The 72,089-nt window shown below is 39.3% G+C and overlaps 2 pseudogenes; both read left to right on the forward strand.

Moving 5' to 3' along the window:
* Positions 1–200: 200 nt before the first annotated feature.
* On the forward strand, positions 201–25,023 carry LOC149256730 (calcium-transporting ATPase, endoplasmic reticulum-type pseudogene; annotated as a pseudogene).
* A 6,742-nt stretch (positions 25,024–31,765) lies between these two features.
* Positions 31,766–32,535, forward strand: LOC149256731 (calcium-transporting ATPase, endoplasmic reticulum-type pseudogene; annotated as a pseudogene).
* Positions 32,536–72,089: the final 39,554 nt, after the last annotated feature.

Raw genomic sequence — 72,089 nt, forward strand, 5'->3', positions numbered from 1 at the left:
TGGATTATTCTGTGGTCTGTTTGAATTTCCTCTCCTCGACCCCTCTAAGGATGGTGAGACCTCGACAACGTCTGCTTAGCCATCGAGGCACTTCCAGAGGAGGAACCTCTCGCAGTCACGATGCAGATAATTCGGTCCACTGCTGTCATTGCCATAACATACGCTCCATTGGAGCTAATCCCCTTCATTCAAGTCAATTCATGGATGCTGGTGCATCGAGCTCGGCTTCCTTGCCTGCCTTCGGCTCTGCTATTTTCAACTTTAGCAATTCCATGAACAACCCCCAGATTAGTGCACACGTTTCGGTCCTGTTCATTGAAAATTCCCAGGAAGACAATGAATCCCTGGATGAACATGGGCAGGGGAACGCTGACAGCAAGGTGCAAGAAGCAAAGGATCCTAAAATTGGCCCGGAGAAAGAAGTAAAGGACCCTGCCTCAGACCTGGATAATGTCTCAAAAAACAGGCTGGATCAGAGGGTGAGGACCAGTGAAGCAGAAGACACTGCCCCCACTGCTGCTAAAAGGGAGGCTTACGGTTGGTGCCGGGTAGAGAGGAGGTGCAAATGGACGAATAGCGATGCCCGAGCTCAAGGTTCACATGGCTCTTCTGTCTGGTCTTCTGGTCTCTAATGCTGTCTGTATTAGCTTAGTTTTGGCATCAGTGCTTTGTGTTTGTGTCCTAGAAACTTCGTTAATCGGCTGGTTAATGTTAGTCTCCCCTGCGTGGGATAATTCGGATTTATGGTCGGCGCCCCTGCGTGGGCTAGCTATTTTGGATGGTTTAGATTCTCTGTTTGGCACCCCTGCGTGGGCTAGCTTTTTGATTGGCCTCAGCTGCTCCTAGATGATACTCCCAGAGCCTGGTTATCTCTGTTTTGTCATGATGTAATTTTTGTCTTCTGTACATAATATATTAGCATAGTTTTACCGAGAAAAAAAAAGTTATAAAGATTTAACTATGTTTATGAGATTTCCTCAAATTTAACTATCCAATGCATAAAAAACCAAAATACAAATTTATATATATAATTATTTAATATTAATAAAAAATTAAACTATTTATAAATAAAAAATTAAATTATATATATATTTTTATTTATTTAAAAAAAATGTATATATTTTAATTTGTATATTTATCTCATTTTCATAGTAATGAAAGTATTTATGCTAATATTTTTTTAGATTTTAACTCACTCATAAATTTACACTCTCTTTTGAATAAGTAAGTTGAAACCAATAAATTTTATATTAGATATAAGAGATTGTTTATATATTCAAAATCTCACATCATATATATTACATAACAACATAAGTAAGCTGAAACCAACAAATTTAATATTAAATATCACATAACAATATAAGTAAACGAAAACCAACAAATTTAATATTAAATATGAGAGATTGTTTATATATTCAAAAATGTCACATCATATATATCACATACCAACCTAAGTAAGCTGAAACTAACAAATTTTATATTAAATAAAAAAGATTGTTCACTTATCCAAAAATGTCATATCATATATATCACATACCGACATCATAGGTATCATATATGATGCAGGAGCATCAAGGTTCCAAATTTTGTACATTTAGTAGAATCTCCTCGATCTTGTGTTTTCAAGGGAGTTGGTTCTCTAAGTATCTAATTAATGTAATTTTCAATTTTTTGAGTGATTTAAAATAGGATTTAATTAAATATTGTGACGAATATTTGTAAATGTTCTCGAATGTAGGAGGACATGAGAGATTTAGGCTAGTTGAAATATCCTCAGATCTTAGAAGAATGGTCTTCTCGTTCACAACATCCTGTGTCATCAACTTCTCAAGATCATGCTGGTGACACACCATCAACTAGTGGTAGTAAAGTTCATGGAAAGAAGGGCAGAGTTAAGTTTCCTTGTAGGTTATGTGAAGGGAATCAGCCCATTCACCTTTGTCCCTATCTAGACGAAGCCAAAAAAGAATTGGATAATTGTTGTGCTTCACCGCAGCGACTTCCATCTAGTTATAGGAAACTCTCCCTAAATCCTTCACTAGTTGATGAATTGACTGACCAAAATCAACCATCATTCAAACTCACTCTCTCTAAAAGTGAATCCTATGAGTATATACTCGACTCAAATCAACAAGTTGACGTAAAAGTTGACCCGATTTCACCTTCAGTTAATCGTACCGTTTTCGTAGAGAGTGAGTATGATACCACTCAGGTTCTTTTTGTTTCTTCAGATTCTAATGAGCTTGGGAGAAATCCTCCCATTCCATCAAGACAGGAGGAAAATCCTCATGTTCTCGTAACTCAAGGGGTTAATTCTCCCATTTCTACGATACCCCCTCCAAGTAGTCTAGTCACTTCCTTTGACTGGAATTGACAGGCAGGATTTTGTCTTCCTTCTTATGTGCCTTTCCACATCATAGTACAAGTTTGTAATATGATTGTATCTCACACTATTATAGATGAAGGTGCATCTATGAGTATCCTTTCCTTAATTGCTTGGCAAGCGCTCAGTTCACCATCACTTGTGCCTGTTACCTAGAATCTGTTGGCTTTTAACAAAGGAACCACTCAACCATTAGGGATCCTCCCTCAGTTTACTATTACTTTGGGAAGAAAAATCATTTATCTGAGTGTGATGGTATTCTCAGCCCCTTTAGATTACAATTCACTTCTTGGGCGCGACTATTTTTATGATATGGGAGCTAATGTTTCAACACTCTTTCGAGTGATTTGTTTTTGGCATGAAGGCAGAATTGTCACCATTGACCAGCTTTCATTTCCCAGTCCAAATATGGCTTCCAGTCAACCATCTTCCCTAAATGGTCCTTTTGTACCAATGGTATCATCCCCGCCACAGGTTAATTATGTGGCAACTCGTTCCATACCTACATCAATTGACGATCAATTCAGTGATGTTGTACATCATGTATTGGGGGAATTGGAACCATATCTCTCCTTCATGACCACTTATGAGTTGTGATCGAAGGAATATGAGGATAGTTGTTGTTAGCTGTGCTACAACTTCAGTGTTTAAAGGTTAAAATCGGGTTGGAGAATGCTAGTTTTGGTTGCTAAGGAGCTCGAGGCAGTCCATTTTACCCTTACCCTTTTCATTTGCCTCATTCCCTTATAACTCCCTCTTCCTGCATTTCCTCCTTCTCCATCGTTATCCTTACCCTCCTTTAACCCTATTATTATCATTTTTCTCTATAATCTTTTAAAGCCCGCCTAAACCCTTTTTCGGGCTCCTGGGCTTCTTTTGGTTTAAAACCTATAAACCCCGATAACCCTTTAAAAACCCGCATTAACCTGTTTTTATCTTAACCCTGGCTATAAAGTCTTAATCATATAACCCGCCGAGACTGTTACCTGTCACATCAACCCCGGAGCGCAAGTTTATTAACTTGACCGTCTGATCGGGCCCGCCTCATCATCCAACGGTGTTCGCTAGTCTTTTCCCTGCAAGCTGCGCATGTGATAACTCGCAGGGAAGGCGGTTTCCCGCCGGACCCTACAGCCATGTGTCGTTGTTTGATTGCATCGCTCCACCTTGTAAGTAAACCACCGCCGCCCGATAAGCAGTGCGGGGAAACCGCCCGCCCGCTATACTGCTGTTCCCCGGTCGTTATCATCCGTGCAACTTTCGCATGCGATGACCGTCAGATCTGCCCAATGGTGATCCAACGTCCCTTGTTAACCCTGATAATCCATCTCCCGATACCCATCGTCAAGCAATCTCTGTCGTTGATTTTTGTAATCCGACGGCTGAGATTCGTCCCTCCGCTCAGTCTACCTCCGCCATTTTGTTTACGCCTGTGGCCTATTTTGTGCTCCCGAAGGAGAAATGAAGCCATGATCTAGTACTCTGTGCATTAAATCCTGAGCTACCATATCCAAAGAACAACACGGAAAAGGACAAATAGGATGACCTCGAGTAGTGAAAAGCATTTATCAGGCATGGAATTTCATCCATAATTTACTTCAGCTGCCTGAGAAGGACTTCAGAATATTAGAAAATGCTGATTTGTTCATTAAAACCAACAGATTTCAGCAGAGCCCCATATCTAAAAAATTAATATGGCTGTTGGCTCATTATGATCCTTCCTTGTATAGCGTAGCAGAGCAATTTTGTAACAGACCTCTATATAAACCCAAAAAGAAGATCTGTTGAGGTTGATGAGTGTGATTTTTCTGTAAGGTTCAACTTCTGGAGATTGTAACTACTGTGATACCTGCAGCTTCTGGTCTTCATTTTCAGCTAATGCAAGCTTCTTTTCGCTGTTAATTGCTCACTGTCCACTTCTTCTTCTTGTTCTAGGCTGTGCCTGTTTTGCATTTATTCATGTGCTATTAATGTTTAGCATTAGAGGGGTTGTCATCCCACCTCTGTGTTAGGATTTAGCATGTATCATTGAATTTGTTTGCAGGCTTATGTTATTTTAATGCTAGAGAGCTGTCATCCTGTCTATGTATTAGAATGTTTATAGACCTTTTAACTGGTTGCAACTGGCCATCACAGGGTCCTGTGCATCTGCTGGTGTGATCAATATTCTCCATCATCACATTATTTTTAAAACTGTGAGTAATTGGTGGTTAAAGGCCTTGTAGTCTGGGGGTGTTCACCCATGTCCGGGGTCAAGCATAGTAGAAGTGGTTATTTGGCTGGAATATGCAGCATTTCTTTCATTCATCCACCATTTATCCAACATTTTGTTGAGTTTGTAACGTTCCCGAGCATCTCTGATATACAACCTAGGAGAGTTTCTTGGGGTGATAACATTAATTGGCACCGTTTTCGGGGAGAGGAGAATTGAAGCTCAGCTTCCCTGGGAGAACGACACAGTTCCAAGCTTTGATGATAGACAAGGTTTGGACACATATTTGGTTGTAATCATCTATCTGGTGACTCCATTGGAGGAAGACCGTGTTTTGGCGACTCCACATTAAAGTTCTGGTGCAGTTGGTGAGGCATGCTCAGAGATATCTTTAGAAATCAACAGCTGAGCTAATGCCTGATCCTGAGAAGATCGTTCAACAGAAGAAAGTATCGCAGTACGGAGCACTAGGATCAGGTAAGCTTTAGAATTTTTATGTATCTTTGCCAGTGTAGAAATACCTTCAGAGATTCATACAACTCGTTGTTATTCATTTCCCTTTCGGACCTCAGTTGAAAGAAGCATCCATGCTATCCATCATATTCCTCTATCCCTGTCATTCTTTTCATTGATTCATATCACTCAGTCTACCAGTATCCTTCCATTTACCTCAGCCATGGTAGGCCAGCAAGCTCTCACAAAGATAGAAAGAATAATTGCTGCTAGGTATGGACCCTTAGTCTTGCTTACCCCTTTGAATGCCATGCCTGTAGGAGATTATCAAGAATTTATGCCTAAGTTTACTGGTGCAGAATGAGTAACAACTGAAGAGCATGTAGAGTCCTTTTACAGATCTGCTCTTTTTTCATGATGAAGTTGGGAACTTGCAGAGAGAAGATGGTGAGCTGCTGTCTGATTTTAACATCAAATTCAATCTTATGTACAGCAGAATGCTAGTTGAAGTAAGACCCACCCCTTCTTCTACCATGATCACTTATGCCAATGCCTTTGATTCTCAATTCTGCCTGCTGTTAATGGAAAGAAGATGTGATTCTTTGGTTGAGATGCAAACTGCAGCCTTTGAAGTAGAAGCAATATTTTTACTGCAGCAAGACTCGAAGGTGATGAAAGGAGAAGACAGGGAGGTGAATCCTCATCATCCTCAGAGCCTAAGATCAATGAATTAGCTAGGATGATTGAGTTTTTGGCCTCTGAAGTTTCCAAGCTAAAAGCTGAGCAATATTCTCAGGAAGCAGGAGCTCCTTGTTCCTTTACTCTTTCAAAGCTATATCCACATAGAAGAGCACAGGAGCAATTGCATATTTTGCAGAGAAACAAAGATGTAAATGAATATCAAAGGGCGAAGACCCTTTGTCAGAATATAGTCATGGAAGAAGAGCATCCTGACGAAGAGGAGGAGGTCCATGGTTTGGAAGGTGCTCCTTTCCTAACCAGAGCTTTCTATGAAGAAGCAATATCCAAAGGCACTGCTCGTGAGCTTGTTGTAGCTATATAGCAACAAGCATATCAACAGCAGCAATCAACAGAAGGCACCTTAATCCTCCAAGAATTTGTGCCTGAAGCCAGCTCATCTTTGCATGGCTATGCAAATCTGTAAATTAGCCAACCTGCTATCATCCCCAGTCCAGTGATAAAGAAGGGAGAGGAAAGCTCCCCATCATATTTTGTCCCTCTGTCTGCTCAAGTAAAATTCCCTCACAGTTGCCCCTTGAACACTGAGGCAGGAAATAGCTCAATTCTCAAGGCTGAAACAGATCATCTCAATCTTGATAGTCTAAAACCTGCTCAGATGGCCTCCACACAGTTTGAAAGGGCAGCTTATCAGATGACAGAGGAAGAGGATGTGCAGTCTTGGAATTCCTCCTTAGATCAGGATTGTTCAGACAAAGATTCGAGAGCAGATAATGTATTTGTGTCCTCCACACATGAACACATTGGTACATCATTCATATTTATTGTGCAGGCCATAGAAGATAAAAATAGGTACACAGCAGCTATGATTATTCAACAGGTGTACAAAGGCCCCTGTAAAGAACATCCAAGGAGGAAAATACACAGAAGGGAGATGAAGGTTGATCCATTTCTACCTATTAAGCTCAAATGCCCTAAACTCTTTGAGGTAGAGGATCAAATAAATCCTGTCTTGCTGATCTATGATGAACTGGACGACAGGAAACAATTTTGGTGGCCCAGAAAATGGGCAGTTTTTGAAGTTTTAAGTTTTCCAGCCTTAATGTTATAATTGTGTTCTTTTAGCATAGACTTGGTTTGACTCCATGCCCAATGGATACTAGGAAAATGTTTTAAGCTGGTTTTGTGCGAAGGCATTGGTCTGCAGGTTCTTGAGACCTCACAAGGAGGATCTACACCACAAAAGGAGCCAGTGTTAGCTCTGCTACAACTTCAGTGTTTAAAGGTTAAAATCAAGTTGGACACTGCTGGTTTTGGTTGCTAAGGAGCTCGTGGCAGTCCATTTTACCCTTACCCTTTTCATTTGCCTCATTCCCTTATAACTCCCGCTTCCTGCATTTCCTCCTTCTCCATATTTCTCCTCACCCTCCTTTAACCCTACTATTATCATTTTTCTCTATAATCTTTCAAAGCCCGCCTAAACCCTTTTTCGGGCTCTTGGGCTTCTTTTGGTTTAAAACCTATAAACCCCGATAACCATTTAAAACCCTGCATTAACCTATTTTTATCTTAACCCTGGCTATAAAGTCTTAATCATATAAGCCGCCGAGACCGTTACCTGTCAGATCAACCCCGAAGCGAAAGTTTATTACCTTGACCGTCTGATCGTGCTCGTCTCATCATCCAACGGTGTTCGCTAGTATTTTTCTTGCAAGCTGCGCACATGATAGCTTGTGGGGGAGGAGGTTTCCCGCTGGACCCTATGGCCATGTGTCGTTGTTTGATTGCGTCGCTCCGCCCTATACGTAAACCACCGCCACCCGATAAGCGGTGCGGGGAAACGGCTCGCCCACTATACTGCTGTTCCCCAGCCATTATCATCCATGCAACTTTCGCGTGCGATGACTGTCAGATTTGCCCAACGATGATCCAACGACCCTCATTAACCTCGATCGTCCATCTCCCGATACCCATTGTCAAGCGATCTTCGTCATTGATTTTTGTGATCCGACGACTGAGATTCGTCCCTCCGCTCAGTCTACCTCTGTCATTTTGTTTACGCCTGCGGCCTGTTTTGTGCTCCTGAAGGAGAAATGAAGCCATGATCCAGTACTCTCTGCATTAAATCCTGAGCTACCATATCCAAACAACAACACAGTAAAGGACAAAAAGGATGACCTCGAGTAGTGAAAATCATTTATCAGGCATGGAATTTCATCCAAAATTTACTCCAGCTACCCAAGAAGGACTTCAGAATATCAGAAAAGGCCAATTTGTTCATTAAAACCAGCAGATTTCAGCAGAGCCCCATATCTAAAAAATTAATATGGTTGTTGGCTCATTATGATCCTTCCTTGTATAGCGTAGCAGAGCAATTTTGTAACAAACCTCTATATAAACCCAAAAAGAAGATCTGTTGAGGTTGATGAGTGTGATTTTACTGTAAGGTTCAACTTCTGGAGATTGTAATTGCTATGATACCTGTAGCGTTTGGTATTCATTTTCAACTAATGCAAGCTTCTTTTTGCTGTTAATTGCTCACTGTCCACTTCTTCTTCCTGTTCCAGACTGTGCCTGTTTTGCATTTATTCATGTATTGTTAATACTTATCATTAGAGGGGCTATCATCCCACCTCTGTGTTAGTATTTAGCATGTATCATTGAATTTTTTTGCAGGCTTGTTTTGGGGAAAAGTATCCGACTCGGATGACCCTATCCCTACTCTAAGGGTGACAGTCCTTAGCAACAACTGAAAGTAAAGCTTTAATGTTTTCCTTTATGAAAGTACAGAGAGAAGGAAGAAAAGATTAACCAACCGGTGTCTTTCGCTTTTGTCGATCCTTATCCTCTCTCTTTGTCTCTTGTTCCCAGCTCCTTGCTCTCTTTGCCGATCCAGCTACACACAGATCCTGCACAACAGAGAGAAGAAAACTACAAGATACATGTACTCATAACTGATGCATGGATTAGAGTGAATCAAATATACAAGTAAATACAATACATCAATGCAATACAAGTATATAGGAGAACATTCAAAGCTTTATTGATAAAAGTAACAGGGTTCTGAGAAGGTTACAACCATCAATGGCTCCAATCCAGCAGCACCTCCCCAGCAGCAAGAAATCTCCTCTTCACCTCTATAAAAGCAATCACCCAATAGCTCTGACTGTAAACCAACAGCACTTCCTTGCTTTGCACAAAATTCCAGCCCCCCTAGACCTCATAGAAGAGCTCTATATATAGGAGAGAAGAAGAGAGGATGAGTCAGCTTGAGGCTAGCATAGAGCTCACTAGTGTCCTCTCCCTCTTCAGTTAATCTTCAGTTCTTGAGTCCACTTGGAGATCCTTGCTTACACATGGTGATCAAGTACCTCTTACTCATCACAGGGCGAATCTCATGAACCAAGTGTCAGTTTGGAAGCTTCCTGGGCAGTTGACACCTTGCAGAATGACTGTGCCACTTGGCCAATCTCGCCCAGCGCAGGTAGCCTTCATTAAATTTGACTTCCAGCGCAGGTACAAGGAGGGACAGTTGCATTCCAGCGCAGAAGCTCAGTGGAGCAGCTGACATGATCCAAAATAAGCCTGTTTTGAAGTGTTTTCAGGTGGAGAACTGTTTGGAAGTGCTGTTGTTTGATGACCTTGTTCTTTTAGGGGTAAGAACAACATGTTTAGGGACTGAGGATCCCTGTGATTATTGACATTTCATGCTCCATGATGCGAGGCACAAAAATGTCTATAACAAGGCTTCTGTTATTTTAATGCCAGAAAGCTGTCATCCTATCTGTGTATTAGAAAATAGGTTTACAAACCGTTTAACTAGTTGCAACTAGCCATCACAGGGTCCTGTGCATCTGCTGGTGTGATTAGCGTTCTCCATCATCACATTGTTTTCTAAACTGTGAGTAATTGGTGGTTAAAATCCTTGTAGTCTGGGGGTGTTCACCCATGTCTGGGGTCAAGCACAGTAGAAGTGGTTATCTGGCTTGAATATGCAACATTTATTTCATTCATCCACCATTTATCCAACATTTTGTTGAGTTTGTAATGTTCTCGAGCATCTTTGATATAAAACCTATGAGAGTTTCTTGGGGTGATAACAGTTCCTTGTCTTGTGTCAATCTCATTAAAAAATGAAACAAGGAATATGAGGATAGTTCTTTTACTGTGTCAACCTCATTAAAAAATGAAACAGGTCTACGAGGAGAGTTCCTTGTCTTGTGTCAACCTCATTAAAAAAATGAAACAAAGGGAATGAGGATAGTTCCTGGTCTTGTGTCAACCTCATTAAAAAATGAAACCAGGGATACGAGGATAGTTCCTTCTCTTGTGTCAACCTAGTTAAAAAATGAAACCAAGGATATGAGCATAGTTCCTTGTCTTGTATCAAGCTTGTTAAAAAATGAAACAAGGAATATGAGAAGAATTCCTTGTATCCAGCTCATTAAAAAATAAAACAAGGTCCCTTGGAGCAAAGTTCCAAGTCGAGTCCTTGATTAGATCTCGTAAAATCCCAGTCAAGTCTTTCACTTGATCTCGTAAAAAAACCTTCATTCCATTCACCTAATAGCCATGAGCAATCTCCTTAGGTGAATGTAATGAAGCTTTGGGGGCATGCACCTAGAGGTAAAGTTAAGTTTCCATGTAGGTTATGTGAAGGGAATCACCCCATTCACCTTTGTCCCTATCTGGATGAAGCCAAAAAGGTGTTGGATAACCATCCTGCTTCACTGCGGTGACTTCCATCTGGTTACAGGAGACTCTCCCTTTCATCATGCTAGGGGCATGTAAACCAATCTCAAGCATAGTTCTTTGTTTCAAGCTTGTGTAAAAATGAAACTAAATTTAAGCATAGCTTTTTGTCCTACCTCACCACAACGACTTCCATCTGGTTACAGGAGACTCTCCCTTTCATCATGCTAGGGGCATGTAACCCAATCTCAAGCATAGTTCTTCATTTCAAGCTTGTGTAAAAATGAAACTGCATTTAAGCATAGTTTTTTGTTTCAAGCTTGTGTAAAAATGAAAATGAATCCAAGCATAGTTTTTCGTTTCAAGCCTGTGTAAACATGAAACTGAACCCAAGCATAGTTCCCTATGGTTCAAGCTTGTCTAAAACTGAACCCATTTCCACTTTTAACCCTCATGATTGCCATTCTATCAGGCTCTTTAGTCAGATGAGCCTTGGTTGTTTTCATCCTATCGCCACCATCCCTTTGGCCGTTCATATGCTTTCACTTGGTTGTTTTACCCTTTTTTAGGAACAGTTGCAATGAGTGATCTTATTAGCTAGCCTCTTCACATAAATCAACATGTTTTGGAGAAGTTCCCACAGCACTGAAACCAGTTGCTATGCTAGACACCACTTGTTCCTCAAAGCAGAGTCCTCTTTAAGCTCTTTTTAGACTCTCTAAACATGAAAATATTTTCGAGTGCTTGTCCTTTCCAGCTCGTTAACGAATTGGAAACGATATCTCTCTTGTATTATTTTACGCTTTTTCAGACTTGAGAGATTAATTTACGAAAAATAACTTGTGGATTTTCTTTTTGTCACCTTTCAAACTCTCTAAACATGAAAAGAACCGAGTTATATTTTTCGTTAAACTCGTTAAAAATAAAATAGCGATAAACTTGTCCATCTAGACAAGACTGAGTTTCACCTTCGTTAGACTCATTAAAACATCAAATAGCGATGGATTCGCCTGAAGGGTGAAATTGTACGACAAGAATATGTTATCCTCCTCAAGCTTGATAAAAATAAAGAAGTACTGGTCAACAATGACTGGGGAAAATGGGAAAAAGGGGAAACCACTTTATGGTAGCAAGTTGCTCTTGAACATGACACTTTCACTTCATCTCCGTGACTATTTGGGTTGGGTTATCCGCTTGATGGTTATCATACCTATGGTCTATCACACCATCCATCACTTTTGGTTTTGGGTCAATGCTGCCAATTCATTCAGACTATGTGGGTTGGGTTATCTGCTTGATCGTTATCATACCTATGGTCTATCACACCATCCATTACTTTGGTTTTCGGTCAATGCTACCAATTCATTTAGTGTCACTGATATGTTCAATAGAATTCATCCTTTACAATACCATAAACCTTCATTTTCACGACTGCCATTCCTGAACCTTGTGTCATCATTCAAATTCCATCTCTAAAATCACTACACTCGTTTCGTGTTATTGATGTGGGATACATCAAGGCCTCATGCAACGAGTTGCTTCTTGTCGACATCAGCACATTATCCAAGAAGTTGACTTAGAAACACCCATTTAGTACCTTGAAGCTTGCATGCATCAACGACATGTTTCTCGCTTCCAGTGATAGGCATACATCGATGGCCTTCGACCGAAAGACTTTGTATGGTGTTTGACATCAAATCATCTATTCACACCATGCAGAATGTACTACAGTACCTTGAGGATTATTATCATTATCGGCGATTTCTCTCACATCTCTTAATAGCTTACATCATTTGCTAGTAATCAGATGGTGTCTTCCCATGTTCAACTTCAGATCACATATTCACATGGTTAGACTCATACTTGAGCGAACGGTTGAACAAGATTGAAGACCCCATATCTAGTTTCATCCATCCAAGCTCCAATTTTAGGATTACTAAATCATATGTACAAGGGCTTTACATTGATGGTCATTCCGATCATGGGTCTATATCTGTAGAATATTGTTTATGTACATGATTAAATTTTATAAGCTGAGCATGGGTATGCCTTCCCTCAGCAATTCATGTAAAATCAAATATCATGATATATGTATTATAATTGATGCAAGTCACCTTCCACTTTGATACCTCCTCATCACATCATAAAGCATTTCATTTGACATTGGCATTTTTCTGATTTCATGCTTTAGGAGGCAGTTGTTACAGATCCATTTGGGCACATCAAATCCCAACATTGATATCAATGTTTTAGGGCTCATCAAATCTCAACATTGATATCAATGTTTTAGGGCTCATCAAACCCTAATTTCAGTTGCTTCATGCCCAAAACAAGTCATCCCTTTGAATGCCTCCTTCCTATACAGTTTCATGACTTGAAGAAATCCAGAAATAGCCTCTAAAGGGACCAACGTAGGTAAGCCCTTATGAAGGTGCACTATAGAGCAGTTAATTCTACTGCCAAGGTGCTCTGTAGAGCACTTAGGCTTCCTTTCACCTGCACTGGGAAAGAATGAGTGAAATTCACATAGGGTTTGGGGAATATTCTTATCTTTTGGAGTCATCTAGAATTTTCCCTCACTTATCAACTCCTATGAGCTCGAAAATGGATGAGGAATGACTTAAGGTGCATCCTATCCTCTCATCCCTTCCTCCATGGAACTAATTCTAAGTACAGAAGGCCATTCAATGCCACCATTTATGACAACCTCCTTCATATTCCTATAAATTGACCACTCATCTAAGTGATTAGGGGTTGGACTATGTTGAATTGTAAGGAGATAATGCTCCTATGAGATTTGGCTTTGAAGCATTGTGAAGCTACAAGTTTGTCATGCTTTTGATGTGATTTGGATGGGATCCAAGCTGGAGGAATGGCTTTGAATCAAACACCAGTGGTTGTAATTCCTTCTTCTATCTAACAAAGTGTTTGAACCTTTTTCCCATATGTTTGTATTGTTTTATAATGCTTATGTTTGTCAATTGTATCTGATTCCTTTCACTTATATTCAATAGATCGTATTCTTTGATCGGTTTTTGTCTTCTATTGTGTTTACAGGGTACCTCTCAAGCAGATTAAGTATGGGAAGGAGCGACGGAATTGATATAAGCGAGACGAGAGGAAAGCAGAACTATAGGTAGGCCTTCTATCTTCTCATCTTATCTATTGCTTATAGGAAAAGTCTAAAATGCTTTAAATGGTTGTTCTAGATACAACTACTTATCTAGGGAATTAGTATTTATTCGTAGATACTAAATTCTCCAAAACATTATTGCAACCGCTATCTAATAGCCGCACATTATTATAAAGTTCATGCATGATATGGCAAGCTAGGAACATTGATTTAGTACTCTTTGTAGTGACATTAGTTCTCCGGTTTCCTTGATCAGCTATCCTAGATCCGAATTTAAATAGGAATGCAAAAAATTAAAGATATAACCATAAATACAAAGATGTAGTAGAAATGAGACTTCATTTCATTAATATCAAATATTGAAATATGCTTACAAATAGAATGGAAATAAGACTACCTCAGACGATTGTAGCTTATCTCTAAGAAGAGATGTGGCGATTACATGCCTTTGAACTACGTTACAATGAGGCTTGGAGGCCTATTTATTATTGAGAAACAATGGAAAACCCTAAACATCCAAAAACCTAACCCTAGGAGATAAAGCGCCAAAAGTATAGGCCCCGTTTATGTAAATTGGTACATCAACTTCACGGGGTCGTAACTTTGGCATACAATCTCCGTTTTTTGTGCACAATACCTCGTTAGAAATATCTATCCAAGGAATACAACTTTCAATCGACCAACACTTGTCAATTGTACTTGTTGGCCCTGATTTTCCCTAAAAACATCGTTTAGGGCCTCAAAATGCCTCTGGAAGTTCATGACCCGAAAAAATGCCAAAAATAGTAGATTGTGCTACAATTAAGGAAACTGAAAATTTGAAAGAGACAGTGGTGGGGTACCAGTGTAATAGGTGGGTGGCCAACAACATCCACCTGGATCAATCCTCTTCCTACAATCATTGGCATAGTGACCAAATTTATTATAGTAATAACATCTCACCTTTTATTTGTCAACTCTTTGATTATTGTTGAAGCTTTTGTTGTTGCTTCCACATTCACGTTCATGCTCTTCTCAACCATCTCTCTAACCACCATGTCTCCAGCCATGTCCTATGCCTCTCAGTCTACTTCTACCTCGACCTCTGTCTCTTGAAATAGAAACCTTACTTATGAAAGTGGTTTCTAAAGTGGAATCCTTATGTCTATCTATCCTTGGCTCATGTGGTAGAAGTGATCCCATCATCTCATCACTTGTCAATGATTTCAAACCCTTAGATTCTTCTATGGTTTCTACCACAACATCAAATTTGGTAGACAAAGATCCGAGGACCTTCTCAACCACCACTTGATCCTTAATTTCCTCGCCATAAATTTTTAACTGATTTACGATAGTCATGACTCAATTCATGAAAGAATCGATGTTCTCTATCTCCTTCATCTGCGCGTTTTCAAAATCTCTCCTAGTATTCTGCAACTTAACAATATTGACTTTGGTCATACCTTTATAGCTTGTCGCTAAGGTCTCCCATGCTTCCTTTCTTGAATACATGATCATAATTTTATGGAACACTTCTCGGTTCACTCCTTGTTGGATAAGCTACAATGCTTGTGCATTATTCCTTTTGTCTTTCTTCCATAACTCCCTCTTTGCATTAGTGAGAGCTTGTTCTTCTACTTCATATTTAACTTCTAAAAACCGAAACTAGACATAATCCCAAACATCATGAGCCTGCAACATGGTCACCATATTAGTTACCCACACATCATAATCCTTCCTTGGAGAATGGAACTAGAAATTTGAGAAAACCATCTTTCTTCAAAAAATTCCCTTATAAAACTCTAAATTTACTAGAGAAATTTATAAGCCCTTTTCAATAAATTCCTCTTAAAAATCCTTTAATATACCTTTTTAAGAAACCTTTTAAATAAAGACTATATTAAAATCTTTTCCAATACTTTAGTTTTGAAAAAACAACTTTATAACTCTTTTTAATAAGCCCGAGTATTTGTTTTTTATAAAAAAACTAAAAAAAAAAAAACACTTTTACAAACTTGAGCGACCTATGTGACATGCATGAACACCTTTAATGTTTGAACTTTTTAATGTCACCACACATATTTTGGGATCCCATTGGTTTTATATCTTAAAAGGAGATCCTAGCGGAAATATTTAATCGTAAATTTGTTAAACAAGATTCAAAATTGGACCTTTACAACCCTTAATCTCGAAGGAATATTAGTTCTCATTACGACAGTCTTACAAGCCATTCTTGTATATCAGATTGTGGGTATGCTTCTTCCAAAAACTATTGCAACTAAACTCTGATATTTATGGCCTGATGCTTTATGGTAAGGAGCCAAAAAGGCTAGGCGATGGTCATGACATCGCTAGGAGAAGCTTATTTTAACCAAACATTCAGGTGACCTAAGTTTACAAGATCCTGAAATTCAAATCATGAATACTACTTTTGGCGCAAGGAGGGGACCAAATTTTGATATAAATTTTGTTAAGGAAATATGTCACGTTACATACATAGTAAGATATGCTTCATTATGATAAAAAATATTCCAGGTTCCAACTTATGGGTTTGGGCGAACATCAATGGGATATTGATACAAAATAATGTGTTATGGGATATTAAGTCAAGAGAGCTGGCATATTTTTGGGATGAAGCATGGAAACAAATGCCAAGGTTGAAGGATGATCCTACTCTTAGACAAATGAAAATGCTCCTGAAGCATATGGGTTTTACAAAAGGAATAGAGTATTGGCAAGGAGATGGGGATAGTAATCTTGGAGATCTTGGAAACAAAAGAAAGCTTCGGCCAAATTTCTAAAGAGTCTCCCTTGGGAAATATTGCATAATGATTTGTCACAAAGGATGATCAGATCCTAAGATGATTCTAAAATATTGAGATGGGGAACTCTTTCTATAGGCTCCTTCATAGTTAAAGAGGCCTACTTGATTTTTGTGGTGCGTAACAAATTGGACAAGGTGTCGTTGTGGATGTCTATATAGATTGATGTAGGTTGGCCAAAAAAATATATCTTCTTATGGTTAATTGCATAGAACCATCTTTTGGCATGAGAAAGGATTGATAAGAAGGTCATGGAAGGGCCTTCAATTTGTTATCTATGTGGTAAATAAGAGGAATCATTTAATCATTTATTTATTTCATGCATTTATGCAATAAAAGTCTAGAAACTCCTTCCTATAATTTTTATCAACTTCTAGGAACCTACTGAGATCACTCAGGAAACAATGATTCAAAGGTTCATAAGTCGTTTCAAGAATCCAATTATTAAGAGAGATAGGAACTTTACATTGGGATTTATCTTGTGGAATCCATGGAAGGAGTGTAATCATTGAATCATCAGGGATAAGAATAGAAATCCAATAAAGATTGGATCAAATCTTCTCAAACATTTGAGAAAACCTCTTGATCATACCTTGGACATCAAAAGATCTAGAGTTTGAAGTCATGGAGGTTCCTATGCTTCGAAATCTAAGCCTACATAAAATAATGGTTATTAGAAAACCTACAAGGATCCTGAATAAACAAGCTATTGATATATCAAGTCATAGGTTTCCTCCTATGCATTTTATTTAATTAAACTTTGATGTGGATTCTGAAGGAAATCCAAGTATTGCAGGGTTTGGAGGCATTTTCTAGCATGATAAACTAAATCTCTTGAGAATCTATGCTAAGTATTGTGGGGTGGACAATAACAATTATTCTGAGTTCATGGCTCTTGAAACAAAACTTCAAATTTCTCTCAGAGAAGGATACAAGTTATTACAGATCATAGGAGATTCCTTAATGGTGGTTAATTTTGTACAAATAATTATCAATGGACATATAATTTATAAAGTTGTGATAGATGTCGACCAAAAGGAATCGCATCAAATATTTCTTATCTCTTGAGAGGTTATGATTACATACTAAATGGGACGGGAATGGAGTTGTGGACCAAAAACATGGGTCGTTCTTGTCCAAATACTCATATTGATCTACCTTGGCCTCTACAGGATAGAATGGAAGTTACAAAAAGATTAAATGTATTATTTGCAAAATATTATGGACATCGTAATGTGGATACATCTATATAGAGTTTATAATTGCTTATTAAGTCTCCCAATATGTTTCAAATTTTTTTATGGTTCAAGTATTTCTAGGTTAACAAATTCATGGTGGATATTGGAAACAGGAATGACGAGCTTCCTAGATACATGCATGGCATGTGATGATTGGGATTTTCTTTGTCCGTATATTAAGTTGCAATGGGGGATTAATACTCTCATGGGTTTCATGGAACTTCAAAAAAATTAGCTAGATTTTCCAGCTATCCCTCTCTTCATGCAAGGTGGCATAATAAATAGTAATGAGGGTCAAACAACCCAATTATGGTCTTGTCATTTTAAATGTGGAAAGATTGATGTTTTCAGTATCCACAAACAATATTTTTTATGTGCACTCTAGCTTATTGTAGCAATGGATAAGTTTGTGGGAGCTTTCAGAGGTTAGGTTATGGAATACAGGAGTAGACCTCGTGAGACATGCATTAACGGTGAGAGGGATTATAAGAGGTGATGAGCCCCAAAAATGGACAAATATTTGGGCTCATTCAACCTCCTAATTTGGCTTAGTCCACCATTCTCATTTGTTTATTGCATGTTTTTGATTATTTTTATGTTAATAGAGTGAATTTGGATAGTCATTATGCCAACAAGTCTAATGGGTGCTTTGTGTAGCCTTTTTGGTCAACTTGGAGACAAAATTGAAGGTCTTAATGAGCACTTGGCAGCCAAATTCGTGGGAGAACAAGCTAGAGGATTTGTAGGAAGGTGTCCCCCTCATTTATGGGCCCTTACCTCGAATTCTCCACCATCAGCTCGGAGTTCAAGGGCCACCGAATCAATCAGCTCAAGGGCAGCCAAGCAAGTCAAGTTGGACTGCTGTTAACTATAAGTCTTGGGCAGCCAAGTCCCTAAATTTTAGGAGGACTGTTGGGTCCTCAAATTGTATAAATAAGAAGGCTTAGGGCCTCATTTTGGTTAGCTAGTTGGTAGTCAATTTGTTAGCTAGTGGTTAGTAACTTTTGTAGCTAGTTAGTCATTTTGTTTTAGCCATTAGTTAGCTAGTTTGTAGTTCAATTTTTATGCAATAGATTAGCTTTGCTTTCAGCTCATTCTCAAGCTCTCCTTGTGGACAGTTTTGATGTAACTCTTCATTCTTGATTAATAAAGATGAATCCAGCTTTGCACCAGCTCTAAATCTCTCTCGTGGGAGGCTGTAGCTCTTGGGGTTGGGCCCATCTCAAGCGCTCAGTACCTCCCTTGTTTATCTTTATGTGTTTGTTGCGTTCTTAAATTGAAATCTGCTCTTTAGATTTAATTCGTGCTTTGTTACTTAGGTTTCTTTTGATGGTTCAAGTAGCTTTTCATGTTTATCATAGATTGGTAGGAGTTTGTTATGCATTTAGATCTTTTGGCATGTTCTTGCTCACGTGATGTATATGGTTCTCTTTCCAAACAAAGCTGTTGTTTATTCATTTCATTGACAGTTGGATTGAGTTAGCTAGGACTTGGTTTGTTTGCAAGAATTCATTGATTCGTTTGAATGAGCATTGTGCAGGGCATCTCTATCACCTTCATCACCTCCTCGTTCATCTGAGCCTCGTCCAGATCAGCTCCTCCATCACCAAGTCTGTTCCCTTATCTCCCATCTGCTCTTTTGCCACGTTACCCTACCCTCTTCTTCATTGTTGTCTCAACTACCTTAAAGCCAAATCAGCCTTCCACATCATCTCACCACTCCATCCATCAGTTCCTAGGTCACTTCAAACCCCCATCCTACCTCCATAACCATCCATGCATCTTCCATCAACCATCCATCCTCAAAAATCCAATTCGTAAACATCCTGTAGAAGAATTACAGAACATCCTGTAGAAACTTCCTGTAGAAGCCCTTGCAGACTTCCTGTAGAAGTTCATGAACACGGTTGCATGTCATCCAGACTTTGTGAAACTCTCAGAAAGAATACTGGGGATCCCTTAGACCCTCTCTGTACCATCCCAACCTTTCCCAAAGCATTTCATCCCTTGATCCATCCTTGCACAGTGGAAAACTAGTTAGAAGCACATGCATGATAATTTCAACAACTTAATCAAACATACAAAAAGATGTTTTCTTCAGATAGTGATAACTTAGACACATGCATTTTACCTTCCTAGAAGTAATGGCATCTCTTTTCGTTGTTTGCATTCTTTCCTTTGCATCAGTAGGACTAGCTGGTAGAATTAGGGTTTGCTAGGGTTTGTGTTTCCTTTTGGCTTTCAGTTTCTTTTCGCAAGTAGATTAACTTCCTTTGCATTAGATTTCATCCATCAGTTAAAAAGCTTCTTCTGAGAGCATATAGAAGTTGGCTTGAGCCCTAGCGGACTTGTGCCAGCTGACCAAGTGACAGCTGCGACAAGAGCTAGTACTTGTGCATACAACACCGTCGCTTCCAAGTTTGTACGAACTACCGGGTTGATAAAATTAGAGATAGGGAGCTCCAGGAGTTGTAGCATTATTGCTACAATATTGGAGCCCACCATCTTTTTGGCGCCGTTGCCGGGGAAGCGACAGAGTATTGGTGATTGTTGCTATTCTTCTATTTTCCACTGCAATCTTCTGCTAAGTAGTTTATTTCATTTCCATTATGCAATTCCATTTATGCAAAAGTAGATTAGCATTTCCTGCTTTCATAGATTAGCATTTCAATTCCGCAATTTCATTTCTGCAAGCATAGATTAGCATTTCAATTCCGCAATTTCATTTCTGCAAGCGTAGGGTAGCATTTCAATTCCGCAAGCGTAGCCTAGCATTTCATTCTTGCAATTTGATTTGAGCAAAATAGATTAGTCCTTTCCTTCTTTCATTTCAATTCCGCATTTTCATTTTTGCAATATAGTTAGTTGCAGTTCAGTCTATTTCAGTTTTGCAAGTAGAAGTAGAAAAAAACAAAAATCAACCAAAAATATTTCATTTCATGCCTTGTAGGAGTAGAAGTAAGTTAGAAAAATGATTGCACAACACCCCCACTGCTTCACACAGCCAACGTTATCTCTTCTTCGATGGCTGTGATTAAAGAACCCCTTGGGTGGACATCAAGGCATATTTAAAGAACCTCTAGGGGAGAAGAAGAAGAAACCATTCCTCTGGAGCAAATGGCTACAAGCAGAAATGTTGGGAGGAGTCCCCTATCCAAAGATGAATTTGCAAATCAGCTGGAAGATTTCAAGAGTGATATGAGGCAGTTTCTTGCCATGCAACTGGATACCTTGCAGATACAGAAGAAGCAAGAAGAAGCCAAGAGGGCTTTGGTCATCTTTTGTCCTAGGTGCACTAGAAAGCATCCTAGGAACAAATGTCCATTGTACTCCATAGAAGTGTGTTTTGTATGTGAAGAATACCATCCTACAGATCAGTGCCCTTCCTTGCCCGGAATTAAAGCTGCATATCAGAGAGCCAAAGGAGCCACTGAATCACTCCACTATATGAACCAAAGGAGGCCACATGGACCTAGATCTTACCAGCAGGAACTACAAGGGATACCCGAGACCTATTATGACCCCTATCAAGCCACTTTCATGCCTTCTTGGGATCCCCCTGCTCATCCTCCCTGGTCTACACCTCCTCCTTGGTCATATTCTCCTTGTTCCTTCACAGATCCATATTATGCCCAACCAGTTGCTCATTCGTTTCACTCTTATGCTCAGCCACAGCCTCAGTGGAATGCACCTTATCAGGAGTGGAGGCCCCAGTACAACTCTCATCCCGCTCATCTTCCTCCACCACCTGCTCATCCACAACCATCACCTCCTCCTCCACCAAGGCAACCCCAAATGCCTACCCAACCACAATGCCATCCATCTCCATCTCAATTTCACACCTCCACTCAACTACCCGTACCATTTCCAAAACCACACAATGGAGCAGCTCAACCCCATTGCAAATCTGAGGCATAGCATATCCAAACAACTCCTCTTGAGCCCAATGATCTTCACCAAAGCTCAGGAAGAGTGTTGCAAAACAAAGATTCTATTGAAGGACCAAAGGAAAAAGAAGATTCCAAAGAGGAGATCAAAGAACCATGGGCTGCACTTGATGAAGAGAAGAGATTAGAATCAGAGATCGAGAGAGTTCCCTCATGGTTACCATCAAATCTTCCATGTATTCAAGAGAAAGATCAACAAAAAGAGGAAGATCAGAAGGTCATGATAGAAGGTGACATGAAGAATGATCCAGATCAGCAAAAGAACCAAGGATATCAAAGCTATATTGGGATATGGTTTCAGAAGGTCACTAAGTTGCAGCAGTACTTTCTTCCTCAGCTCTGTTTGATCCCTTCAACGCCAGATCATTTGGTCTCTGAGATCTGGATACTTGTCCAAGCATGCATTTCGAGCCTTCACATCGTTTTTTCTCTAATCTCGATGTGCACATGGCTCTATTGGAAGTATTCTTATACTTGAAAATGATTTTGTTTTTCAAGTAGGGTAGGGTAGAAAAAAAAGGAAAAAAGAAAAAAGAAAAAAAAGAAAAAGAAAAAAAAAATGAAAAAGAGAAAAATAAAAATCTTAGGTGAAAACCTCCTTGGAGGCGCCTTAGATTGGTTCATTGGTTGAAAACCTCCATGAGGCGGTCAATGGGTTGGAAAAAATAGAAAATAAAAATGGAATAAGATCCCTGGGTGAAAACCTTCCTTGGAGGCGCTCAGGGTAGGCAATTAGGGTGAAAACCTCCATGAGGCGCCCTAGTTGTTTTTCAAAAAAAAAAGAGAGAAAAAGAAAAATAAAAATAAAGCTAATTTCCATTGAATAATTTCATGTTGCAACAATGACATTGCAGGTCAGGAGGAGCACTCAAATCAAGGTCAAAGGAATTTTTCTTGTGCCTTCTACAGGAAGCTCTGTATTTCTACAGGAAACATCCTGTAGAACCTTTGGACGAGCCAAATCCAATTTCAAAAGTGAATCTAATGGTGGGAGTCTGTTGATTAGGCCGCACTTGTGTGTCCATCCCTTGCCTTTCTCCATCATTTTTTCCACCTCCTTGTGCTTCTCATTGTGCTTCTACAGGAACTTCCTGTAGAAATTGTGGGAAACTAGGCATGCATTTCAAAAAGGGGTTTGGCAAGCATGGTAGCTTCCTCAAAGGTTTAGAAGTCCTCATGCAGTCTTCCAACTCCTCCTCCATCATCTCTATACCTGCATCACAACCAAAATTCATTTTGTCATCCCATGCAACCAAAATGCAAAGTGCCTTGAAGCAAAAACACATAGAGCAGAATTTGTTTATGCCATAACTTGAAAACCATGCATCCATTTGACAAACCGTTTTATGGGGAATTGTACAAGGTTGATGACAACATGCCTGAGCAGTTTCATGCAATTCCGGTGCACGGTTTCCAAGAAATCAGCCTCCATCACCATCAACCATTTTTGCATTTTCTCCATATCCGGGCATCTGTTTTAAACCCTATTTCATGGGGAGATGCACATGGGTGATAGTAACCTACCCAAGCAGTTTCAGCCGATTCCGATGCACGATTTCCGAGAAATCGAGCTCTGAAATCTTCAGCCATTTTCCTTTTTTCTCGAATTCCGTGCATCCATTGATCACGATTTTGCTACGGGAGATGCATAATGATGATAGGAACATGCTCACCAAGTTTCAGATCAATCCGCTTAACCGTTTGGGAGAAATGGCGAAAACAAGTTCTGGTCCTGTGAAAATTCAATGGCAGCAGTTTGAGGGTGCAGATCTGAACGTGGAAATGAACTCTTGTTGCATGCATCTGGCCAGAGGACACCTGCACAAGGAAACCAGCCATGAATCAGCAACCAAGCCATCATGCAACCATAAAATCAAATGCATGCAACAATGACAGCCCACAACAGCTCACGACAGCCATTCAACTTCGAGGTATGTGACTGATCTCATTCTTCTATTGCATAGATTTAATTTGAAAATTGCATGAATTGATGGGATGGTGGAATTAAGCCATGAATAGAATAAGTTTAACCCGACATCCAGTCCTCTAGCATTCATGAAAAATCACGTAGCTTGCGTGGATAGCCATTCACGTGGAAGTTGAGAAACACAAGCAATGGTAGATGTGTTGAACTCCAGTGAACAGGGCATCAGTTGATTAACAAATAGAAGACATGCAGTTCATAACATCACTTCAGTTCGAAAAAGCCAGCGCGCATGTTTTTTGCCACCTCACCACAAGTCACGCAGTAATTCAAGGGACGCTCGGCTGAAACTCTCACCACTCTTTGTTCAACTGCGGTCAACTGAAGCGCATGTCCACCATCCAGATCAGTTAAACAATGGTGCTCTACCGATTTCTGCCTTTTATTCTCGAGATCTCTTCAGTTCCTTAAAAAAATTCCCGCCTGTCGCACTCTACAGGCGTTTTCTATAGGAAGTCGTCTACAGGAAAGGCAGAGAACAGCTCTGCAGAAGGGAAACCCGAGATTTTTGTCAAAATTCAAGCTTGAAATGAGAAAAGTAGTTAAAGCTCGTGTCCAAGGTTACCAGGGTTCTTGAAAGTGTTGATTTCAGAGTTTTTTAAACGCATTATAGATCTGTTAATGATGGAGCAATCTGTTTGAATTCAGAATCTGATCAAAAGAACATATCCAGCCACCCTGTGTGACTGTGAGTTGCAGTCAAAAGCATGCATGGTGTTTGTAGGAACTACAGTTACCAATGGCGGCTGCACATGCATTGTTGTGAGCACTGGCATGTTTACAGAAATAGGTAAAATTCAGGCACAAATTCAGGAAGCTTCAATGGAATGTCATGATCCCCCTTTGAAAGGAAGTTAGATGAATTTGGTGAAAGACTGACAACAGTGATTGGTGCCATTTGTATTCTTGTCTGGATCATGAACTACAAATATTTTCTTTCATGGGAAGTCATAGATGGGTGGTTAAAACAATATGTGGTTTTCCTTTGAGAAATGTATGTACTACTTTAAGATTGTTGTTGCTCTGGCAGTTGTTACTATACCAGAGGGATTGCCTGCTGTGATTACTACATGTTTGGCTCTTGGCACTTGTAAGATGGCACAAAAGAATGCTATTGTGCGTAAGTTACCGAGCGTGGAGACTATGGGTTGCACCACAATGATTGGCTCTGATAAGACAGGTACTCTTACAACCAATCAGATGTCTGTCAGTGAGTTTATAGTCATAGGGCACAGTGCTGGTTCACTTAGAGAGTTTATTGTTGAAGGAACAACATATAATCCTGAGGATGGAAAATATTGGATTGGCCTGCACATAATATGGGGGAGGATTTAGAAACTCTGGCAGAAGTTGCTGCAGTTTGCAATGATGCAGGGATATCTTGTCAAGGTCACCAGTTCCATGCTACTGGTATTCCCACTGAGGCAGCCTTGAAGGTATTGGTTGAAAAAAATGGGAGTTCCAGACCCAATGGCAGGTGATACAAGTGCCATTCTCAACAGTGGCACAGTGCAATTGGGCAATTATGATTGGTGGATACAAAGATCAAAGAGGATGGCTTTATTGGAGTTTGATTGTGATCGAAAATCCATGGGTGTTATTGTCATGGAACCAATGGGACAAAATCGTCTGCTAGTGAAAGGCGCCATGGAAAATTTGCTTGAAAGGAGTGCTTTTCAACAACTTGCAGATGGATCAGTTGTTGAATTAGATGATGCATCAAGGGAATTACTCTTGAGCAAGTTTCATCAAATGAGTTCAAAGGCTTTGTGTTGTTTGGGCATTTCTACAGGAAGTTCAGAGAAAGGGCAGCAGAAGGAGAAATTGGTCGATATTTTAGCTAAGGAGGTAGCACCTGTGTTGGCCACCCTAAGCACATCCATCTTCTCCATGAACACTCATTTTTTCAAGGTTCGGGCACAATTTAGTCATGGTTCAACCTTCTACAGGAAGCTACAGGACTTTCTACAGGAAGTTCTGTATTTTTACCAGAAACATCCTGTAGAAGCCTTTGGGCAGGCCAGAATCAAGTATGGAGAGGGATTTGAAGCTTGAAGTCTGTTGAGGAGGCATGCAACCACTCTTGTCTTCCATTCCATGGGCTCATTCAACCTCCTAATTTGGCTTAGTCCACCATTCTCATTTGTTTATTGCATGTTTTTTATTATTTTTATGTTAATAGAGTGAATTTGGTTAGTCATTATGCCAACAAGTCTAATGGGTGCTTTGTGTAGCCTTTTTGGTCAACTTGGAGACAAAATTGAAGATCTTAATGAGCACTTGGCAGCCAAATTCGTGGGAGAACAAGCTAGAGGATTTGTAGGAAGGTGTCCCCCTCATTTATGGGCCCTTACCTCGAATTCTCCACCATCAGCTCGGAGTTCAAGGGCCACCGAATCAATCAGCTCAGGGGCAGCCAAGCAAGTCAAGTTGGACTGCTGTTAACTATAAGTCTTGGGCAGCCAAGTCCCTAAATTTTAGGAGGACTGTTGGGTCCTCAAATTGTATAAATAAGAAGGCTTAGGGCCTCATTTTGGTTAGCTAGTTGGTAGTCAATTTGTTAGCTAGTGGTTAGTAATTTTTGTAGCTAGTTAGTTATTTTGTTTTAGCCATTAGTTAGCTAGTTTGTAGTTCGATTTTTATGCAATAGATTAGCTTTGCTTTCAGCTCATTCTCAAGCTCTCCTTGTGGACAGTTTTGATGTAACTCTTCATTCTTGATTAATAAAGATGAATCCAGCTTTGCACCAGCTCTAAATCTCTCTCGTGGGAGGCTGTAGCTCTTGGGGTTGGGCCCATCTCAAGCGCTCAGTACCTCCCTTGTTTATCTTTATGTGTTTGCTGCGTTCTTAAATTGAAATCTGCTCTTTAGATTTAATTCGTGCTTTGTTACTTAGGTTTCTTTTGATGGTTCAAGTAGCTTTTCATGTTTATCATAGATTGGTAGGAGTTTGTTATGCATTTAGATCTTTTGGCATGTTCTTGCTCACGTGATGCATATGGTTCTCTTTCCAAACAAGGCTGCTGTTTATTCATTTCATTGACAGTTGGATTGAGTTAGCTAGGACTTGGTTTGTTTGCAAGAATTCATTGATTTGTTTGAATGAGCATTGTGCAGGGCATCTCTATCACCTTCATCACCTCCTCGTTCATCTGAGCCTCGTCCAGATCAGCTCCTCCATCACCAAGTCTGTTCCCTTATCTCCCATCTGCTCTTTTGCCACGTTACCCTACCTTCTTCTCCATTGTTGTCTCAACTACCTTAAAGCCAAATCAGCCTTCCACATCATCTCACCACTCCATCCATCAGTTCCTAGGTCACTTCAAACCCCCATCCTACCTCCATAACCATCCATGCATCTTCCATCAACCATCCATCCTCAAAAATCCAATTCGTAAACATCCTGTAGAAGAATTACAGAACATCCTGTAGAAACTTCCTGTAGAAGCCCCTGCAGACTTCCTGTAGAAGTTCATGAACACGGTTGCATGTCATCCAGACTTTGTGAAACTCTCAAAAAGAATACTGGGGATCCCTTAGACCCTCTCTGTACCATCCCAACCTTTCCCAAAGCATTTCATCCCTTGATCCATCCTTGCACAGTGGAAAACTAGTTAGAAGCACATGCATGATAATTTCAACAACTTAATCAAAAATACAAAAAGATGTTTTCTTCAGATAGTGATAACTTAGACACATGCATTTTACCTTCCTAGAAGTAATGGCATCTCTTTTCGTTGTTTGCATTCTTTCCTTTGCATCAGTAGGACTAGCTGGTAGAATTAGGGTTTGCTAGGGTTTGTGTTTCCTTTTGGCTTTCAGTTTCTTTTCACAAGTAGATTAACTTCCTTTGCGTTAGATTTCATCCATCAGTTAAAAAGCTTCTTCTGAGAGCATATAGAAGTTGGCTTGAGTCCTAGCGGACTTGTGCCAGCTGACCAAGTGACAGCTGCGACAAGAGCTAGTACTTGTGCATACAACACCGTCGCTTCCAAGTTTGTACGAACTATCGGGTTGATAAAATTAGAGATAGGGAGCTCCAGGAGTTGTAGCATTATTGCTACAATATTGGAGCCCACCATCTTTTTGGCGCCATTTCCGGGGAAGCGACAGAGTATTGGTGATTGTTGCTATTCTTCTATTTTCCACTGCAATCTTCTGCTAAGTAGTTTATTTCATTTCCATTATGCAATTCCATTTATGCAAAAGTAGATTAGCATTTCCCGCTTTCATAGATTAGCATTTCAATTCCGCAATTTCATTTCTGCAAGCATAGATTAGCATTTCAATTCCGCAATTTCATTTCTGCAAGCGTAGGGTAGCATTTCAATTCCGCAAGCGTAGCCTAGCATTTCATTCTTGCAATTTGATTTGAGCAAAATAGATTAGTCCTTTCCTGCTTTCATTTCAATTCCACATTTTCATTTTTGCAAGATAGTTAGTTGCAGTTCAGTCTATTTCAGTTTTGCAAGTAGAAGTAGAAAAAAACAAAAATCAACCAAAAATATTTCATTTCATGCCTTGTAGGAGTAGAAGTAAGTTAGAAAAATGATTGCACAACACCCCCACTGCTTCACACAGCCAACGTTATCTCTTCTTCGATGGCTGTGATTAAAGAACCCCTGGGTGGACATCGAGGCATATTTAAAGAACCTCTAGGGGAGAAGAAGAAGAAACCATTCCTCTGGAGCAAATGGCTACAAGCAGAAATGTTGGGAGCAATCCCCTATCCAAAGATGAATTTGCAAATCAGCTGGAAGATTTCAAGAGTGATATGAGGCAGTTTCTTGCCATGCAACTGGATACCTTGCGGATCCAGAAGAAGCAAGAAGAAGCCAAGAGGGCTTTGGTCATCTTTTGTCCTAGGTGCACTAGAAAGCATCCTAGGAACGAATGTCCATTGTACTCCATAGAAGTGTGTTTTGTATGTGAAGAATACCATCCTACAGATCAGTGCCCTTCCTTGCCCGGAATTAAAGCTGCATATCAGAGAGCCAAAGGAGCCACTGAATCACTCCACTATATGAACCAAAGGAGGCCACATGGACCTAGATCTTACCAGCAGGAACTACAAGGGATACCCGAGACCTATTATGACCCCTATCAAGCCACTTTCATGCCTTCTTGGGATCCCCCTGCTCATCCTCCCTGGTCTACACCTCCTCCTTGGTCATATTCTCCTTGTTCCTTCACAGATCCATATTATGCCCAACCAGCTGCTCATTCGTTTCACGCTTATGCTCAGCCACAGCCTCAGTGGAATGCACCTTATCAGGAGTGGAGGCCCCAGTACAACTCTCATCCCGCTCATTTTCCTCCACCACCTGCTCATCCACAACCATCGCCTCCTCCTCCACCAAGGCAACCCCAAATGCCTACCCAACCACAATGCCATCCATATCCATCTCAATTTCACACCTCCACTCAACTACCCGTACCATTTCCAAAACCACACAATGGAGCAGCTCAACCCCATTGCAAATCTGAGGCACAACATATCCAAGCAACTCCTCTTGAGCCCAATGATCTTCACCAAAGCTCAGGAAGAGTGTTGCAAAACAAAGATTCTATTGAAGGACCAAAGGAAAAAGAAGATTCCAAAGAGGAGATCAAAGAACCATGGGCTGCACTTGATGAAGAGAAGAGATCAGAATCAGAGATCGAGAGAGTTCCCTCATGGTTACCATCAAATCTTCCATGTATTCAAGAGAAAGATCAACAAAAAGAGGAAGATCAGAAGGTCATGATAGAAGGTGACATGAAGAATGATCCAGATCAGCAAAAGAACCAAGGATATCAAAGCTATATTGGGATATGGTTTCAGAAGGTCACTAAGTTGCAGCAGTACTTTCTTCCTCAGCTCTGTTTGATCCCTTCAACGCCAGATCATTTGGTCTCTGAGATCTGGATACTTGTCCAAGCATGCATTTCGAGCCTTCACATCGTTTTTTCTCTAATCTCGATGTGCACATGGCTCCATTGGAAGTATTCTTATACTTGAAAATGATTTTGTTTTTCAGGTAGGGTAGGGTAGAAAAAAAGGAAAAAAGAAAAAAGAAAAAAAAGAAAAAGAAAAAAAAAATGAAAAAGAGAAAAATAAAAATCTTAGGTGAAAACCTCCTTGGAGGCGCCTTAGATTGGCTCATTGGTTGAAAACCTCCATGAGGTGGTCAATGGGTTGGGAAAAAGAGAAAATAAAAATGGAATAAGATCCCTGGGTGAAAACCTTCCTTGGAGGCGCTCAGGGCAGGCAATTAGGGTGAAAACCTCCATGAGCCGCCCTAGTTGTTTTTCAAAAAAAAAAGAGAGAAAAAGAAAAATAAAAATAAAGCTAATTTCCATTGAATAATTTCATGTTGCATCAATGACATTGCAGGTTAGGAGGAGCACTCAAATCAAGGTCAAAGGAATTTTTCTTGTGCCTTCTACAGGAAGCTCTGTATTTCTACAGGAAACATCCTGTAGAACCTTTGGACGAGCCAAATCCAATTTCAAAAGTGAATCTAATGGTGGGAGTCTATTGATTAGGCCTACAAGCACTTGTGTGTCCATCCCTTGCCTTTCTCCATCATTTTTTCCACCTCCTTGTGCTTCTCATTGTGCTTCTACAGGAACTTCCTGTAGAAATTGTGGGAAACTAGGCATGCATTTCAAAAAGGGGTTTGGCAAGCATGGTAGCTTCCTCAAAGGTTCAGAAGTCCTCATGCAGTCTTTCAACTCCTCCTCCATCATCTCTATACCTGCATCACAACCAAAATTCATTTTGTCATCCCATGCAACCAAAATGCAAAGTGCCTTGAAGCAAAAACACATAGAGCAGAATTTGTTTTTGCCATAACTTGAAAACCATGCATCCATTTGACAAACCGTTTTATGGGGAATTGTACAAGGTTGATGACAACATGCCTGAGCAGTTTCATGCAATTCCGGTGCACGGTTTCCAAGAAATCAACCTCCATCACCATCAGCCATTTTTGCATTTTCTCCATATCCGTGCATCCGTTTTAAACCTTGTTTCATGGGGAGATGCACATGGGTGATTGTAACCTACCCAAGCAGTTTCAGCCGATTCCGATGCACGGTTTCCGAGAAATCGAGCTCTGAAATATTCAGCCATTTTCCATTTTTCTCGAAATCCGTGCATCCATTGATCACGATTTTGCTATGGGAGATGCATAATGATGATAGGAACATGCTCACCAAGTTTCAGATCAATCCGCTTCACCGTTTGGGAGAAATGGCGAAAACAAGTTCTGGTCCTGTGAAAATTCAATGGCAGCAGTTTGAGGGTGCAGATCTGAACGTGGAAATGAACTCTTGTTGCATGCATCTGGCCAGAGGACACCTGCACAAGGAAACCAGCCATGAATCAGCAACCAAGCCATCATGCAACCATAAAATCAAATGCATGCAGCAATGACAGCCCACAACAGCTCACGACAGCCATTCAACTTCGAGGTATGTGACTGATCTCATTCTTCTATTGCATAGATTTAATTTGAAAACTGCATGAATTGATGGGATGGTGGAATTAAGCCACGAATAGAATAAGTTTAACCCGACATCCAGTCCTCTAGCATTCATGAAAAATCACGTAGCTTGCGTGGATAGCCATTCACGTGGAAGTTGAGAAACACAAGCAATGGTAGATGTGTTGAACTCCAGTGAACAGGGCATCAGTTGATTAACAAATAGAAGACATGCAGTTCATAACATCACTTCAGTTCGAAAAAGCCAGCGCGCATGTTTTTTGCCACCTCACCACAAGTCACGCAGTAATTCAAGGGACGCTCGGCTGAAACTCTCACCACTCTTTGTTCAACTGCGGTCAACTGAAGCGCATGTCCACCATCCAGATCAGTTAAACAATGGTGCTCTACCGATTTCTGCCTTTTATTCTCGAGATCTCTTCAGTTCCTTAAAAAAATTCCCGCCTGTCGCACTCTACAGGCGTTTTCTACAGGAAGTCGTCTACAGGAAAGGCAGAGAACAGCTCTGTAGAAGGGAAACCCGAGATTTTTGTCAAAATTCAAGCTTGAAATGAGAAAAGTAGTTAAAGCTCGTGTCCAAGGTTACCAGGGTTCTTGAAAGTGTTGATTTCAGAGTTTTTTTAAACGCATTATAGATCTGTTAATGATAGAGCAATCTGTTTGAATTCAAAATCTGATCAAAAGAACATATCCAGCCACCCTGTGTGACTGTGAGTTGTAGTCAAAAGCATGCATGGTGTTTGCAGGAACTACAGTTACCAATGGCTGCTGCACATGCATTGTTGTGAGCACTGGCATGTTTACAGAAATAGGTAAATTTCAGGCACAAATTCAGGAAGCTTCAATGGAATGTCATGATCCCCCTTTGAAAGGAAGTTAGATGAATCTGGTGAAAGACTGACAACAGTGATTGGTGCCATTTGTATTCTTTTCTGGATCATGAACTACAAATATTTTCTTTCATGGGAAGTCATAGATGGGTGGTTAAAACAATATCAGGTTTTCCTTTGAGAAATGTATGTACTACTTTAAGATTGTTGTTGCTCTGGCAGTTGTTACTATACTAGAGGGATTGCCTGTTGTGATTACTACATGTTTGGCTCTTGGCACTCGTAAGATGGCACAAAAGAATGCTATTGTGCGTAAGTTACCGAGCGTGGAGACTATGGGTTGCACCACAGTGATTTGCTCTGATAAGACAGGTACTCTTACAACCAATCAGATGTCTGTCAGTGAGTTTATAGTCATAGGGCACAGTGCTGGTTCACTTAAAGAGTTTATTGTTGAAGGAACAACATATAATCCTGAGGATGGAAAATATTGGATTGGCCTGCACATAATATGGGGGAGGATTTAGAAACTCTGGCAGAAGTTGCTGCAGTTTGCAATGATGCAGGGATATCTTGTCAAGGTCACCAGTTCCATGCTACTGGTATTCCCACTGAGGCAGCCTTGAAGGTATTGGTTGAAAAAAATGGGAGTTCCAGACCCAATGGCAGGTGATACAAGTGCCATTCTCAACAGTGGCACAGTGCAATTGGGCAATTATGATTGGTGGATACAAAGATCAAAGAGGCTGGCTTTATTGGAGTTTGATTGTGATCGAAAATCCATGGGTGTTATTGTCATGGAACCAATGGGACAAAATCGTCTGCTAGTGAAAGGCGCCATGGAAAATTTGCTTGAAAGGAGTGCTTTTCAACAACTTGCAGATGGATCAGTTGTTGAATTAGATGATGCATCAAGGGAATTACTCTTGAGCAAGTTTCATCAAACGAGTTCAAAGGCTTTGTGTTGTTTGGGCATTTCTACAGGAAGTTCAGAGAAAGGGCAGCAGAAGGAGAAATTGGTCGATATTTTAGCTAAGGAGGCAGCACCTGTGTTGGCCACCCTAAGCACATCCATCCCCTCCATGAACACTCATTTTTTCAGGGTTCGGGCACAATTTAGTCATGGTTCAACCTTCTACAGGAAGCTACAGGACTTTCTACAGGAAGTTCTGTATTTTTACCAGAAACATCCTATAGAAGCCTTTGGGCAGGCCAGAATCAAGTATGGAGAGGGATTTGAAGCTTGAAGTCTGTTGAGGAGGCATGCAACCACTCTTCTCTTCCATTCCATGGGCTCATTCAACCTCCTAATTTGGCTTAGTCCACCATTCTCATTTGTTTATTGCATGTTTTTTATTATTTTTATGTTAATAGAGTGAATTTGGTTAGTCATTATGCCAACAAGTCTAATGGGTGCTTTGTGTAGCCTTTTTGGTCAACTTGGAGACAAAAATTAAGGTCTTAATGAGCACTTGGCAGCCAAATTCGTGGGAGAACAAGCTAGAGGATTTGTAGGAAGGTGTCCCCCTCATTTATGGGCCCTTACCTCGAATTCTCCACCATCAGCTCGGAGTTCAAGGGCCACCGAATCAATCAGCTCAGGGGCAGCCAAGCAAGTCAGGTTGGACTGTTGTTAACTATAAGTCTTGGGCAGCCAAGTCCCTAAATTTTAGGAGGACTGTTGGGTCCTCAAATTGTATAAATAAGAAGGCTTAGGGCCTCATTTTGGTTAGCTAGTTGGTAGTCAATTTGTTAGCTAGTGTTTAGTAATTTTTGTAGCTAGTTAGTCATTTTGTTTTAGCCATTAGTTAGCTAGTTTGTAGTTCGATTTTTATGCAATAGATTAGCTTTGCTTTCAGCTCATTCTCAAGCTCTCCCTGTGGACAGTTTTGATGTAACTCTTCATTCTTGATTAATGAAGATGAATCCAGCTTTGCACCAGCTCTAAATCTCTCTCGTGGGAGGCTGTAGCTCTTGGGGTTGGGCCCATCTCAAGCGCTCAGTACCTCCCTTGTTTATCTTTATGTGTTTGCTGCGTTCTTAAATTGAAATCTGCTCTTTAGATTTAATTCGTGCTTTGTTACTTAGGTTTCTTTTGATGGTTCAAGTAGCTTTTCATGTTTATCATAGATTGGTAGGAGTTTGTTATGCATTTAGATCTTTTGGCATGTTCTTGCTCACGTGATGTATATGGTTCTCTTTCCAAACAAAGCTGTTGTTTATTCATTTCATTGACAGTTGGATTGAGTTAGCTAGGACTTGGTTTGTTTGCAAGAATTCATTGATTCGTTTGAATGAGCATTGTGCAGAGCATCTCTATCACCTTCATCACCTCCTCGTTCATCTGAGCCTCGTCCAGATCAGCTCCTCCATCACCAAGTCTGTTCCCTTATCTCCCATCTGCTCTTTTGCCACGTTACCCTACCTTCTTCTCCATTGTTGTCTCAACTACCTTAAACCCAAATCAGCCTTCCACATCATCTCACCACTCCATCCATCAGTTCCTAGGTCACTTCAAACCCCCATCCTACCTCCATAACCATCCATGCATCTTCCATCAACCATCCATCCTCAAAAATCCAATTCGTAAACATCCTGTAGAAGAATTACAGAACATCCTGTAGAAACTTCCTGTAGAAGCCCCTGCAGACTTCCTGTAGAAGTTCATGAACACGGTTGCATGTCATCCAGACTTTGTGAAACTCTCAGAAAGAATATTGGGGATCCCTTAGACCCTCTCTGTACCATCCCAACCTTTCCCAAAGCATTTCATCCCTTGATCCATCCCTGCACAGTGGAAAACTAGTTAGAAGCACATGCATGATAATTTCAACAACTTAATCAAAAATACAAAAAGATGTTTTCTTCAGATAGTGATAACTTAGACACATGCATTTTACCTTCCTAGAAGTAATGGCATCTCTTTTCGTTGTTTGCATTCTTTCCTTTGCATCAGTAGGACTAGCTGGTAGAATTAGGGTTTGCTAGGGTTTGCTAGGGTTTGTGTTTCCTTTTGGCTTTCAGTTTCTTTTCGCAAGTAGATTAACTTCCTTTTGCGTTAGCTTTCGTCCATCAGTTAAAAAGCTTCTTCTGAGAGCATATAGAAGTTGGCTTGAGCCCTAGCGGACTTGTGCCAGCTGACCAAGTGATAGCTGCGACAAGAGCTAGTACTTGTGCATACAACACCGTCGCTTCCAAGTTTGTACGAACTATCGGGTTGATAAAATTAGAGATAGGGAGCTCCAGGAGTTGTAGCATTATTGCTACAATACTGGAGCCCACCAAGAGGAATGTTTTCATTAGGAATGGTGTCACACACACTACTTTTCATTCCATGGGATTGTAGTTGTATGGTAACAACTTTCCTTTATTTCCACATTCATCATAGTACATAGTTTATAAATACCACAAATGGGTAAATGCATGGTCAAAGCATGATGGTTCTGAAGGTGATGGGGTAATGGAAACTATAGTCGTCTCTTTCTCCTACATTGTCATTTTATACACTTGTGTTTAGGTAGTCTGGTGGTGACTCGAGAAGCTTTCTAGGCCATCCTTTGTTTGAGAGACTATGCTTTGTGGTCACTCGCACTTCTATTTATAACTCATTTAAAGAGGGTCAATGCTTTCCATATTATTTCTACATAATACAACTTTTGGTCCAGTCTTTAAAGTCGTCGTTATACTCTCTACTTTGGTGCTTCAAGGCACCAATTCCATAGGTATATAATTCAACTTTCTAGTTCCGGTTTGTGGAGTTTGGTACCCAGGTATTTTCTCTATTTGGTTCTAAGTTATTTGGGTGTGTTTTGAAATTAAGATTCCTCATCTTCAATGATTATATTGTTTAAATAAAAATAATGTTAAATATTTGTGATCCATGTTAGCCACTAGGTGTAAAATCATAAACAATGATATATGGGCAGCCTAAAAAATTATGGTCCACAAAATAGATATCAATATCTATATGTTGATGGATAATAGGAGTAACTTGTGGACGTAGTTGTAATAATACAATTTCTTACGTCTAACCACACTTGGATTCACATTGTTATGGTGCATGGCTATGTTTAATTTCCATTTGATATGATTATGGATTAGAGAGTAGGTGATATGCCCTGATGCAATGAAGGCATTATTTTTCTTGTCTTTACAACATTAGCAAAGTGTAATCCAAAACCCTGGACCAACGCTAATCGCCCTAAGTAATGCTCGGGAAGATGGATAAATTGTAACTTTGCTAGAGGAAATCATTCAAGTGGTTTGATTCATAACAAGTATTAATCATGAATTTATGGTCAAATATAGTATGAGCATGTATCAAGTTGGTTTGTTGAATATTCATGCACATGGCATTTAATCGAGCAAATAATATGTAGGTCTTTTTGTGTTCCAGTATAGGGGTCATCATGTCATTGAGATGCAGCGTTGGGATCGATCAACAATGACTGAGACAGTTGCATAATCTATGTTTTGATTTGATGCCACAATGGTATAATCACAAAATTGTGATGGTTCAAGCCCATAGTAGAAAATCAGTGTGCTTTAGAACTTGAACGTGTACCTTCATGTTGTAATTAATTGAAGTGTAAGAATGAGTTGTTGTTGGAAACAATGCGTATTAGACTATGATGGAGATCAAGTTCACCTAGCTGTCATGTTTCCACTGCCTCCCATATTTGATGGAATAGACTATGAATTATGGAGCATGTCTATGAAGACCTATTTGAAAGCCCTAGATTGTATATGGTTTGTAGTTTTTACCAGAGATAAAACCACAAAGGATTCAAAAGAAGACGATACAAGATCAATGGATACCATACTAAGAAGCTTATCATATCCTATAAAAGAGAAGGTAGGACATTGATCCTCTGCTAAATATATGTAGGAAGGGATAGAAAATCTTTATTCAAAATAAGCTAAAAAAGAAGATCCCAACTTAAAGACTGAGGTAAAAGAGGAAAAAATGAGAGACAAAATAATGACAAGTCATCTTAAATAAAAAATTGAGGACTTGATCAAGCTCCAAACTAAATTTCATCAAAAGGAAAAAATGTTTAAAGAAGAAATTATCTCCGTGAAGACCCAACTTGAAGAAGAAATAAGAATTGAACAAGTGACCAAATTCCAGCTAAAAAGGAAGGAAGAAGATTGTGAGAAGCATGAAGAAGAAGTCATATCATCAAGGGTTGAAGTCAACAAGCTCAATAAAAAGTTAAAAATCTTGCAAGAGATAGATAACATTGTGAGCTACAACAAATCAAGTCCACGTGAACCTTCATGCAAAAATGATGCAAGCACCAAGCCCACAAAGGAGAAATTTGAAGAAAAAATTGTAAGAGGAATCTTTGTCCTCAACAGGTAAAGTGAAAACTAGAAGAAGTGTGAAGTTGCTAGTCCAAGAAGTTATGCTAATATTCTTAAAAGGACACGTTCCAAGATGAGAAAGAGAAGAATAAACCTCCTCCACTCAAGAAAAATTTCATAATATCATCAAGGCAATCCAACTCACTAAGTTTCTTGCAAGTTATGACAAAAGGGGAGGAGGGTTGATCCAAAAATACTTTAATTATTCCATGCTTTTGCTTCACACTAATTATTTGACAATTTTTCAAACTGAAAAAATCACCGATCATTTTCACTTTCCCCTCTTCTTGACTCGCTTTGCGGGCTCCAAAAATATTGTGATCCTTCCTCAGCTCTAGTACCAATTTGTTGGAAAGGCAAAGGAGCCAAAACAAAAATTTCACACACAAAACACACTAGTTGTGGCTCTTCTATTGATCACACAAAACTTGATGATTACAATGAACCCGATGAAGGGTATTTAACCTTTTCGAACTAGCGACTTACCTAAAATAACTTGATATTCAACCACACACTAAATTCAACTATGACGTAACTTGACTTGACTCAATGTTTAGTTAACTGACTCTCTAATTTTAGATAAATCTCCATGCAGGAGTTAATTAGCTATTTTAACATAATCGTTGGGATCATATCAATTGCATTTTGAGGGAATACCTCATCTAATTACAATGGATGAAAACATAGATTTAATGTGACTTATTTAGTTACAAGAGGTGGAATTGGTGGTCATGGGCATGCCTAAAACTAAAGCACTTGGACTTGATGGTTTCATGGCTAAATTTTATCAATCATTTTGGTCGTTCCTAAGAGAGGAGATATATGAAATTGTGGAAGACTCCAAGCAATCATAGACAATATGGAGAGGATTGAATGCCATGTTTATTTCCCTGATACCCAAATAACATTACTCTAAGGATACAAAAGGTTTTCTCCCAATAGCTCTATTCAACATGACATATAAAATTAGCTCTGCGATCGTGATGAAACATTTGAAGCCATTACTCTCCTAGCTTATTGCGCCTGAACAAATAGGTTTTATAGAAGGAAGGAAAATTATGGATGGAATTTATACAACTCATGAGATTATTCATTCTCTCAATACTACAATAAATCAAGGTATGTTAGTTAAATTGTATCTATCTAGAGAATATGATTATTTATGTTAGATCTATTTGATATAGGTGTTACAAACTTCAAGGTTCTCTTCCCAATGGATTACATGGGTTTATTCACTAATCTCCCCTCTTTCCTTTCAATAATGATTACATGGGTTTATTCACTAATCTCCCCTTTTTCCCTCTCAATAATGAGTTGTCGTCCTTAGCCTTTCACTCCTCTTGACATTTGAGATAGGGATACCCTTTATCTCCTTTTCTCCTTCTATTAGTTATGGAAGGATTTCGAATAATGTTAAATAAATCCCATTCACAAGATCATCTTAGAGGTCTCTAACTATTTGGTAAGGATCTCCAACTTAGTTACCAATAGGTTGTAGATGATATTTGTTGGTTTTGTCTACCTACTCTTCACAAAGCTAAAGTAATTCAAAATATTTTTAAGACATTTCCTGAAGCTTCAGGCATTGTGATAAATAGGGAGAAGACCCATATATTTTTGTTTAACTGTAAAGACTCTGTCCAAATTCATATTACAATTTTTTTTGCATTCCATTGTGATAAATTTCTTTTTAAATATTTGGGGATCACATTGGTTTTATATCCTAAAGGGACATGGTGGTGGAAAGATTTAATCGTAAAGTTGTCAAACAAGATTCAAAATTGGACCTTTAGAGCCCTTAATTTTGCAGGAAGATTAGTTCTCACTAAGGTAGTCTTACAAGCCATTCTTGTATATGAGATTGTGGCTATGCCCCTTCTTAAAATTGTTGCAACTAAATTCTGACCTTGATGGAATGATGTTTTGTGGTAAGGATCCAAAAAGGCTAAGCGATGGTCGTTATTAGGCTGGGAGAAGCTTAGTTTAATGAAACATTCAAGTGGCCTAGGCTTATGAGATCCTGAAATCAAGAGTACTACTTTTCGCACTAAGTTTTGGTGGCAATGAATAAAAGGAGGGGATCTAATTTTGATATAAATTTGATTAAGGAAATATGTCATGTTACATACATAGTAAGACAAGATTAGTTATGATAAAAATATTTGAGGTACCAGCTTATGGGTTTGGGTGAATATGAGTGGGATATTGATACAAAAGAATGTGTTCTGGAATATTAAGTCAAGGGAGAAGGCATATTTTTGTGATGAATCATGGCAATTGATGCCAAGGTTGAAGGAAGATCTTACTCTTAGACAAATGAAAGTACTCTTGAAACATATGGGTTTTACAAAAGTAATAGATTATTGGCAAGGAAATGGGGATAGTAATCTTCGGAGATCTTGGAAATAAAAGCAAGTTTGGGCCAAATTTCTACAGAGCCTCCCTTGAGAAATATTGCATAAGGATTTGTCACAAAGGATGATCAGATCCTAATATGATTCTACAATATTGAGATGGGGAACTCTTTCTACAAGCTCCTTCACATTTAAAGAGGCCTACTAGATTTTTGTGGTGCATAACACATTGGAGAAGGCTTGGTTGTGGAGGTATATATATATATATATATATATATATATATATATATTGATGTAGGCTAGCAAAAAAATTATATCTTCTTATAATTAATTGCATGGGTAAGGATTCATAAGAAGGGCCTCGAAGGGCCTTCAATTTTTTATCTATTTGTTAAAGAAGAGGAATAATTGAATAATTTATTTATTTCATGCATTTATGCAATAAAAGTCTGGAAACTCCTTCCTATAATTTTTATCAACTTCTGGGAACTTGATGAGATCACTTGGATAACAATGATTCAATGGTTCATAATTCATTTCAAGAATCCAATTATTAAGAGAGCTTGGAAATTGAAATTGAGATCTATCTTGTGGAATCTATGGAAGGAGTGTAACTACTGAATCTTCAAGGATAAGAAGATAAATCCAATAATGGTCGATCAAATCTTGTCAAACATTTGAGAAATTATCTTGATCATACCTTGGACATCACAATATCAGGAATTTTAAGTCGTGGAGGCTCATATGCTTCTAATTATAAGCCTACATAAAATAATGGTAAATAGAAAACCCATAAGGATCTTGAATAAACAAGTTGTTGATACATCAATTCTTAGGTCCCCTCCTATGCATTTTATTTAATTAAACTTTGATGTGGATTCTAAAGGAAGTCCAGGTATTGCAGGGTTTGGAGGTATTTTCTAGGATGATAAACTAAATCCCTTGAGAATATATGATAAATGTTGTGGGGTGGAAGGTAAAAATTATGTGGAGTTCATAGCCCTTGAAACAAGACTTCAGATTTTTCTCAAAGAAGGATAGAAGCTATTACAGATGGTAGGGGTTTCCTTAATGGTGGTTAATTGTTTACAAAGAATTATCAATAGACATACAATTTCTAAAGTTGTGCTAGATGGTGACCAAAAGGACTAGCATCAAATATTTCTGTTGAGGATGCAACAAGATGATGGAGCTTAGTGGAAAGGAGTCGCCTTCACTAAGTGGGCCCGCAGGCAAATTATGGCGCAAAGTCTATTTTTAGACTATGTCTATTTTTAGACATATGGATCATGGTCTATGAGTTGCAAGATGCTGTTTATGGATGATTGGTCATGTTGGGAAAAATAGATGGAATTCTATTTCTGGTTCACAACGGAGTGATCAAAGTCTATTTTTAGACTGCCAAGCTAAAAATAGAAAAGTCAAATATTATTGTCTCATAATAATATTTAGACTATAAACATTATCTTATCCTCTTGGAGCACTTTAGTTTGAGCTACAGATGTGGCACATGCAGCTGTCAGAAGGAAATATGCTTTTCTTGTGAGTCAGTTGAGCTATTGCATGCAGGACTTCAGTTAGAACTCAAGCAGTTGAGTTTGGTGGAGTTGGATGTGGAGTTGATGGAGTTGTGTTCAGTTTGACTTGGTTAAACTAGTTGTAATTAGTCTAACTGCAAATAGACTAGTGGTGAGTGATGTGAATTAATTGATTAAATTAATTCACTAATTATTAACTTATAATGCAACTGAAGAATACATCAGTTAACTCAATGCATGTACAGTTCAGTGGAGACAGGTGTTAGAGATTGAGATTGCTATCAGTTGTGACTATAGTTGTGCATGAGATCTTGCACAATCAAAGGATTGAGTATGCCCATGAGGATTGCGCAGTATATGCCCAGTGATATAGCATGTGCTCACGTGATTTTCAGTGTGAGTGATTTTCACTTGGTATTGTGCAATAGAGGCAGGCAAAGTAGTGGAGGAGATTTGAACCTGTGACTTGGTCAGATCTAAGCTAGTTTTGTGTGTAACAGGTGGAGATAGTGCTGGATACTTGTGAGGAGTATTGTACTATGTATTGTTACATGTTCTCAATCATTAATATACAGATAGTGTGGGGTTTTCAGCTGTAAGCTTTCCCCAAGTTACATACTTTGTTAATGTGTGCATGCGATTGATGTTTTCATTGTTTTTGATGCTGCTAAATTGATGATCAACATAGAGGAGGTTATGTATTGTGCATGTATTCCATAATAGTGTATAATTAGGATAATCTCTATTGAATAAGTGTCATATTACTCAAAATTTCTACATGGTATCAGAGCTGTTGATCATCATATTTACTATTCAGAAAGTGTTTACATTTTATTTCTTCAGGAAGAGTCTGTAATTGGGCCAGGTAGCCTATGGATTCATCCTTCCTTTGGAAGGTGAGATATCCGGTAAAAGCCCATACAGTCAATCTCTGTACGAGAAATACTTTGTTCTCACGAATCTTAGATCAGAAGTGGTTGAGTTTGGAGCTAGTGGAATTTGAATTTGCAGCAACGTTTTATTGGTATCAACGTGACAATGTCTTTCAACGGATTGAGATTGGAGTATGCTCTTGAGGGCGGCTCGAACTATATTGGATGGAAGGACAGGATGGAGGCAGTGTTGGATGATAATGGGTTGAAGGATTTCATAGAGGATGATGTCCCAAAGCCTACTGATGCTGCGCAGGTTGATGCTTGGCAAAAGAAGACAACAATGTGTCGAAGGATTTTGTTGGAGGGCGTGAAGGATCACATTGTGTCTAGCCTGCATGGTAATGCTTCTCCATACTTGATGTGGAAAGCGTTGATAGATCTATTCCAAAACAAGAGAGATTAGAGGAAGCTGGCACTCAAAGATAAACTTAGAAACATCAAATGTGAGAAGGGAGACAGTATGCCCAAGTATCTCACGAAGTTCACCCAGTGCCAGGATGAGCTGGGAAGTGTGGGGGTGACTATTGATGATGAGGAATTGGTGAGCTTGGCTCTCCTTGGTCTTCCGAAGAGTTGGCATTCCTATCAGGACTCTCTCAATGGTCGGGAGAAATTGCCAGGATGGGAGAGACTTTGGTCAAATCTTGTGCAGGAGGAGATTAGGCGGAATACCAGGGACAAATATTCATCAAAGGGACCTGATGAAGAAAATTGCGCTTTGGCTGCCAAAGCAAAGAAGGGGAAGAACAAGAAAGCTTCTGAGTCCGATGTGAAAGGCAAGAAGCAGGACATGTCCAAGGTGAAGTGCTTTCACTGTCACCAGCACGAACACTATGCCACTAATTGTCCGCAGAAGAAGAAGAACAAGCAAGCTGCTGGATCTGCAGCAGGAGAGGCTCTAGCCTCGCAGTTTGAGATTGATTTTTCATTGATCGCATGCTTGGTTTCAAGTGTGATGGGATCAGTGTGGTTCTTGGACAGTAGTGCATCTTTTCACATGACAGGAGATCAAGATTTGTTTTCTGATCTGGAGGACAAAGATCTTGGAGTGCACATCGATATGGGCGATGATGGTAGATACAGTGCAACTGGTATCGGTACCATTTCCTTTGAGAGGGAGTCTGGTAAACCCATCATATTGAAGGAAGTGATGCATGTTCCAGGATTGAAGAACAATCTTATCTCTGTGGCGATGTTAGAAGACAAGGGATATGATGTTGTTTTTAGTGAGGGAAAGGCTTTCCTGTGCAGCAAGACAACTAGAGAAACCTAGAAGATAGGGGTTCGAGTGAGTAACCTTTATCAGTTGCATGTAGATGGATGTGCAGCAATGGCATGCAAGGCAGAAGGATTGGTGAGCCGGGATGATGGTGAGTTGTGGCACAGGAGATTGGGTCACCTTCACCATGGAGCCTTGAAGATACTGCAGCAGATCACTACAGGGCTTCCTAAAGGCACTCTTGCGCAGTCAGATCATTGCAAGGGGTGTACCTTGGGAAAGTTTGTGAAAGCCACCTTTCACGAGAAGGATAGTCACGCCACGACGATCCTTGAGAGAATTCACACAGAAGTGTGTGGACCTTTCTCAATAGCTTCGAAAACAAAACACAGGTATTATGTGATCTTTATTGATGATTTCTCTAGAAAGTGTTGGATCTTCTTCATGCAGAAGAAGAGCGAGACATACTCAAAGTTCTATGAGTTCAAAGCACTGGTCAAGAAGGAGTCAGGGAAGAAGGTGAAGGCTCTTAGGAGTGACAATGGTGGTGAATACATCTCTAACGAGTTCAAGGATTTCTCCAAAGCAGAAGGGATTCGAAGAGAGCTCATAGCTCCCCATAACCCATAGTAGAACGGGGTTGCTGAGCAGAAGAACATAACGATTGTGGGTGCTGCACGGGCGATGTTGCATGATCAGGGCCTACCCCTTCACTTGTGGGTGGAAGCATGCAATAAAGCAGTTTATGTGCAGAACCGTTGTCCTCATAGGATACTTGGCATGAGTAGACCCGAGGAGGCTTATTCTGGTAAGAAGCCTGATCTTTCTCATTTGAGGATTTTTGGTGCTAACGTTTACATGCATGTGACGAAGGATGCCAGGAAGAAGTTGGAGCCGACTGCAGAGGTTGGGATATTTGTGGGGTACACTGATACGCCCCACAACTATCGTGTGTATTTGCCAGATAGTGGTAAGACTGTCATGCGACGAGATATAAAATTTCAGGAGGAGAAAGCCATGAAGTGTTCACTTGAGAGGGAGCCACACTTGCATGCAGATGAGGAGCTATTAGTTCCTAAGGACGAGCTTCAGGATGTGGATCAGCCACAAGACGAGGTTCATGGAGTGGAAGAGACCACTCATGCAGCGCCAACCATCAGAGGGTGAAAGTGCTTGACAGAAGCTGAGTGACTAGCTCAAGATGCAGAGAAAGTTGTAGGACCACCTACAGCCCAACGCAGGCAGAGACAGTCACCTGATCGGTACACTGGATACATTGCTCTTATGAGCAAATGTGTTGTGACTGAGCCATCCTCTTTCGAGGAATCTTTGGAGGATACCGCATGGGTAGACGCCATGGTGGAAGAGTATGATTCGATTGTCAAAAACAGTGCATGGGAGATTGTTCCTAGACCGGAAGGGAAATTAGTGGTGGGTTTGAGATGGATCTACAAAGTTAAGCAGGCAGCTGACGGGAGTGTGGAGAAGTACAAGGCAAGATTTGTTGCTCAAGGATTTTCATAGATAGAGGGGATCGATTATGAGGAGACCTTTTCACCTGTCGCAATGTATTCTTCCATACGGACGATTCTTGCTCTCTCAGCGCAGATGGGATGGCACATTCATCAAATGGATGTGAAGACTGCGTTCCTCAACGGAGTCATTGTGGAGGGGGTGTACATTGAGCAGCCTGAAGGTTTTGAGATCTTCAACAACGAGTTGCATGTGTGCAGATTCAAGAGAGCGTTGTATGGGTTGAAACAAGCACCACGTGCTTGGTACACACAGATAGACAGTTATTTCACCGGACTTGGATTCTCCGAGAGTGAGGCGGATCCTAACCTATACAAGATTGTGGTGGAGGGTAAGTTTCTTATCATTGTACTTTATGTAGATGATTTGATTCTAATGGGTGATGAGCTATTGATACTTTCATGCAAGGATGATCTTGCTAAGGAGTTTGAGATGAAGGACTTGGGCCTCCTTCATTATTTCCTGGGATTGGAAATTTGGCAGCGCAGTGATGAACTATTTGTTTCTCAGGGTAAGTATGCTTGGGAAATACTGGAGAAGTTCAACATGCATGGCTGCAAGCCTGTTGATACTCCTCTTCCTGGAGGTTGGAGGAAGGAGGATGCCACTTCGGCAGAAGAAGTGGATGCCACTGTTTATCGACAGTTGGTGGGGTCACTTATGTATCTGGTCAATACACGACCCGATATATGCTATGATGTTAACCAGCTTTCACAAGCTATGGATAAGCCTACCAAGATCTTCTGGATGGCGGGAAAGCATGTATTGCATTATTTGAGAGGCACATCGGGATATGGTTTGTGGTATAGACAGGAGGATGAGGTGAAGCTATGTGGCTTCACGGATGTAGATTGGGCAGGGAGCCCAACAGATAGAAAGAGCACATCAGGAGGGGTCTTTAGTATCGGGTCGACATCAGTTTCTTGGTACAACAAGAAGCAGAGATCTGTGGCACTCAGTTCAGCAGAGGTCGAGTATATGGCAGCAAGTTTGGCTGCATGCAAGGCTATATGGCTAAGGAAGATCCTGGTCGGTTTGTTTGGTTCTCACTTGGAGCCTACTGTGATTTACTGTGATAACCAGAGTTGCATTAAACTCTTGGCTAATCCTATATTTCATGATAGATCTAAGCACATTGACATTAGGTACCATCATATTAGAGATTGTGTGCAGCGGAGAATCATGTTACTTTCATACATTCCAACGGAGGATCAGGATGCTGATATCTTGACGAAGGTGCTCACCAGGAGAAAATTCGAATACCACCGAGGCAGGATAGGGGTTGCTAATAATCAATATCTTGTTGAGAGGGAGTGTTGAGAATGCAACAAGATGATGGAGCTTAGTGGAAAGAAGTCGCCTTCACCAAGTGGGCCTATAGGCAAATTATGGCGCAAAGTCTATTTTTAGACATATGGATCATGGTCTATGAGTTGTAGGATGATGTTTATGGATGATTGGTCATGTTGGGAAAAATAGATGGAATTCTATTTTTGGTTCACAGCGGAGTGATCAAAGTCTATTTTTAGACTGTCAGGCTAAAAATAGAAAAGTCAAATATTATTGTCTCATAATAATATTTAGACTATAAACATTATCTTATCCTCTTGAAGCACTTCAGTTTGAGCTACAGATGTGGCACATGCAGCTATCAGAAGGAAATACTCTTTTCTTGTGAGTTAGTTGAGCTATTGCATGCAGGACTTCAGTTAGAACTCAAGCAGTTGAGTTTGGTGGAGTTGGATGTGGAGTTGATGGAGTTGTGTTCAGTTTGACTTGGTTAAACTAGTTGTAATTAGTCTAACTGCAAATAGACTAGTGATGAGTGATGTGAATTAATTGATTAAATTAATTCACTAATTATTAACTCATAATGCAACTGAAGAATACATCAGTTAACTCAGTGCATGTACAGTTTAGTGGAGACAGGTGTTAGAGGTTGAGATTGCTATCAATTGTGACTATAGTTGTGCATGAGATATTGCACAATCAAATGATTGAGTATGCCCATGATGATTGCGCAGTATATGCCCAGTGATATAGCCTGTGATCATGTGATTTTCCGTGTGAGTAATTTTCACTTGGTATTGTGCAATAGAGGCAGGCAAAGCAGCGGAGGAGATTTGAACCTGTGACTTGGTCAGTTCTGAGCTAGTTTTGTGTGTAACAGGTGGAGATAGCGCTGGATGCTTGTGAGGAGTATTGTACTATGTATTGTTATATGTTCTCAATCATTAATATACAAATAGTGTGGGGTTTTCAGCTGTAAGCTTTCCCCGGGTTACATACTGTGTTAATGTGTGCATGCAATTGATGTTTTCATTGTTTTTGATGCTGCTAAATTGATGATCAACGTAGATGAGGTTATGTATTGTGCATGTATTCCGCAATAGTGTATAATCAGGATAATATCTATTGAATAAGTGTCATATTATTCAAAATTTCTACAATTTCCTAGCTTTTGAGAGGTTATGATTACATTATAGTATTACATACTAAATGGTATGGGAATGGAGTTGTAGACTATCTGGAAAACATAGGTTGTTCTTCTCCAAATATTCATATTGATCTATATTGGCCTCTACAGAATAGAATGGAAGTTACCCAAATATTAGATGTATTACTTGCAAAATATTATGGAAATCACAATGTGGATACATCGATATAGAGTGTATAATTCTTTATTAAGTCTCCCAATATGTTTCAATTTTGTTATGGTTCAAGCATTTCTAGGTTAACAAATTCATGGTGGATATAGGTCACATAAATAACAAACCTCCTAGATACACATATGGTATGTGATGATTGGGATGTGCTTTGTCCTTACATTGTGTTTCAATGGGGGCTTAATACTCTCATTGGTTTCATGCAAGTTTGAAAAAATTAGATGCAAAACAAAAATTTTTGGATCCCCTATGGGGCTAAATACATGAAATTAAATAAGATAGGTTTGAAGAGCATGCTATGTTTTCTAACTATCCCTCTCTTCATGCAAGGTTAAATAGTAATAAGGGTTGAACAACACAATTATGGTCTTGTCATTTTAAATGTGGGAAGGTTGATGTTTTCAATATCCACAAACAATATTCCGTATGTGCACTTTACCTTTTTGTAGCAATGGAAAAGTTTGTGGGAGCTTGGAGAGGTTAGGTTATGGAGTACAAGAATATACTAGGTGAGACAGACATTAACGGTGGGAGGGATTACAAGATGAATGTTTTCATTGAGAAGTGTGTCAGACACACTACTTGTCATTCCATGGTCTTGCAATGGTATGGTAACAAATTTCCTTTCTTTCCTCATTCATTACAGTACGTCATTTATAAATACCACAGATGGTTAAATACATGGTCGAAGTATGATGGTTTTGAAGGTGATGGGGCAATGGAAAATATAGTCGTATTTTACTCCCACTCTATCATTTTATAGACTTGCATTTGGGGTATTGTTGTGGTGACCTCAAGAAGATTTCTAGGGAATCCTTTGGATGAGAAACTATGCTTTGTGGTCACCCACACTTCTATTTCCAACTCATTTGGAGAGGGTCAATGTTTTTCATATTATTTCTACATAATACTGCTTTTGGTCCAATCTTTGAATTTGTCCTTGTACTCCCTACTTTGGAGATTCAAGTGACCAATTCCATAGGTATCTCATTTAACTTTCTAGTTCTTCTATGTGGAGTTTTGTACCCAGGTAGTTTCTCTATCTCATTTTAAGTTATTTGGGTGTGTTTGGAAATTAGAGTTCGTCATCTTAAATGATTATATTGCTTAAATAAAAATAATGTTAAATATTTGTGATTCATGTTAGCCAGCAGGTATAAAATCATAAACAATGATATATGGGTGGTCTCAAAAATTCTGGTACACAATATAGAAATTAATATTTATACTTTGATGGATAATAGGAGTAACTTGTGAAATAAGTTGTAATAATACAAGTTATTATATCTATCCACACCTCGCTTCACATTGTTTTGGTGCATGGCTATGTTGACTCTCCATTTGATATGATTATGGATTAGGAAGTAGGTGATATGTGCTAATGCAATGAAGGCATTCTTTTTCTTGTCTTGGAAAAATTAGCAAAGAGTAATTCAAAATCTTGGACCAACACAAATCACGCTAATTAATTCTCATGAAGATGGCTAAATTATACCTTTTCCTAAGGAAATCATTCAAGTGGTTTGATTCATAAGAAGTATTAATCATTAATTTATGGTCATATAGAGTGTGATCATGTATCAAGTTGTTTTGTTGGATATTCATGAACATGGCATCCAATTGAGTTAATAATATGTATGTCTTTTTTTGTTCTAGTATATGGGTCATCGTTTCATTGAGATGTGGCATTGGGATCAATCAACAATGACTAAGACAATTGCATAATCAAATTTTATAAATTTTATTTTGTCTATATCTATGTTTTGATTTGATGCCACAATGGTATAATCATGAAATTGTGATGGTTCAAGCGCATAGTAGAAAGACAGTGTGCTTTAGAACTTGAATGTGTACCTCCATGTTGGAGCTAATTGAAGTCTAAGATTGAGTTTTTATTGAACACAATGTGTATTAGAAGTAGTGAATACACCTATGTGTAAAATCCTCCTATGTAATGCATTATGAAACTATTTGAGTGTGATTTGAGTGCAGTATGGTGAGTATGTAGTGTATTGAGATCTAAGCTATAAGGTCATGGTGGGATTATCTAAATTTTAGTAATAGTGTGTTTTGGGTCCACCCTAAATATATTTATGCATTTTGAATTTTGAGTGAGATGCATCAATCAATTCTTGTCGTCACCTAGTTGGTGTGCAAGTGTAGAGTAGTGTGAATGACAACCTAGGTTATGTGCAAGATTTTGGGTAGTTCTAGACTAATTTTGATGATGATGCAGTGAGACATTAGTTGATGGGAAGCAATGGTTTAGTAAGATGAGGCCTAGTATGGGAGCCCAAAAATTCTTATCCTTATCTTCAAACTGTAAGGGTGGAAGGGTGGTGCTAGGCAAGGAAGTTGTAGCTTCCTTCAGAAAAAAAATAAAATTGTTAATATAAATATTGTATTCCTTTGATGTCATATGGTTAGTTAATGCTCAGTGACACTAAATTGTAAGAAAAGTGAAAAAATGATTCATGCCCCCTCCTTAGTATTTCCAACTACTGCTATCATAGCAAGTTGCTTCATTATAGTCCAACAAATGGAAGGTAGATCTTAGGAACAAAGATGGGAAAGGAAGAAATGCTAGCCTCTAAATTCTCTAAGGAAAATGAAAATAAAGTCTTATCTATTTCAATGATGCCAAAACATACTAAAGTCATTAATGAAGATCAAGTTGACCTAGTTGTCATGTTTCCACTGCCTTTGGTATTTGATGTAATAGACTATGAATTATGGAGCATGTTTATGGAGACCGATTTCTAGATTGTATATGGTTGGTATTTTTACTAGAGATAAAACCACAAAGTGTTCAAAAGAAGACCAGGCAAGATCAATGGATATCATACTAAGAAGCTTATCATATCCTATAAAATAAAAGGTAGTACATTGCTCCTTCACTATAGATATGTAGGACGGGATAGAAGATCTTTATTAAAAATAAGCTAAAAAGGAAGCTCCGAGCTTAAGGACTAAGGTAAAAGAGGAAACAATGAGAGAATAAATACTAAGAAGTCATCTTAAATAAAATTTTGAGGACTTGGTCAAGCTACAAACTAAATTTTATCAAAAAGAGAAAAGCCTTAGAATTATCTCCTTGAAGACCCAACTTGAAGAAGAAAGAAGAATTGAAGATGTGACCACACCACCTAAAAAGGAAGGAAGAAGATTGTGAGAAGCATGAAGAATAAGTTGTATCATTAAGGATTGAAGTTAACAAGCTCAATAAAAAGTTAAAAAGCTTGCAAGAGATAGATAACATTGTCAGCTACAACAAATCAAGTACCTTCATGAAAAATTTTTCCAAGCACCAAGTCCACAAAGGAGAATTTTGAAGAACAAATTGAAAGAGGAATATTTGTCGTCAAAAGACAAAGTGAAAACTAGAAGAAGTGTGAAGTTGCTAGTCCAATAAGTTATGCTAATATTCTCAAAAGTTTACCTTCCAAGATGAGCAAGAGAAGACTAGACCTCCTACAAGTATGAACAATTTCATAATATCATCAAGGTAATCCAACTCACTAAGGTTCCCAAGTATAATTCTTGGTTATTGTTATTCATGTACAAATTTTGGGCATAAGGCTACAGATTGCAAAGCTTATAGTAGGGTTAACTACAACAAATGTCATTAAAACCCATGAAGCATTTTTACAGGCAGACAAGTCAGAAACCCTAATGGATTCTCTAACAAAACATACATGAAATTTCCTCCAACATTCAAGTACAACAAATGATGCTTTAAATAACATAACTTTGAAGATATTATACGTTATTGTAACTGTGATATGAAGTAGAATCCTAAGTAGATTAGGCAAGAAATCAAACCCACTAGGGTTTGGAGAAGAAAACATGTAGAGCATGAAGAAAAAGTAAATATCATCAGGGAAGTGTCCCCACAAAAGAAAGACACCCATTTCCATTGATGTCCCTAGGGGAGAGAGAGGATAGAATATGAAGCATGATGAAAGGGGGGTCATAGATGCCAGCATCAATGATGAAAAGGGGGTCATAGATGTCTAAATGTTCCTTCCTAATTTCTCATTATTTTAGTATACCCCCATTCTGGCTTCCCTTCCTCCTCATGCCTTTTCATGGTTCATATCAAGGTTTCACCTCTTCACCAACCATAATTAAATTATAATTACAATCGAAAGTATTTTTCCCATTTACATTTACACACCCATAGGAGGATCAATAATATAATTAATTGCAATTACAATACTAGTGGGAGTTAAGTGTTGGGGATACAACATCTTCCAACCTCTCGAACAATAAAAATTCATGTAATCCATGGAGACTATTCCCAAGAGAGGATTACTCCAAATAAAAACTAAAATAACCTCTAAATAACCCCTTCAAGTGTGAACAAATGCCAAGTGAGGTAGGATGTTCAAGCTATCAACCTCCAAGGCAATAAAATGAATTAATTTAACCATTGAATGGTTAAATAAACCTCAACATGTGAGCACAAAGTTTAATGCTCAGCAAAACCATAATCAAACCTCCCAATTATCACCAACTAATTAAATCAACATGAACACATGTGCTAATGAGTTGCACAGGGAGGTGGGTGGTCTCTCCCTTAAGTGTTGGAACATGGAAATAAGTTAGATTTCCTATCAAAACCCATCAAGATAAGAACATAATGAAAAGATAGAAGCTCCACCTAGGTTTAAAATTACAACAAAGCAAGAACTAACTATAACATGGTAAAACTGACCAAATCATAGGAGGGGATTTCTCCACTAAATATGTTTGTAGTATCCTTCCACTCTAACTTCATATTGGAAGAAAGTGCATACACACTGAACCTAACATTATCAAACAAATTTCCACCTAGGTGATGTGGCCAATGAATATTAGAATATTAAGTCATGTCACCTACAGAATTTCAAAAAATGCAAAGTGAGCTAAGACAACACATATCATCTAACCACATCAAGGTCATAAGAAAAGGAGATGGTAGAAATGATAACCCATCCAACCATCAAGTATGTCCCACTGCACATCCAACATAAGAGGAACATTTGTCGACCCGTTTCGAACCAACTAGTCTGGTTCATCGTCAGGACAAGTTGAAGAGCTCTTCAACTTGTCCTGACGATGAACCAGACTAGTTGGTTTGAAACTCGTCGACAAATGATTTATCCTGTGATTTACACTGAAGAATTTATCTTAAACTTGATATGGATCACAGAAGCCTCAATTCAACATAAGAGGAACATGTTAACCACCCCTCCTCGTAACAGTAATAATACATCGGGAATTTCACTAGAAAACCCCACAAAACATTAAACATCTACTTGCAAATACCATGATCTAATTACTTGTGGGGATATAACCACTAGATAAGAACAAGATGTAACACAAATGCTATAAACATATATATACCAAAAACACATCATAATGAGATAGCATGCTCCATAACCAACTAAATACAACCAAGGGGTGATCAATAAGGCAAACATGTTTGAGAAGAACACTAAATCAACAAGCACAATCATCCAAAGAAAAGCCAGGTTCACCCAACCAAAACCCTCCATCAAACAATCCAATGCCATCCAAAAAATGATCCATGAAGACATATCCCAAAAAATCCTCCAATATTTTTAAATACCAAAAACAAATCTCAAACCTCATTCCATATGAAATATAAGACTCTCTTATTAACTAAATTATGTAAATATAAAACTCTCTCATTAACTAAATTATGCAAAATTTTCGTAAAAACACTGCTGCCTTAATAAATATAGTAGTATCAAAATTAAAAGCTCACCATGTAATTTTCATTGATGAAATCTCATCTTGAGAGAGATACCAACAAGTTAAAAAACAATACTCTACCGCATGTAAAAACATTTAACACAAAACACACATAGGCCTTTAACGCAAATCACACATGAAGCCGACAAAATTGATTTATGTGGAACTTACATGCTGCTAATACTCTATATGCTTATTTAAGGAATTGTTGATGCCTCGAAAATCGTTGCAACAACATTGGGGATAACCACCCGGTCCGGACATTAGTTCAGCTCCTTTTCCATTTGGAATAGTGGCTCCGACTGGGGATAATGGGACCAGTTTCCCAAAAATAGATAAACTGGATGAATGAATGACTTATAGACTATGCTAGTGGTAAGCGAATAACTAAAACTATCAGCAAGAATATAATAACTATGATTTATCCCGGGGACTTATTGAGCTCTAAAGCATAGCGTTTGATGGTCTGTGTCTAAAGACAGGCATATAGATGACTCCGTCTTTAAGACATAGATATTAATTCATTCAAGACTGTTGTGCATAAATAGTTAAGCAAAGCGATTAAAGCGAAATTGCCACACTTTATCATTTATATCATTGTCATATACATGATTAAATGAACAGGCACATCATAAAACATCCAATAGTGGAATGAATAAAGATCTGCGGTTATAGCACATGCATATAATCAACAATAGAAAGAATAATTACATAACAATTCATATAAAAGGAATGAATTCAGACATAGATAGAAATACCATATGAGCTGCTTGACACTCCCAAATATCAATCACTATGTTGCAGTTCTTCCTTCAATGCAAAAGAAACATTCTCAACAAAGAAAATAGTGCACAATGGCATAAAGAAGCTTCCTCGTCAAATTAAGAACAACTGGTCGAGTTTCATAAAAGAATATTGGCTGAAGCACAATAGTGCAAACTTCAGTCTTTTAAGTCTGTTACAAAACTTTACGACCCTTTCTAAAAAGATGAAAGGGTCTATAAATACTAAATTAATCTAAATATCTATGAAACTGAAATGCTACTAAATTGGTATCAATAAATATTGATCCTATCTCCCTCAGCGATCTGGCAATCGGCGGCATGATTCATCAGGTAGGCTCTTTGCCTTTAAACCTGAGCTGACTTATCGCAAGCATTGGCTCTACTTCGGGCGGTTTGTTGAGGCGCGAACTGAGCTGGGCGGCATATGTGGCATCTTGAATATCGGGAATTATACACCCGAGTGCATCTGTTAAACACTTGAGGGCAGATATTTGTGTGTGTGGCTTGATCAGAAAGAGCCAATATGCATCGAAAGTCAAAGTGTTAACCCCAGTGATTAACCTCCCCTTTTCCTCTAAGTCAGGATAACTCGTTTGCTCTATCATATTTGCTGTTGTTATGCTTCCTGGTGTACACTGGGAAATCATGTTCGCTAAGTAGAGGGTGTTGTTGACCAGATCAACTAGATTGCTGGCAGTTGATTTACATCTTGAAGCTGCCCTCTCTGCTTTCATCACTTGAATTTGCCATTCTGTGAAGAGTATGTCCTTATATGTTTCTTGGATCCTGGGCAAATTCGCTGCGTTTCCTACATCAGAATCTTGCCAATCAATATATGCGGTTATGGTTTCTTCAGCTTGGTCTAATTCATTCCTGGCCTTCTCTACCTGCTGACTTACGGATGTAGATAACTCGCACAATGGCTCTGCCTCAGTGAGTTGTTGACATAGGAGCCTAATTTGCGATATTAATGCATTGTTTATTTGCGATGCTTCTGCTCTGAACTCCTCCACTTTTTGAGTGCCCTTTATGATTTCGAGCTGTGATGACAATTGAGCTATTTGCTCGTCCTTCGTTTTCATCATTTGCTCATTCGCTGTCCTCAATTGTGCCAATGCCTCCGATAAGTCTTTCTATTTCTGGATCGTGCTTTGGTCGATCCTTTGCTTTTCTGTTTGTAATTGCTGGGTTAATTGATCGTTCATTTGCTGTTGTGCCAGCAACTGCTCCTCTGCTTGCGCTGCCTTCTGCTTTGTCTCGGCCAATTCTGCCTGTAGTGCAAAAATTTCTTGGTCCTTAGTCTTCAGTAGAAGACTTACCTCCGATGCCTTGTCGATTGTCGCTGCGGAATAGGCTCCTGCATACTGTGACAGCTTTGTTAGGTCATCGGAGGGGTCCAATTCCTCCTTCCATACTACATTACCTGTGACTGTTTGCTCTTGAAAGATAGAAGGTTGATCAGTCCTTCGTCTTTTCCTTGATCGCTTTACAATTGCTCTATGCCTCGGGCTGTAGAAAACATCCAGGGGAGGAATATCTTCTACCTGGAGAATGATTTGATCGGAGGGGTCCTTTGGAATTACCTCAACATCCTTAGAAATGGGTGGGCCGCTGGTTCCACTTAGAACCTGAGGTGAAGTGATGTCCTATGTGTCATTTGTTTTGGAGGTGTCTGTATCTTTGGAACATTCCATTCCACTGATAATAGAGTCAAATTGCTTCCACTGTTGGAGCAATTCGGGGTCAATGGTGGTTTGTTTTTGCTTTTCGGCTTCAGACTCCTTCTGCACTTCTTCTTGCTGTTTCTTCTGTCACTCTTCTTGTTCTCTCTTCTGTCTTTCCTCTTGTTCTTTTCTCTGTTGTTCCTCTATCTCTTTCTTCTTTCTTTCCTCTTGTTCTATTTGTGCTCTCTGCTGCTTTTCTACCTGTTCTTTCCTCTGCCTTTCTGCTTGTTCTTTCCTCTGCCTTTCTGCTTGTTCTTTCCTCTGCCTTTCCGCCTGTTCTTTTCTCTGATCTTTTGTTATAACAGGAGGTTGGTTTGACTATTGCCGACCAGGCTCGCTTGATGATGTCGCTGGGGTTGTTGCTAGTAAATCTAGAGGCAGAGTTTGCAACCTCTGTTCTCTAAGTTTATTGAAATCAGTTAACCCTTCATCATTATATTTCATTATAGCAAGTTCTCTAGCCTGACCTATTGATTCAGAGGCAATGAACAAGTCGTCAAACACATCTTCTTGATGCTCAAATCTTGTCAATTTGTCCTGTTCTAATGCAGTATAAGCAACTTTCTTTGGATCAAATAGCCTATTTGGGATAGTGGCCAGAGTTAAGGATTGAATCTTTGTGGCTTCCTTTTCTGCATGTTTGAGATCATGCAGAGTATAGACACCACATCTCAAGGGAAAAGAGGGCCAACCCCTCTTCTTTCTTTCTTGAGAGTCTGTGTAGTACTCTCTGTTATAATCTGATAGGCGATCTCTCTTTCTAGCAGTTTATCTGGAATGTACAAAGGGAGAACATGCGGATTGGCTTGGCTGCCGAAAACTCTAATGTAGGTAAATCTCTCTTCTCCAAACCAACTCGCTACCGCCGGTAAATCAAACGAAGCCTGATAGGAAATCTTGGGAATGGGCTTATCAAAAATAGAATAATAAATGGGCACCATAAAGCCACTGCAGATTTGGTACAGATGGTGCTTGTAAGAAGACTTCCACAATTTCTGGTGGTATATATGAATGGGTGAGGGGTCTTGCACAGTCCACCTCCAACCGAGGACAGGAAATTCAGAATTGAAACATAATGTATCTAAAATATATGCACTGTAATAGAATGGGGGGATTTTCCTTTGAGTGACAACAGACTTACTTCTAAAATCATGAACAGCTACGGCTAGTTTATCCGAGAGAATAGTGGCCCAATCCATAATTATACTGTTCACTGCTGCCTCCATTAGAGGAACCATCTCTATGGTAAAATTGGCAGAGTCATGCAATCCCCATAGTCTACACATCATTATCCCCGCATAGCAATAAGGAGAAGCTAGAGAATCGACCGAGTACTTACCGGAAGACTCGTGCTTGTGTTTGGCTGGATTCTGCCTCCAATCCCGGATGGGTTCGGATTCCTTTTCATTATCGCTGGTAAACTTCTCCAGGAACGCCTTGTTATACACCTTCTCTGGCTCGGGCAAATGATACATTTGCCTTAGATCATCTGCCTTGAATGATCCGAAAATCCTCCCATCTCTGGTGCTAAAAGTTTTGTCCATGATTGGAATTTCTTCAATCGCCCATCGCACGACGTCTGTGTAGGGGAGAATCTGCTCTCTGGCTGCTATCCTGTGAAGGAAAGAGTCGGCCAAATCTTTGAGAGTGCTATCAGACTTCCAGAGTAAGTCCACACTAGCTTCTATCACAGTCTCACTAGTTGTTCGGCTTCAAACAGATTGTAAGTGCCTTGCCATGTAACTTTGGTGAGACCCGTACACGTAGTATCAGAGATTAAGCCCTTCTTTTTATCCACAGCAGCTTGTCCTGCAACTGGTGTAGCGGAAGAACCCGCGGTCTTCTTAGATTTCTTTCCCATCTTGCTCAAGCTTCCCTCTAAGGATGAATTCTGCACAAAGGCAAGAAAAACCGTAACATAGAAATATGATAATGAAAATCCAATGCGGGAAAGATATATCAATCGAAGCGTGCTGAGAGATTAACTCTCAAAAATGGCTGCGGATCCAATCGATGGGGAGATCTTACAGATACATTAAATGGCCGTTTCAGGCCTGCTACCCCTTAAATGCTCATTACACCATTATCCGGCTGAATGACTCTCTTAAGCGTGCTATGGATATTTTGGCGGTTGAGTGCAGGTGATCGTTAATTCAAGGGGCAAAACTTTAAATACGAATAAATCACCTTATCCCTCCATTTAACGGTTTTTTCGAAATCCGCGCTCTATCGTGATCGGGTATCAAGAATACTTTAGATTTTTAAGTTATGTCTTTTGAAATGCCGATCGCCGATAGCGATATCGCATCGCATCGGGAGAATAGGTGTTATATAATCATATGAATAGGATACCCCCGACCGCCGATTGCGAAATCGCATCGGATTAGCATGAAGAGGTATAACAATGTGCATAAAGAGTGAAGTGCCGATTGCCTGATTGCCGATATCGCATCACATCGGGGGTAAGACCTGGGCGCCTTATTATTGTACATGGGATGTTGCCGACTGCCGATTGCGAAATTGCATCGGATCGAGGTAAATGACTTAAGGTGCTTTGACTGCATACGAAGTATCACCGATAGCTGATCGCCGATTGCGCATCGCGTCGGAGCTTATGTTATGTGCGTTTTTAAGATGTGTATGGAGTATTGCCGATACCCGATAGCAAAATCGCATCGGCGGAGACCAATGTTCCACTTATATGTGTTTTCCATGTCATTGCGATATGCGATCTTGCGATCGCTTTATCGCAATAATAAAAGATTGTTTTATTTGTTGAAAAATGGTTTTTCAAAAGGCTTTAAATAAATGAGTTCATTTGATTATCGGACCATTTTGAACAATAAAAGTATTGATACCAATCAAACTTTAAAGGGACCCATTTCATATGTTAACATTTATAAATAAAAATGATATGAAATGGGGGGTTGTTGTAGAGCACAACAATTGGCGATTCGCTGGAAGAACCAGTTATCTCTGGAAATGATAAAAATACTTAAGCCTTTTCAAAATAGAGTTTCAATCAAAAGGGGAAAATTCTAATATAACTAGATATATATGCATTCTGAATAAAATGAAACTATTTTGTTAACTTCCTCCCCTTTCTAGGAAAATTATTACATTCTAAGCTTTAAAATAGGTCTTTATTGGTTTATAATGATAAAACAGAAAACTTTTCCAAATCAGCTTTTAAAAATGAACTCCTCTATCATAGGTAGAGCCTATGCTACCAGCAAACGTTTATAGTGTCGACGGGGATACCTTTTAACCATGTAAGTGTCCATTGTTCCATTCAATTAAGAGTGTGACTAACAGAATGAATTCAAAACATGTTTTCATATTTTGTATTTCATTTCCTTTTTCTGTTATTGATAAGATAAAAAGCCATTGTCCTGGTTTGGTGGCCAACTGTTGACAATGCCATTCACTGGTAGTAATCTAACTGAACAAGCTGGCTCGTGATGAGACCCCTTGTCTTGTAATTTCAAGCCATTACCCTGTTTTGATATGCAGTATTGGTAATGTCAGTCAAACTATTTCCCTATGAACATGGTAAGCAGGCTTGTAATAAGACCTCTTATCTTTAATATCTTATATTTTAGAATTACACTCTGAATAATCATAAACTTTAGTGAATGGGATGAACAATCTTCTCCTTAAGAGCAAATGGATGACAGGTTAAGAGTTGAAGGTGCTGAAATTGGATTAGCTTCTATCTTAACATTGATAACCTTTTGAGACCAATTTGAAAACAGAAAATGATTTACAGTACTTCTATGCTTTGAGAGGAGTTTACAAAAACTTGGACTGTGGTTTCAGAATACAAATATACCTAATTTCCTAGAAATTATCCCTTTTGGTTAAGAGTTCTATTATTTAAAAAAAAATATTCATACTACTTCTGTGGGACAACTTTTCAATCACAGCAAAAGGTCAATGGAAGATATCTTTCAACATTATTTTCTGCAAATCCTACAAACTACGAAAATCTACCAAACTAAAAGGAGAAGGGGTTACCTCCTCAATTAAAGAATTTCTTCAAGATCAGGCCAATAACAGGGAGAGAATCTCTCAACCTTGATAAGTCTTGCAGTATAAAGGTCGAATGGCCCACCTTTTCACAGATCTGAAATGGTCCAAGCCACATCTTCTGGAACTTGGTGTGTTTTCCCTTATCTTCATGGGCTTTGTCCCATTTCAGAACTAAGTCACCGACTTGAAATTGTTTTGAACCGGATGAGACTGAGTCAAAAGCTGCTTTTATGATTTGTTGATGCTTGGCATGAGTAACTCTAGCTTTTTCTCTTTCCTCTTCTAATTTTAGAATTTGATCATGTCTAAGCTGAATAGAAGAAGAAGGAGTTTCCTCAATGTACTGTACTAGGGCTAAAGAGGGAAGAACCAGATTTGTGGGCAATACTGCTTCTTTTCCATATACCAGATTAAATGGGGAAGATCCTATAGAAGCCTTTTGCGTTATTCTATCAGCCCATAATGCAAACATCAAAGATTTGTGCCAGTTTCTATGATTCTGTTCGATAGTTTGCTTAATAATTTTGATCAGATTTTTATTAGTAGATTCTGCTAGACCATTACCCTGGGGATAGTAATTAGCAGAATACTTTAGTTTAAATCCTCTTTTAATAGCGAAATCAAACATAGAATTACCTGAGAAATAAGACGCATTATCAAAAACAAGAGCATTTGGGACACAAAACTTGGTAATGATGAATTGATCTATAAATTCAATGATTGCTTCAGAATTTGCTGTCTTCAAAGGGATTGCCTCAACCCACTTAGTAAAATAATCAGTAGCAGTGAGGATATACCTATGTTGTTTGGAAGATGAGGGAGTAATCTCCCCAATGATATCCAATCCCCATTGTTCAAATGGTTGTTCAATGTTGACTGGTTGCAGAGGGAAGGCTGATTTACGTTGTCTTCCACTAGAAGTCTGGCAATTGAAGCATTTCCTTACATATTCGTGGGCATCTCTAAATAGAGTAGGCCAATAATACCCAGTATGAATAACTTTGTGAGCTGTTGTGTCTGCTCCAAAATGTCCTCCTGCTGGTCCATCGTGTAACTCCTGCAAAACCTTTTGAGCTTTAGGTTTCTCAAGGCATCTTAACAAGATAGAATCATAATTCCGCTTAAAAAGCACATCATCAATAAGCGTGAAATTCTTTGCTTTTAACCTAATGGCACTTTTGTTTTTGTAAGACAAGTGTGGGGGAGCATAACCATTTTTTAAGAAAAAAATAAATCTGCATATTGCGATTGAGAATCAGTGGCACTTATCTGATTGATTTCTTCAGTTTGACTTGTATCACCTGATTCTGGAATGTTGGATGCTCCTGCCAATATCCTGCAAAAACCTTGACCCCTAACAATCTTTGCTGGTTTAATTTCTAAGTCATATTCTTGAAGTGCTGTGACCCAGTTTGCTCTTTTCTCACCCAGTTCTTTTTGGATTAATAGTTGCCTAACTGCTGGGAAAGGAACTATAACTTTTGTGTGGGTTTTCAAAAGGAAGGGTCTGTAATGCTTGACTGCTTTAAATACGGCAAAGGCTTGTTTTTCTACATCGGAGTAATTCAATTCAGCACCCTGAAGATTAGAGCTAAAGAATGAGATGGGTGCTTCCAAGTTGTCATCATTTAATTGTGTGAGTACTGCAGCATAAGATAAGTCGGATGCAATGGTATACAATGTAAAATGATTGGAAAAATTTGGAGTATTTAAGGCTGGGGCATTGATTATTGATTGCTTGATTAGATCAAAATCTTCCTTTTCTGCTGATCCCCACTTGAAGACTGAATTATTCTTAATCATTGTTTGAAGTGGCAAAATAATTTGAGAAAAATCTGGAACAAATCTTTTAACAAAATTGATCTGGCCTAAAAATGACTGCATCGATTTCTTATTATGAGGGAATGGGATTTCAGAGATTTCTTTGATCCGATCAGGATCAATATAAATGCCATCTTCGGACACAATAAAACCCAAGAGCTTCCCTTGATCAAGAGCAAAGAATGACTTTTTAGGGTTCAGGGAAATACCATATCTTTTGCAGCGTTGAAAAATTTGGCTTAAGTCATGTAAATGATTAGACCTCTCTTTAGAGAATACAATTATATCATCTAGATAGACGACTACTGTTTTATTAATCAAACCTCTAAAAGCTGTATCCATAGCTCTTTGGAATGTCTCTCCTACATTTATAAGTCCAAAAGGAATTTTCTGATATGCATATGTTCCCCATTTTGTTCTAAATGTAGTCTTAAGTTGGTCATCAGGATGAACCAGGACTTGGTTGTATCCTGAGAAACCATCTAGAAAGGACATCAATTCAGAGCCTGCCACTGATTGAAGTATTTGCTCCATAGTAGGTAATGGGAAATTGTCTTTCAAGCTTGCTTTGTTCAAGTTTCTGAAATCAATACAAATTCGAATGTCACCATTTTTCTTTCTGACTGGCACCATATTAGAGACCCAGTTTGAGTGTCGGACTGGAAAAATAATCTTGGCTTTTAGGAGTTTGTTAAGTTCTGACTTTATCTGGCTCTCTAAATTTGGGTGTATTTTTATTAACTTCTGCTGGATCGGTTTTTGATCGGGAAGCATAGGAATGGTATGTTGGATAATAGATGTGTCATAAGTCTTCAAATCATCGTATTTCCAAGCAAAAATTTGTTTGTTTTTCTTTAGCAATCTAATGATTGCCTCCTTTTCGTTTGGAGAAAGTCCTAATCCTAAATTGATATTTTGAGGAGCTTGCTCAGTACCTAAATTTATCAATTCAAACCTTAGGTTAGAGCTTTGGAGCTTCGCATTAATTACAGGTTTAAACCTGTCTTTAATATCATAAAGATCTTCTAGCTTTACTACAGGCTTAGGAATTGCATTTTCTTGAGGTGATTCTTTCATTTGGGAGTCATGCTCATTTTCTTCAATGATTTGATTATCATAGGACTTTTCAGAAGTTAAGAATTGTAAAATATCCTCATCATGGTTAAATACTCTCCAATTAGTGACATTATCAGGAATTGAAGGCCTAAAAATCAATTCTACAGAAAATCTATCGGGACTGTAGTCTTCAGAAGGTAGAAGCTTGGAAGCTACGTTGGCTAGTAGGTCGGCTGCTGAGTTTTGTGACCTAGGAATTGAGGAAATGTTGAATGCCGAGAAATGTGAGGTAAGATCTTGCACTAGCGATTGATAATGCTTGAGGTGATTTGAAAGACAGTGAATTTCATTTCTCACCTGTTTAACAATTATTTCAGAATCGCCAAATACTTTTAGGTATTGTACTTCAAGGCCGATTGCTTTATATAATCCCTGGACTAAGGCTTCATATTCGGCCATATTGTTAGTGCATTCAAATTCTAATCTACAAGACAGCATTGTTTTTTCCCCATGTGGACTAACCAAAACACATCCTGCTCCTGAGCCTTCGCTCGACTTGGAGCCATCAAAATATAAAGTCCAAAATAAAGGAGTATTGACAACCATATTTACAGTTTTCTCATTATCATTGAAACATATAGATTTATCTGTTTGTGAAAAATTCTCAATCTGAGATGAAAAATGATTAACTGAGAAAGGTGAGGGTTGAGCAACAAAGTTGCCAAAGAATGACTTTGATGAATAATTCCCCAAAATGTTGTTGTTGAACGCCACGGGCTGGTTTTCTTGTTCAAATTCAGTAACTGTGTGGGTCATATGTTTTTCTTGATCGATCCTTATTTGATTTGGCTTACCCTTATAGGGAAGCCACATGTGTGACCAATCAGTGGAAATATACCCATGCAATTTTTCGGACCAATCCCTACTCAAAATTAAACCGTAAAACTCAGGTATATCGGCTATTAAGATATCAATTCTTTGTACTATCCTGGGATCAGCAGACAACCTGATAGTTACGGAATTAATTTCTCCCACAACCTGTACTTTGGTTCTGTCCAACTGTACAATATGAATAGCAGACTTCTGGGGTTCAATGTTCAGTTTAGAACAAACTATAGCTGGCATTATGTTAGATGATGCCCCTGAGTCAATTAAACAGTTGTGCAGGTTTCGATTATAGATCTCATAGGTTAGAAGGAATGGTGGAGTATGAGAATTTGATCTATCTCCAATCAGAACTGAATCAGTAGCTTCAACCATACTTGGAGGAGGTTGGCCTGAATCATTAGCAGCTTTTGCACTGGGAAGTGGTATAGAAGGAACAACATTTAATTCTTTAAGAAGTAATTTTTGCTGATGCTTTAATTTACTAAGTTCAAACATGGTTATGTTTGCTTTAGTTTTCTTCATGTCATCAACAATGTTGTATTCCATTGAATCGGATACCACCAACGTTTTAGATGTTGAAGGAGAATTGGAAGTTGAAGGCTGGTTTTGGGGACCTACTGTAGGTGATTTCTTTGGAGGTACTTTTTCCTTTGTTGTGGCAGCACCTGCACTCCTTTTCTTTGAAGTTTCCTGAACAGTTTCAGAAGTACTTCTACTTCTAGTAGTGACCGGGAAGGCTTCTTCTTCGTTATCAGTATCAGAGTTAGGGAGTATAAAATCCCACATTCCATGGCATTCAGCTACCTCTCCTTCATCATTCGTTTGTGAGGTTGTTTCCTCCTCCTCTTCTTCTTGCTCTGAATCTGCGCTAGATATGACATTCGGTGGCTTTGATTCAATTCTCTTATAGGTCCTAAATGGTCTTTTGTTTGAGGTCTCGGTGACCTGTTTCTTTATGTCAACCATTTTGTTAGACAAAGTTTTCAGGACCTTTTGCAAACCCTCCATGTCATATGGGTCCTTTGGGGTTTTCTTCTTAGAATCCTCTTTGAAAGAGACTTTTTTGGCTTTTCTCTCTTCCAGAGCAGCTTTCTTCTCTAGAGCATTGATGTGCTTTTCCACAGCAAGTGCTTCTTTCATGTTTTCGGCTAAGGTAGGTTTCCCAGCCCTGTCTACAAAAATGGCTATATTAGCAGGCAAAGCTGTTATATACCATTCGCTTCGAATTTGTTCACTTGGTTTGGAGGCTGTAGGGATTTTGTTCAGGAGCTTATTGAATCTAGCATTAAATTCCTTTATTGGTTCCCTATGCTCTATTCTCAGATTGGAGAGATCGTTTATTAAAGTAGCCAAAGACCTATCATCTCCATATTTGGTAAGAAACTGCTCTTGGCAAGTGTTCCAACTGGTAATGGAACCAGAGGGTAGAGAAAAATACCAGGATCTTGCTGATCCTTGCAAGGTATAAGGGAAAAGCCTAACAACAACATCTTCTTCTGTTACTCCTTTCAAATTGACTGCCAACATGAAATTATTGATATGTTCCTCAGCTTGGGTCCCATTATCTGGATTAAACTTGGGCAGCCATTTTTCAGGAAGATCTGGTAATGGATGCAATGGTGCAGGCATATTGACTGCACCAGGTCTGGTCCATGGATCTGCCATTATAAAAGCAGTAGTAGATGATACTACCGTTGGAATTCCAGATGCCTGGGAAGGAAACAATATTGAGGAGTGAGCAGGTTGGGATGTTACAGCACCTAATCCCTGGTGAACATTGATGTGTAATGGAGGAGTGGATGGTTGACTTTGCAGATGAGAAGTTGAAATGGAGGATATGGATGAAAGCTCTTCACTATCAGATCCTTCAGTATTTTTCTTTGCCTTTTTTCTTTTCAGTAAAGGGAACTCAGTGGATTCAATACCAAGCTTTTCGCTCTGAAGTCTGGTGAGAGGGTGAGGTAAATTGAACTACGAAGTCGCACTGCTGTGTGATACCTCAGATTTCTGTGGCGAAATCGAGAAGCTCTGAAGTTTATGGATAAGAGACTGAACTTCAAGTGATTCAAGACTTAATTGTTCTGGAGTATAATGGGTTTGAGCAGTGGTAGTTGATTCCTCTTCTTCTTGTTCGGATACTGGCAAACCAGCATGCGCATGAGAAGTTTGAGGGGATTTGGAGGGAGAATTACTCTTAGAATGGCTTGCAGATTTGGGTTTGTTTGCCATTCACAGTCAGGCCCTCCTTCTAGTGCCAAAAATGTTGATGCCTCGAAAATCGCTGCAACAACATTAGGGATAACCACCCGGTCCAGACCTTAGTTCAGCTCCTTTTCCGTTTGGAATAGTGGCTCCGACTGGGGATAATGGGACCAGTTTCCCAAAAATAGATAAACGGGATGAATGAATGAATATAGACTATGCTAGCGGTAAGCGAATAACTAAAACTATCAGCAAGAATATAATAACTATGATTTATCCCGGGGACTTATTGAGCTCTAAAGCGTAGCGTTTGATGGTCTGTGTCTAAAGACAGGCATATAGATGACTCCATCTTTAAGACATAGATATTAATTCATTCAAGACTGCTGTGCATAAATAGTTAAGCAAAGCGATTAAAGCGAAATTGCCACACTTTATCATTTATATCATTGTCATATACATGATTAAATGAACAGGCACATCATAAAACATCCAATAGTGGAATGAATAAAGATCTGCGGTTATAGCGCATGCATATAATCAACAATAGCAAGAATAATTACATAACAATTCATATAAAAGGAATGAATTCAGACATAGATAGAAATACCATATGAGCTGCTTGACACTCCCAAATATCAATCGCTATGTTGCAGTTCTTCCTTCAACGCAAAAGAAACATTCTCAACAAAGACAATAGTGCACAATTGCATAAAGAAGCTTCCTCGTCAAATTAAGAACAACTGGTCGAGTTTCATAAAAGAATATTGGCTGAAGCACAGTAGTGCAAACTTCAGTCTTTTAAGTCTGTTACAAAACTTTACGACCCTTTCTAAAAACATGAAAGGGTCTATAAATACTAAATTAATCTAAATATCTATGAAACTGAAATGCTACTAAATTGGTATCAATAAATATTGATCCTATCTCCCTCAGCGATCTGGCAATCGGCGGCATGATTCATCAGGTAGGATCTTTGCCTTTAAACCTGAGCTGATTTATCGCAAGCATTGGCTCTACTTCGGGCGGTTTGTTGAGGCGCGAACTGAGCTAGGTGGCATATGTGGCATCTTGAATATCGGGAATTATACACCCGAGTGCATCTGTTAAACACTTGAGGGCAGATCTTTGTGTGTGTGGCTTGATCAGAAAGAGCCAATATGCATCGAAAGTCAAAGTGTTAACCCCAGCGATTAACCTCCCCTTTTCCAAGTCATGATAACTCGTTTTCTCTATCATATTTGCTGTTGTTATGCTTCCTGGTGTACACTGGGAAATCATGTTCGCTAAGTAGAGGGTGTTGTTGACCAGATCAACTAGATTGCTGGCAGTTGATTTACATCTTGAAGCCGCCCTCTCTTCTTTCATCACTTGAATTTGCCATTCTGTGAAGAGTATGTCCTTATATGTTTCTTGGATCCTGGGCAAATTCGCTGCTTTTCCTACATCAGAATCTTGCCAATCAAGATATGCGGTTATGGTTTCTTCAGCTTGGTCTAATTCATTCCTGGCCTTCTCTACCTGCTGACTTACGGATGTAGATAGCTCGCACAATGGCTCTGCCTCAGTGAGTTGTTGACATAGGAGCCTAATTTGCGATATTAATGCATTGTTTATTTGCGATGCTTCTGCTCTGAACTCCTCCACTTTTTGAGTGCCCTTTATGATTTCGAGTTGTGATGACAATTGAGCTATTTGCTCGTCCTTCGTTTTCATCATTTTCTCATTCGCTGTCCTCAATTGTGCCAATGCCTTTGATAAGTCTTTCTGTTTCTGGATCGCGCTTTGGTCGATCCTTTGCTTTTCTATTTGCAATTGCTGGGTTAATTGATCGTTCATTTGCTGTTGTGCCAGCAACTGCTCCTCTGCTTGCGCTGCCTTCTGCTTTGTCTCGGCCAATTCTGCCTGTAGTGCAAAAATTTCTTGGTCCTTAGTCTTCAGTAGAAGACTTACCTCCGATGCCTTGTCGATTGTCGCTGCGGAATAGGCTCCTGCATACTGTGACAGCTTTGTTAGGTCATCGGAGGGGTCCAATTCCTCCTTCCATACTACATTACCTGTGACTGTTTTCTTTGGAAAGATAGAAGGTTGATCAGTCCTTCGTCTTTTCCTTGATCGCTTTACAACTGCTCTATGCCTCGGGCTGTAGAAAACATCCAGGGGAGGAATATCTTCTACCTGGAGAATGATTTGATCGGAGGGGTCCTTTGGAATTACCTCAACATCCTTAGAAATGGGTGGGTCGCTGGTTCCACTTAGAACTTGAGGTGAAGTGATGTCCTGTGTGTCATTTGTTTTGGAGGTGTCTGTATCTTTTGAACATTCCATTCCACTGATAATAGAGTCAAATTGCTTCCACTGTTGGAGCAATTCGGGGTCAATGGTGGTTTGTTTTTGCTTTTCGGCTTCAGACTCCTTCTGCACTTCTTCTTGTTGTTTCTTCTGTCGCTCTTCTTGTTCTCTCTTCTGTCTTTCCTCTTGTTCTTTTCTCTGTTGTTCCTCTATCTCTTTCTTCTTTCTTTCCTCTTGTTCTATTTGTGCTCTCTGCTGCTTTTCTGCCTGTTCTTTCCTCTGCCTTTCTGCTTGTTCTTTCCTCTGCCTTTCTGCTTGTTCTTTCCTCTGCCTTTCTGCTTGTTCTTTCCTCTGCCTTTCTGCTTGTTCTTTCCTCTGCCTTTCTGCTTGTTCTTTCCTCTGCCTTTCCGCCTGTTCTTTTCTCTGATCTTTTGTTATAACAGGAGGTTGGTTCGACTGTTGCCGACCAGGCTCGCTTGATGATGTCGCTGGGGTTGTTGCCAGTAAATCTAGAGGCAGAGTTTGCAACCTCTGTTCTCTAAGTTTATTGAACTCAGTTAACCCTTCATCATTATATTTCATTCTAGCGAGTTCTCTAGCCTGACCTATTGATTCGGAGGCAATGAACAAGTCGTCAAACACATCTTCTTGATGCTCAAATCTTGTCAATTTGGCATGTTCTAATGCAGTATAAGCAACTTTCTTTGGATCAAATAGCCTATTTGGGATAGTGGCCAGATTTAAGGATTGAATCTTTGTGGCTTCCTTTTCTGCATGTTTGAGATCATGCAGAGTATAGACACCACATCTCAAGGGAAAAGAGGGCCAGCCCCTCTTCTTTTCTTTCTTGAGAGTCTGTGTAGTACTCTCAGCTATAATCTGATAGGCGATCTCTCTTGCTAGCAGTTTATCTTGAATGTACAAAGGGAGAACATGCGGATTGGCTTGGCTGCCGAAAACTCTAATGTAGGTAAATCTCTCTTCTCCAAACCAACTCGCTACCGCCAGTAAATCAAACGAAGCCTGATAGGAAATCTTGGGAATGGGCTTATCAAAAATAGAATAATAAATGGGCACCATAAAGCCATTGCAGATTTGGTACAGATGGTGCTTGTAAGAAGACTTCCACAATTTCTGGTGGTATATATGAATGGGTGAGGGGTCTTGCACAGTCCACCTCCAACCGAGGACGAGAAATTCAGAATTGAAACATAATGTATCTAAAATATATGCACTGTAATAGAATGGGGGGATTTTCCTTTCAGTGACAACAGACTTACTTCTAAAATCACGAACAACTACGGCTAGTTTATCCGAGAGAATAGTGGCCCAATCCATAATTATACTGTTCACTGCTGCCTCCATTAGAGGAACCATCTCTATGGTAAAATTGGCAGAGTCATGCAATCCCCATAGTCTACACATCATTATCCCCGCATAGCAATAAGGAGAAGCCAGAGAATCGACCGAGTACTTACCGGAAGACTCGTGCTTGTGCTTGGCTGGATTCTGCCTCCAATCCCAGATGGGTTCGGATTCCTTTTCATTATCGCTTGCAAACTTCTCCAGGAACGCCTTGTTATACACCTTCTCTGGCTCGGGCAAATGATACATTTGCCTTAGATCATCTGCCTTGAATGATCCGAAAATCCTCCCATCTCTGGTGCTAAAAGTTCTGTCCATGATTGGAATTTCTTCAATCGCCCATCGCACGACGTCTGTGTAGGGGAGAATCTGCTCTCTGGCCGCTATCCTGTGAAGGAAAGAGTCGGCCAAATCTTTGAGAGTGCTATCAGACTTCCGGAGTAAGTCCACACTAGCTTCTGTAACAGTCTTCACTGGTTGTTCGGCTTCAAGCAGATTGTAAGTGCCTTGCCATGTAACTTTGGTGAGACCCGTACACGTAGTATCAGAGATTAAGCCCTTCTTTTTATCCACAGCAGCTTGTCCTGCAACTGGTGTAGCGGAAGAACCCGCGGTCTTCTTAGATTTCTTTCCCATCTTGCTCAAGCTTCCCTCTAAGGATGAATTCTGCACAAAGGCAAGAAAAACCGTAACATAGAAATATGATAATGAAAATCCAATGCGGGAAAGATATATCAATCGAAGCGTGCTGAGAGATTAACTCTCAAAAATGGCTGTGGATCCAATCGATGGGGAGATCTTACAGATACATTAAATGGCCGTTTCAGGCCTGCTACCCTTTAAATGCTCATTACACCATTATTCGGCTGAATGACTCTCTTAAGCGTGCTATGGATATTTTGGCGGTTGAGTACAGGTGATCGTTAATTCAAGGGGCAAAACTTTAAATACGAATAAATCACCTTATCCCTCCATTTAACGGTTTTTTCGAAATCCGCGCTCTATCGTGATCGGGTATCAAGAAAACTTTTAGATTTTTAAGTTATGTCTTTTTGAAATGCCGATCGCCGATAGCGATATCGCATCGCATCGGGAGAATAGGTGTTATATAATCATATGAATAGGATACCCCCGACCGCCGATTGCGAAATCGCATCGGATTAGCGTGAAGAGGTATAACAATGTGCATAAAGAGTGCAGTGCCGATTGCCTGATCGCCGATATCGCATCGCATCGGGGGTAAGACCTGGGCGCCTTATTATTGTACATGGGATGTTGCCGACTGCCGATTGCGAAATTGCATCGGATCGGGGTAAATGACTTAAGGTGCTTTGACTGCATACGAAGTATCACCGATAGCCGATCGCCGATTGCGCATCGCGTCGGAGCTTATGTTATGTGCGTTTTTAAGATGTGTATGGAGTATTGCCGATACCCGATAGCGAAATCGCATCGGCGGAGACCAATGTGCCACTTATATGTGTTTTCCATGTCATTGCGATATGCGATCTTGCGATCGCTTTATCGCAATAATAAAAGATTGTTTTATTTGTTGAAAAATGGTTTTTCAAAAGGCTTTAAATAAATGAGTTCATTTGATTATCGGACCTTTTTGAACAATAAAAGTATTGATACCAATTAAACTTTAAAGGGACCCATTTCATATGTTAACATTTATAAATAAAAATGATATGAAATGGGGGGTTGTTGTAGAGCACAACAATTGGCGATTCGCTGGAAGAACCAGTTATCTCTGGAAATGATAAAAATACTTAAGCTTTTTCAAAATAGAGTTTCAATCAAAAGGGGAAAATTCTAATATAACTAGATATATATGCATTCTGAATAAAATGAAACTATTTTGTTAACTTCCTCCCCTTTCTAGGAAAATAAATACATTCTAAGCTTTAAAATAGGCCTTTATTGGTTTATAATGATAAAACAGAAAACTTTTCCAAATCAGCTTTTAAAAATGAACTCCTCTCTCATAGGTAGAGCCTCTGCTGCCAGCAAACGTTTATAGTTTCGACAGGGATACCTTTTAACCATGTAATTGTCCATTGTTCCATTCAATTAAGAGTGTGACTAACAGAATGAATTCAAAACATGTTTTCATATTTTGTATTTCATTTCCTTTTTCTGTTATTGATAAGATAAAAAGCCATTGTCCTGGTTTGGTGGCCAGCTGTTGACAATGCCATTCACTGGTAGTAATCTAACTGAACAAGCTGGCTCGTGATGAGACCCCTTGTCTTGTAATTTCAAGCCATTACCCTATTTTGATATGCAGTATTGGTAATGTCAGTCAAACTATTTCCCTATGAACATGGTAAGCAGGCTTGTAATAAGACCTCTTATCTTTAATATCTTATATTTTAGAATTACACTCTGAATAATCATAAACTTTAGTGAATGGGATGAACAATCTTCTCCTTAAGAGCAAATGGATGACAGGTTAAGAGTTGAAGGTGCTGAAATTGGATTAGCTTCTATCTTAACATTGATAACCTTTTGAGACCAATTTGAAAACAGAAAATGATTTACAGTACTTCTATGCTTTGAGAGGAGTTTACAAAACTTGGACTGTGGTTTCAGAATACAAAGATACCTAATTTCCTAGAAATTATCCCTTTTGGTTAAGAGTTCTATTATTTAAAAACAAATATTCATACTACTTCTGTGGGACAACT

Source organism: Pinus tabuliformis, chromosome 7 (genome assembly GCF_031772625.1).
Source record: "Pinus tabuliformis cultivar Carrire ecotype Pingquan chromosome 7, CPIR1, whole genome shotgun sequence".
Lineage (NCBI taxonomy): Eukaryota > Viridiplantae > Streptophyta > Pinopsida > Pinales > Pinaceae > Pinus > Pinus tabuliformis.